Genomic DNA, 72,089 nt, shown 5'->3' with positions numbered 1-72,089 from the left:
GTCTGGTGTGGTGAGTTGATCATCTATCTAGGCCCTGGCTCCACCTGTGGTAGACAGAGAGAACAAAAGTGTTTGAGGTTTGATAAATTGGCAGATTGAGAGATATTGATGACTAATGTGAAAATATAAACGTGTCTACACCAGTAGTAGCATATTATCGAACCATCTTCCGTTAAAACAGCAGCAGCTATGGATAATCAGAGTGCACGATGACCATAAACATGTGGTCGTTAATGTAAAACATACATTCGGAATATTAATGCCCTTTATAACGTCATGATCAGATTGGTTATGCTGAAAGGAGGTTGGGATGTTCATGAATGGGATGCTCATCAACAAATGAGTAATCTAAAAGTACGTTTGTCATTTATTGTACAGATCCAAAGACATCACTGTAAGATTTTAGCTTGTTGATCAACTTGTGTGCATCATTATGAAAACCTTGATGTCTCTATGGAGAGAGGCAGGCTGAACAAAGATAGTTATCTGTGTGGTGGTGACACATGGAGGAGTTTTACAGGGAGATGAATGGCCTCTATTAGGAACATTTAATCAGTGCCTGTCCTTGTGGTTTCAGTCACCCTCAACGCCCGAGGAAAGATTCATGGCCACAGGATATTTCATCACCCCTCCATTCCCCAACCCAATTCCCCAACTAAATGAGAACAAGTTCTCATTTACAACTGCGACCTGGCCAAGATAAAGCAAAGCAGTGCGACAAAAATAACGACAGAGTTACACATAAACAAATGTACAGTCAATAACACAATAGAAAAATCTATGTACAGTGTGTGCAAATGTAGAAGAGTAGGGAGGTAAGGCAATAAATAGGCCATAGAGGCGAAATAATTACAATTCAGCATTAACACCGGAGTGATAGATGTACAGATGATGATGTGCAAGTAGAGATACTGGGGTGCAAAATAGCAAGAAGATAAAAAAAATAAAAAGAATATGGGGATAAGGTGTGCTATTTACAGTGCCTTGCGAAAGTATTCGGCCCCCTTGAACTTTGCGACCTTTTGCCACATTTCAGGCTTCAAACATAAAGATATAAAACTGTATTTTTTTGTGAAGAATCAACAACAAGTGGGACACAATCATGAAGTGGAACGACATTTATTGGATATTTCAATCTTTTTTAACAAATCAAAAACTGAAAGATTGGGCGTGCAAAATTATTCAGCCCCCTTAATTTAATACTTTGTAGCGCCACCTTTTGCTGCGATTACAGCTGTAAGTCGCTTGGGGTATGTCTCTATCATTTTTGCACATCGAGAGACTGACATTTTTTCCCATTCCTCCTTGCAAAACAGCTCGAGCTCAGTGAGGTTGGATGGAGAGCATTTGTGAACAGCAGTTTTCAGTTCTTTCCACAGATTCTCGATTGGATTCAGGTCTAGACTTTGACTTGGCCATTCTAACACCTGGATATGTTTATTTTTGAACCATTCCATTGTAGATTTTGCTTTATGTTTTGGATCATTGTCTTGTTGGAAGACAAATCTCCGTCCCAGTCTCAGGTCTTTTGCAGACTCCATCAGGTTTTCTTCCAGAATGGTCCTGTATTTGGCTCCATCCATCTTCCCATCAATTTTAACCATCTTCCCTGTCCCTGCTGAAGAAAAGCAGGCCCAAACCATGATGCTGCCACCACCATGTTTGACAGTGGGGATGGTGTGTTCAGCTGTGTTGCTTTTACGCCAAACATAACATTTTGCATTGTTGCCAAAAAGTTCAATTTTGGTTTCATCTGACCAGAGCACCTTCTTCCACATGTTTGGTGTGTCTCCCAGGTGGCTTGTGGCAAACTTTAAACAACAATTTTTATTTATCTTTTTATTTATCTTTAAGAAATGGCTTTCTTCTTGCCACTCTTCCATAAAGGCCAGATTTGTGCAATATACGACTGATTGTTGTCCTATGGACAGAGTCTCCCACCTCAGCAGTAGATCTCTGCAGTTCATCCAGAGTGATCATGGGCCTCTTGGCTGCATCTCTGATCAGTCTTCTCCTTGTATGAGCTGAAAGTTTAGAGGGACGGCCAGGTCTTGGTAGATTTGCAGTGGTCTGATACTCCTTCCATTTCAATATTATCGCTTGCACAGTGCTCCTTGGGATGTTTAAAGCTTGGGAAATCTTTTTGTATCCAAATCCGGCTTTAAACTTCTTCACAACAGTATCTCGGACCTGCCTGGTGTGTTCCTTGTTCTTCATGATGCTCTCTGCGCTTTTGACGGACCTCTGAGACTATCACAGTGCAGGTGCATTTATACGGAGACTTGATTACACACAGGTGGATTGTATTTATCATCATTAGTCATTTAGGTCAACATTGGATCATTCAGAGATCCTCACTGAACTTCTGGAGAGAGTTTGCTGCACTGAAAGTAAAGGGGCTGAATAATTTTGCACGCCCAATTTTTCAGTTTTTGATTTGTTAAAAAAAATTGAAATATCCAATAAATGTCGTTCCACTTCATGATTGTGTCCCACTTGTTGTTGATTCTTCACAAAAAAATACAGTTTTATATCTTTATGTTTGAAGCCTGAAATGTGGCAAAAGGTCGCAAAGTTCAAGGGGGCCGAATACTTTCGCAAGGCACTGTACATATTGGCTGTGTGCAGGTAAGCTGCTCTGACAATCTGAGCACGGTGATGATCGTCACCATGTCTGTCATGGATGGCCTCTGGTCCAGTGACCCTGCTATACCACATAACCTCTACTGTCACCTCTCATCATCACCTCTCCATCTGACTTGTCAGATTTGTTGTGACAGGTCCTGATTCCTTTGGAGACCTCTTCCCTCCTATGGGCTGCTGGTCGAATCTCTTGACCCCCTCCTCTTTATATAGTTATACGACACACACCAGAAACAGCTCATCAATAGTCAATCTCTCAGTAATTATTTATCAGGGTTCAATGATTGAAAAGCCTACTTCTTGAACCCAGTGGATTCTGTGTCATGCACTGTATGTATTGTCTCAATGATCTGACTAGATGCAAGGTCGTTTGGACTGACTAAGAATAAAGATAAACGCTGTTATAACCATTTCTAAAAGCACCAAATGGTGTCCTTGGTTATCAGTTAACTGTTGACAGTTTTCCCCCTTTTTTAAAAAGGATGTTTGCCTTGCTGCTATTCCAACTCATGAAAAATGGATGACCTCCCAATGCTAGCTGCTGCTGCCTTCTCTCCTCACATTTGCACAGTACCCTGGGATTGCATTTAGGTTAGCATCCCTCCCCCATCTCTCGATTTGGGAGGTGGAGGGCGTTGAATAACTTAACACACATTTCAACTTGACACACTTCTGCTTGGGGTCTCCCTTGGGTCTCCCGTCCACAAGCAGGGCCCACACACACACTGCATTATTCAGAGAGGTGTGAGTGTGTGTGTGTGTGTGTTACCTTCTGGAGTTGTTGGGCCTCCCAGCATGACCTCACCAGGTGTGACAACTCTGATACCCAGTTGGTGGATGGGCCGGAGGGACAGGACCAGCTGGTGTTTTGGATGCTTTAGTTTACACCTCAGCAATCATGACTAGGCTTGTCTGCTCTGTTGAATGTTTTTGAAAATAACAAAAACCTTTCATATATTAAAATATCTTAATCCATTTTACAGTGCAAATAAAAAAAGCATTGTGTAGAAATTCATGATATGAGCACAAATAAAGTGGAAATATTCAAGGAACAAAAACCTGTCTGGAAATAATGATGCTCAAAAAGATATCAGGACACGCAGTCTGGGAATGAAATCCATTTTCTGACCACACACATCCAATAACTCACACTAATCTGAAAACTGATAATAATCGTGGAAACCTGGGCTCTGCAAAGCAACAAAATGACACATAAATCATGTGCATCGCAGACGAGACTAAAAAGCCCAACCAAACGGGATGGATACAAATGTCTGCCTGATGTTTGTAAACCGTTCTTATAAAGACTTGTTTGTGTGCGACTGGAGGCATGCTCTGGAAAATACAGGACGATTAATACTTACTAAGGGAACATTTCTCCATGTGAGTCCTCTTTCGGACCAGTATTATGTACTTTTCATTGCTAATTCATCTCTGTCCTCATCATCTTCAAAACGAGCGTCCTTAACCTTCTTCCAGTTTAGATTAATATACAATGCTCAAAAAAATAAAGGGAACACTAAAATAACACATCCTAGATCTGAATGAATGAAATATTCTTATTAAATACTTTTTTCTTTACATACAGTGCCTTGCGAAAGTATTCGGCCCCCTTGAACTTTGCAACCTTTTCCCACATTTCAGGCTTCAAACATACAGATATAAAACTGTATTTTTTTGTGAAGAATCAACAACAAGTGGGACACAATCATGAAGTGGAATGACATTTATTGGATATTTCAAACTTTTTTAACAAATCAAAAACTGAAAAATTGGGCGTGCAAAATTATTCAGCCCCCTTAAGTTAATACTTTGTAGCGCCACCTTTTGCTGCGATTACAGCTGTAAGTCGCTTGGGGTATGTCTCTATCAGTTTTGCACATCGAGAGACTGACATTTTTTCCCATTCCTCCTTGCAAAACAGCTCGAGCTCAGTGAGGTTGGATGGAGAGCATTTGTGAACAGCAGTTTTCAGTTCTTTCCACAGATTCTCGATTGGATTCAGGTCTGGACTTTGACTTGGCCATTCTAACACCTGGATATGTTTATTTTTGAACCATTCCATTGTAGATTTTGCTTTATGTTTTGGATCATTGTCTTGTTGGAAGACAAATCTCCGTCCCAGTCTCAGGTCTTTTGCAGACTCCATCAGGTTTTCTTCCAGAATGGTCCTGTATTTAGGTCCATCCATCTTCCCATCAATTTTAACCATCTTCCCTGTCCCTGCTGAAGAAAAGCAGGCCCAAACCATGATGCTGCCACCACCATGTTTGACAGTGGGGATGGTGTGTTCAGCTGTGTTGCTTTTACGCCAAACATAACGTTTTGCATTGTTGCCAAAAAGTTCAATTTTGGTTTCATCTGACCAGAGCACCTTCTTCCACATGTTTGGTGTGTCTCCCAGGTGGCTTGTGGCAAACTTTAAACGACACTTTTTATGGATATCTTAAAGAAATGGCTTTCTTCTTGCCACTCTTCCATAAAGGCCAGATTTGTGCAATATACGACTGATTGTTGTCCTATGGACAGAGTCTCCCACCTCAGCAGTAGATCTCTGCAGTTCATCCAGAGTGATCATGGGCCTCCTGGCTGCATCTCTGATCAGTCTTCTCCTTGTATGAGCTGAAAGTTTAGAGGGACGGCCAGGTCTTGGTAGATTTTCAGTGGTCTGATACTCCTTCCATTTCAATATTACCGCTTGCACAGTGCTCCTTGGGATGTTTAACGCTTGGGAAATCTTTTTGTATCCAAATCCAAATAAAAAAGTTTGAAATATCCAATAAATGTCGTTCCACTTCATGATTGTGTCCCACTTGTTGTTGATTCTTCACAAAAAAATACAGTTTTATATCTTTATGTTTGAAGCCTGAAATGTGGCAAAAGGTCGCAAAGTTCAAGGGGGCCAAATACTTTCGCAAGGCACTGTAGTTGAATGTGCTGACAACAAAATCACACAGAAATTATCAATGGAAATCAAATGTATCAACCCATGGAGGTCTGGATTTGGAGTCACACTCAAAATTAAAGTGGAAAACCACACTACAGGCTGATCCAACTTTGATGTCCCAGATGTGCTCAATTGGATTCAGGTCTGGGGAACGGGCGGGCCAGTCCATAGCATCAATGCCTTCCTCTTGCAAGAACTGCTGACACACTCCAGCCACATGAAGTCTAGCATTGTCTTGCATTAGGAGGAACCCAGGGCCAACCGCACCAGCATATGGTCTCACAAGGGGTCTGAGGATCTCATCTCGGTACCTAATGGCAGTCAGGCTACCTCTGGCGAGCACATGGAGGGCTGTGCGGCCCCCCAAAGAAATGCCACCCCACACCATGACTGACCCACCGCCAAACTAGTCATGCTGGAGGATGTTGTAGGCAGCAGAACGTTCTCCACGGCGTCTCCAGACTCTGTCACGTCTGTCACATGTGCTCAGTGTGAACCTGCTTTCATCTGTGAAGAGCACAGGGCGCCAGTGGCGAATTTGCCAATCTTGGTGTTCTCTGGCAAATGCCAAACGTCCTGCACGGTGTTGGGATGTAAGCACAACCCCCACCTGTGGACGTCGGACCCTCATACCACCCTCATGGAGTCTGTTTCTGACCGTTTGAGCAGACACATGCACATTTGTGGCTGCTGGATGTCATTTTGCAGGGCTCTGGCAGTGCTCCTCCTGCTCCTCCTTGTACAAAGGCGGAGGTAGTGGTCCTGCTGCTGGGTTGTTGCCCTCCTATGGCCTCCTCCACGTCTCCTGATGTACTGGCCTGTCTCCTGGTAGCGCATCCATGCTCTGGACACTACGCTACATAGCAAACCTTCTTGCCACAGCTCGCATTGATGTGCCATCCTGGATGAGCCACCTGAGCCACTTGTGTGGGTTGTAGACTCCGTCTCACCGCCAGCATTCAAAAGTGATGTGCATTCAAAAGTGACCAAATCATCAGCCAGGAAGCATAGGAACTGAGAAGTGGTCTTTGGTCACCACCTGCAGAACCACTCCTTTATTGGGGGTGTCTTGATAATTGCCTATAATTTCCACCTGTTGTCTATTCCATTTGCACAACAGCATGTGAAATTTATTGTCAATCAGTGTTTCTTCCTAAGTGGACAGTTTGATTTCACAGAAGTGTGATTGACTTGGAGTTACATTGTGTTGTTTAAGTGTTCCCTTTATTTTTTTGAGCAGTGTACATTAGGTGGCTGCTAAAGAATATTCCACTGATTTAGCACAATAATGTAAAATGACCTCATATACAGATAACGGCTGCTACTTTCCATAATATGGAAATATACACTGTTGCACCCCCTAATATTGTCATCTGTAATTAAGGGCTTGAAATCATCCTCAACAGTAGCCTAGCTCGAGGGGAGACTGAACAATGTCATTTCATGGGCATCCTACCTGATGTTGAATGGAGTGGGGGGAAAGGCAAGACGGTGGTTAAGACCAGAGAGCAGGCAGATCATCAGATACCATGCCCACTGGAGGGCAGTGTCCCGGGCAGGGACATGGAGCTGGGTGGCTGAGAAGGAGGGATGGAGTGAATGGAAGGGAGAAGTACCTGGGTTTACTGTACACCAGATGGCTTCACTGTAGCATGGCCAATGAGTCTGACAGTTACCTACGTCTCCTTGAAGGCTGTCACCACGTATCAGGAAACCATCACTCGTGTGTGTGTGTCCATGCATGTATGTGTGGGTACACATGAGTGTGAATGTACATGTGCAGCGTGCACTGTTCCCTTGACTGCAAAGCTACTTTGACCAAACCAAACCACATGACAAATGGCACTTTCTTAGGTTGAATATGTTATTAGAGGTCCAGTCATCTAGGAAACCATGCATACCAAATGAATGCAAATTGACTTGTACAGGGCCTTATATGGCATTTTTGTAGGCGAGGCCTACTTTCAATGGTAAACAGTATTATTATTATTAAAGCGATAATTATCAAGTGAATTAACATTGATGATGAGTAAATGGAAAGTAATTCATTTTGTATGCACTTGTCTCTCTATGCGTATTCTGACCTTTAATTTAAGCATGAGAATAACATGCTATTCACCCGCTATTTGTTTGGGGTGGAGATCTATTAAATGAAGGTGTTTCTACAGACACTCTGTATTCTGACCTTGACTTATTTCCCTCATAATTCCACCACCTTTACACAAGGTTATTTACAAATTGATAAAAGCTATTGATTTGGATAAGGGGATTGTAAATATAAATTACAATTGTTTTAGATCAATTTTACCTTATGATCGCTGGAGACAAACATGAAACCACTCATATAGCAGCAAACTGAAGCATATCAACATGTCACCTTTTCCACAGTGACGATTATGAAATGCTGACCTTAGCTGACCAAGCAAAAGGCATCTGTAGCAATGCGCAAATGATAGTATAGCACCTAACCTAACGAGTTCATTTATGATTTCTAGAATATTTTGAATTAATTAATTAATTAACTAAATGTTATTTTCGTGTCAAATCGCCAATTGGCAATCCCTTATGGGATTAATTGACACTGTGGCGTACAGCAGGTCAGCCACCAGGGGGAGGCTCGTCGAGGCCTGGTGACAGACGGAGTATACATCTCGAGGCGATGGCTCCATCTGCTGGACGTGTCAGGTCTCGATGGGCTCTCCGGCCAGGACTAACTGGGGCTGATTGGTGATTGGTGAGTATTCAAGGGCTGATTGCTCACCAGCTGTGCAAGTCCCATAAAGCTGCCAGAAGGGCAGCACACAGGGGAGAGACTGGGGGAGGAAAGGACTCCTGTATAGTTGGAGACAGTACCAGAGGTAACAGGAGGGAGTTCAGTTTTGATCCTCACAGGATACAGCAAGACCCGGAGCCCAGAAGACGGTATCCCGGAGAGGGTCTCTTGTGGGAGACCTATTCTTTTCTTTTGGACTATTATTTTAATAAACACCTTTGAAACTGAGCTAATCCTACTCTGTCCGTGTCTGATCTGTGTAAACGTTTAGATCCAACAAGCGATGGAGAATGTGGGAACTCTGACAATGTGGTCAGATTAGGGTTGACGTTTATGCAACATTAGCATGGACGAGTTGATAGCTCAGTCCAGCCGGGCCCAACACGCAGTTCAGGAACGAACGCTGGAGGAACAGCGGCTACAAAACGTCCACCTCATTGAGGAAATCAGGAAGCTACAAGGAGGAGCGTCTACTGAATCACATCCAAACCAGTTTTTAATCAAGCTAACAGAAGATGACAACATCGAAACCTACCTCTGTACGTTTGAACGGACAGCACTACGTTCCTCTCTGGGAATGCCCAAAAGGTGTATTGGGACCTGAACGATGAACAGGCGACTAACTACGATGGACTCAAATGGGAGATACTCAGCCACTACGGGTACAGCTTGGCCCATCGGGCTCAACTATTCCACAACTGGAGGTTCGTAGCCAACGCATCCCCCCGAGCCCAGATGAGCGACCTACTGCGCGTCACCAGGGGAAGGCTCCTAACCGACGTACCCACCCGCTCCATCCTAGACAAAGTGGTCCTGGATCGCTTCCTACGGGCACTACCCCACGACATGAAGAGGGCAGCGAGTCTATGCGCACCCCAGACCTTGGAGGGCCTCCTGTGAGCAGTGGAGATGCATCAGAACACTCAGGCCCTGCTGAGTGGGAGCCGGGCCGAGTCGGCAACCCATTCAAGGTGTCGGAAGGACAGCCCCACTGCGGGGTACCCCAAACCGACAGTCGGCAGGGCCAAAGGACCGCAAACCCATGGAGAGAAGGCTGGGGTAGGGCTGACCCGCCACCCATGACCCCAGGTAGATGGAGACCAAAGGAGGTCTTTTGAGTGTGGCACCAGGGGGCACATGGCCTGGAAATGCCCGGCTCGAGAGGAGTCGATGCCATCAGCAAGCCCCGGAAGCGAGGTGGGTCACGCAGTGAACTGTTGGGCACACCACAAATCAACTGCACCCATGGTCCCGGTGAAGGTTGACGGACATGACATGGAAGCTCTATTAGACTCTGGAAGTATGGTTACCCTCGTAACCACGAGCCTGCTGAACCAGAAGACCAAACGTGGTAGGACGATGTCCATTTCCTGTGTTCACGGGGACACAAAGCAGTATCCAACCGTATGGGCCAATATCGTGAAGCCACAAGGGAACTGCCAGATGATGGTGGGTGCAGTACCAGAGTTGCCGGTACCTTTCCTAGTGGTACGAGATTGTCCACTGTTCGCGGCCCTGTGGGGGCACAAGCTGAAGAAGAAGGTACGAGCCGTCCGAAGACGAGAGAGAGGACGACCCATCGCCTGAGTGGCCCAGAAGCAAACGGTTGACCAATCTGTATCTAAGGGTCCAGAGTCAGTGCCACCCATGCTCCCCTGGTCTGGATGGCCAGGGAAAGGGACACAAACGATCAGGTAACCAGGTGGTTCTTGTCCCTTCAACGCTTCTCTTTTTCTGTTGTGCACAGGTCAGGGGCAAAGCATGGAAACACGAATGCCCTATCGAGAAGGGAGACATACGTCGCACTGATGACAGTCCCCTCTACTACAGAGCTAAGGGGGGGGGGGGGGGGGCGTACAGCAGGTCAGCCACCAGGGGGAGGCTCGTCGAGGCCTGGTGACAGACGGAGTATACATCACGAGGCGATGGCTCCATCTGCTGGACGTGTCAGGTCTCGATGGGCTCTCCGGCCAGGACTAACTGGGGCTGATTGGTGAGGAATCAAGGGCTGATTGCTCACCAGCTGTACAAGTCCCATAAAGCTGCTAGAAGGGCAGCACGCAGGGAAGAGACTGGGGGAGGAAAGGACTCCTGTATAGTTGGGGATGGTACCAGACGTAACAGGAGGGAGTTCAGTTTTGATCCCCACAGGATACAGCAAGACCCGGAGCCCAGAAGACGGTATCCCAGAGAGGGTCTCTCTTTTGGACTATTATTTTAATAAACACCTTTTGAAACTGAGCTAATCCTACTCTGTCCGTGTCTGATCTGTGTAAACGTTTTGACCCAACCCCCTGGTCAGCCACAACACATAAACAAACATTACAATAATTCACTATGGCAATTAAATGATCATTCTTCTTCCGGTGTTCTCTGTAGTGCGCATCGCATAAAGAGTAAAAAAAATATCAATACATAATAGTAAATAAGGTTATCCAAACAATAATTATATCCCTAGAGCAGTACAATAATATATATACATACATACATACAGTTGAAGTCAGCCGTTTACATACACCTTTGCCAAATACATTTAAACTCAGTTGTTCACAATTCCTGACATTTAATCTGAGTAAAAATCCCCTCTTAGGTCAGTTAGGAACACCACCTTATTTTAAGAATGTGAAATGTCAGAATAATAGTAGATAATGGTTGTATTTCTTTCATCACATTCCCATTGGGTCAGAAGTTTACATGCACTCAATTAGTATTTGGTAGCATTGCCTTTAAACTGTTTAACTTGGGTACTAACGTTTCGGGTAGCCTTCCACAAGCTTCCCAAAATAAGTTGGGTGAATTTTGGCCCATTCCTCCTTACAGAGCTGGTGTAACTGAGTCAGGTTTGTAGGGCTCCTTGCTCACACATGCTTTTTCAGTTCTGCTCACAAATGTTCTATAGGATTGAGGTCAGGGCTTTGTGATGGCCACTCCAATACCTTGACTTTGTTGTCCTTAAGCCATTTTGCCACAACTTTGGAAGTATGCTTGGGGTCATTGTCCATTTGGAAGACTCATTTGCGACCAAGTTTTAACTTCCTGACTGATGTTGCTTCAATATATTCACATAATTTCCCCTCCTCATGATGCCATCTATTTTGTGAAGTGCACCAGTCCCTCCTGCAGCAAAGCACCCCCACCACATGATGCTGCCAACCCCATGCTTCACGGTTGTGAGGGTGTTCTTCGGCTTGCAAAGCCTCCCCCTTTTCCCTCCAAACATAATGGTCATTATGGCCAAACAGATCTATTTTTGTTTCATCACACCAGAGGACATTTCTCCAAAAAGTACGATCTTTGTCCCCATGTGCAGTTGCAAACCATAGTCTGGCTTTTTATAGCAGTTTTGGAGCAGTGGCTTCTTCCTTGCTGAGCGGCCTTTCAGGTTATGTCGATATAGGACTCGTTTTACTATGGATATAGATACTTTTGTACCTGTTTCCTCCAGCATCTTCACAGGGTCCTTTGCTGTTGTTCTGGGATTGATTTGCACTTTTCGCACCAAAGTAAGTTCATCTCTAGGAGACAGAAGGCGTCTCCTTCCTGAGCAGTATGAAGGCTGTGTGGTCCCATGGTGTTTATACTTGCGTATTATTGTTTGTTCAGATGAACGTGGTACCTTCAGGCATTTGGAAATTGCTCCCAAGGATGAACCAGACTTGTGGAGGTCTACAATTTGTTTTCTTTTTTTTCTTATTTAGATTTTCCTATGATGTCAAGCAAAGTGGCACTGAGTTTGAAGGTAGGCCATGAAATACATCCACAGGTACACCTCCAATTGACTCAAACGATGTCAAATAGCCTATCAGAAGCTTCTAAAGCCATGACATCATTTTCTGGAATTTTCAAAGCTGTTTAAAGGCACAGTCAACTTAGTGTATGTAAACTTCTGACTCACTGGAATTGTGATACAGTGAATTATAAGTGAAATAATCTGTCTGTAAACAATTGTTGGAAAAATGACTTGTGCCATGCACAAAGTAGATGCCCTAACCGACTTGCCAACATGATAGTTTCTTAACAAGTAATTTGTGGAGTGGTTGAAAAATTAGTTTTAATGACTCCAACCTAAGTGTATGTAAACTTCCAACTTCCGACCATCCATATACAGACAAATAAATACAGAAAAAAAAGAAACAGAAGTCAGAACCCAGTCTGGCACAAAGAGAATATTCATATGGGAGACAAGCCTATACAGAATCTATATACACAAGTGCCTTTTACCACATAGACGCTAAATAGTTTTACTATTTAATTATTGTTAGCCCTTTTTTTCAGGCTTTATCTAAATATTCTGCTAACGGAAATACACAATGGACAAAAAAACATTTCAGTTTCTCCTCATCCCTTAGCCACACAATGCCAGGGTATATCTGGTGTGCTTTCTTGAATAAGAGGAAGTGTATATCTTGGTACGAGGTCACAATAGTTACTTAGTCTTTCCTCTTCCATTTCACCACAATACCAACCTGTTTAAATACGCAGAGGCAATATCCTGATCTTACCTGTGCACATAGAGATCTCATGCTTTCAGGTAGGTTATACATAATATATCTCTCACACACGAATTCACCCTTAATCAAACAAAAGGTTCTCAATTTGGGTTTATGATTACTATTGCATCAACAGTTGTTTTAATTATTTGCCCAGACTTTTCGCTGTATTTTTTTTAAACAATTTGTATTGTGTTAAATATTAGCCACTATTGGTAGCCACTGTCAGTTATACCCACATACATTTATAACTGTCACTTTAGTGTTAGTTTCCTTACATTTTGCACCATTCTATTTACCTTTCTTTCCAATGTCATGTTAGTGTGGTTGTGGTTGTTCCTGAGGATTGCTATTTAGGGGAAAAATAATAAAGAAGGAAAATATATGAAAAATAATACTAATATATAGTATATATTTACAAAAAGATAAATATGAGGGATTGTAAATGATGCCGATAGAAGCCACAACCTATCTACAATATTAAAGTTGATCTCCCCCCTACACACCTACTGAAGTTATTTTTTATTTGTGCTATTTTCTACATTGTAGAATAAGTGAAGACATCAAAACTATGAAATAACAAATATGGAATCATTGGTTAACCAAAAAAGTGTAAGGAAAATCTAAATATATTTATATTTGAGATTCTTCATAGTAGCTACACTTTGCCTTGATGACAGCTTTGCACACTCTTGGCATTCTCTCAACCAGCTTCCTGGAATGCATTTAAATTAACAGGTGTGCCTTGAGGATGAAAATGGTGCCGACAGAGATGGTCACTTCGTTTCAGGTCCTTAGAAAACTATGCAGTTGTTTGTTTATTTATGTATTATGTCTTACATTGTTAGTACAGAAAATCTCAAGTGTTATTAAATACAGCCGGGAAAAAGTATTGGATATAAAAGCGATGTGAACTTACCAACATTACAACCAGGAATACGTCTTTCCCGAAGTGGATCCTTTGTTCGGACCTCCACGCTGGACATGTGATATTATCCCAGAGGCCGACCCAAAACAACGCGGTCGCCGCAAGAGAGGGAGACGGAGCGGCTTACTGGTCAGACTCAGAAGGCGAGCACACCATCCACTGCTTCCGAGCAAATTACTCGCCAATGTCCAATCTCTAGATAACAAGGTGTAACATTCTCTGTTTCACAGAAACATGGCTCACTCGGATATGTTGTCAGAGTCGGTACAGCCACCCGGTTTCTTCACGCATCGCGCCGACAGAAACAAACATCTCTCTGGTAAGAAGAAGGGCGGGGATGTCTGCCTGATGATTAACGACTCATGGTGAAATCCCAACAACATACAGGAACTCAAGTCCTTTTGTTCACCTGATCTAGAATTCCTTACAATCAAATGCCGACCGCATAATCTTCCAAGAGAATTCTCTTCAGTTATAGTCACAGCCGTGTATATCCCCACAAGCAGATCCCTCGTCGGCCCTGAAAGAACATCACTGGACTCTATGTAAACTGGAAACCATACATCCTGAGGCTGCATTTATTGTAGCTGGAGATTTTAACAAAGCTAACCTAAGATCAATACTTCCTAAATCCTATCAGCATGTCGAATGTGCGACACAAGCTGGTAGTATTCTGGATCATTGCTACTAGAACTTCCATGATGTATACAAAGCCCTCCCCCGTCCTGCCTTTGGCAAGTCTGACCATGACTCCATTTTGTTGCTTCCAGCCTATAGACAGACACTAAAACAGGAAATGTCTGTGCTCAGGTCAATATAACACTGGTCTGACCAATCGGATTCCACGCTTCAAGATTGCTTCAATCACGTGGACTGGGATATGTTCCAGATAGCCTCAGATAACAACATTGATGTATACGCTGACTCGGTGAGAGAGTTCATTAGCAAGTGCATCGGAGATGTCTTACCCTCTGTAACTGCTACCTTCCCTAACCAGAAACCGTTGGATTGATGGCAGCATTCGTGCAAAACTGAAAGCGCGAACCCCCGTTTTAATAATGGCAAGATGACCGTAAACATGACCGAATACAAACAGTGCAGCTATTCCCTCCGCAAGACAATCAAACAAGCAAGGCGTCAGTATAGAGACAAAGTAGAGTCGCAATTCAAGGGCTCAAACACGAGACGTATGTGGCAGGGTCTACAGTCAATCACACATTACAAAGAGAAAACCAGCTCCGTCGCGGACATCAACGTCTTGCTCCCAGACAAATTAAACAACTTCTTTGCTCGCTTTGAAAACAATACAGAACCTGTTATGGTGAGTGAATGAGGACCCAAAAGCGAACTAACTTAAACAGAGCTTCTTTAATAACCAAACATAGGTAGGCTCAGATAGACCGGCAGATTCCGACAGGACAGGACAAGGTTACAGCAAACATGACGATAGTCTGGCTCAGGCATGAAACACAACAAACAAGAATCCGACAAGGACAGGAACAGAAACAGAGAGAGATATAGGGACCTAATCAGAGGGAAAAAGGGAACAGGTGGGAAACGGGGTGAATGGGTAGTTAGAGGAGACAAGGAACAGCTGGGGGAAAGCGGGGGAGAAAAGGTAACCTAACAACGACCAGCAGAGGGAGACAGGGTGAAGGGAAAGGACAGAGACAAGACACAACATGACAGTACATGACAGTACCCCCCCACTCACCGAGCGCCTCCTGGCGCACTCGAGGAGGAAACCTGGCGGCAACGGAGGAAATCCTCGATCAGCGCACGGTCCAGCACGTCCCGAGAGGGAACCCAACTCCTCTCCTCAGGACCGTACCCCTCCCAATCTACGAGGTACTGGTGACCACGGCCCCGAGGACGCATGTCCAAAATTCTACGGACCCTGTAGATGGGTGCGCCCTCGACAAGGATGGGGGGGGGGGGGGGGGGGAAGACGAGCGGGGGCGCGAAGGACGGGCTTGATGCAGGAGACATGGAAGACCGGGTGGACGCGACGAAGGTATCGCGGAAGAAGAAGTCGAACTGCGACAGGATTAATGACCCGAGAAATACGGAACGGACCAATGAACCGCGGGGTCAACTTGCGAGAAGCCGTCTTAAGGGGAAGGTTCTGAGTGGAGAGCCAAACTCTCTGACCGCGACAATATCTAGGACTCTTAGTTCTACGCTTATTAGCAGCCCTCACAGTCTGCGTCCTATAACGGCAAAGTGCAGACCTGACCCTCTTCCAGGTGCGCTCGCAACGTTGGACAAAAGCCTGAGCGGAGGGGACGCTGGACTCGGCGAACTGAGATGAGAACAGCGGAGGCTGGTACCCGAGGCTACTCTGAAAAGGAGATAGCCCGGTCGCAGACGAAGGAAGCGAGTTGTGGGCGTATTCTGCCCAGGGGAGCTGTTCTGACCAAGACGCAGGGTTACGAAAAGAAAGACTGCGTAAGATGCGACCAATAGTCTGATTGGCCCGTTCTGCTTGACCGTTAGACTGGGGGTGAAAGCCGGAAGAGAGACTGACGGAAGCCCCAATCAAACGGCAAAACTCCCTCCAAAATTGAGACGTGAATTGCGGACCTCTGTCCGAAACGATGTCTGACGGAAGGCCATGAATTCTGAAAACATTCTCGATGATGATTTGTGCCGTCTCTTTAGCAGAAGGAAGCTTAGCAAGGGGAATGAAATGAGCCGCCTTAGAGAACCTATCGACAACCGTAAGAATAACAGTCTTCCCCGCTGACGAAGGCAGTCCGGTGACAAAATCTAAGGCGATGTGAGACCACGGTCGAGAGGGAATAGGAAGCGGCCTGAGACGGCCGGCAGGAGGAGAGTTACCGGACTTAGTCTGCGCGCAGACCGAACAAGCAGCCACGAAACGACGCGTGTCATGCTCCCGGGTGGGCCACCAGAAACGCTGGCGAATGGAAGCAAGCGTACCCCGAACGCCAGGGTGGCCGGCTAACTTGGCAGAGTGAGCCCACTGAAGAACGGCCAGACGAGTAGGAACGGGAACGAAAAGAAGGTTCCTAGGACAAGCGCGCGGCGACGGAGTGTGAGTGAGCGCTTGTTTTACCTGCCTCTCAATTCCAGTGGAGGCTACTGAAGAACTGAAGAGACGAGACAAAGCATCAGGCTTGGTGTTCTTCGAGCCCGGACGATAAGAAATCACGAATTCGAAACGAGCGAAAAACAGCGCCCAACGCGCCTGACGCGCATTAAGTCGTTTGGCAGAACGGATGTACTCAAGGTTCCTATGGTCAGTCCAAACGACAAAAGGAACGGTCGCCCCCTCCAACCACTGTCGCCATTCGCCTAGGGCTAACCGGATGGCGAGCAGTTTGCGGTTACCCACATCATAGTTACGTTCCGACGGCGACAGGCGATGAGAAAAATACGCGCATGGGTGGACCTTGTCGTCAGAGAGGGAGCGCTGAGAAAGGATGGCTCCCACGCCCACCTCTGACGCGTCAACCTCGACAACGAACTGTCTAGAGACGTCAGGTGTAACAAGGATAGGAGCGGATGTAAAACGATTCTTGAGGAGATCAAAAGCTCCCTGGGCGGAAACGGACCACTTAAAGCACGTCTTGACAGAAGTAAGGGCTGTGAGAGGAGCTGCCACCTGACCGAAATTACGGATGAAACGACGATAGAAGTTCGCGAAGCCGAGAAAGCGCTGCAGCTCGACGCGTGACTTAGGGACGGGCCAATCAATGACAGCTTGGACCTTAGCGGGATCCATCTTAATGCCTTCAGCGGAAATAACAGAACCGAGAAATGTGACGGAGGAGGCATGAAAAGTGCACTTCTCAGCCTTCACAAAAAGACAATTCTCTAAAAGGCGCTGGAGGACACGTCGAACGTGCTGAACATGAATCTGGAGTGACGGTGAAAAAATCAGGATATCGTCAAGGTAAACGAAAACAAAGATGTTCAGCATGTCTCTCAGGACATCATTGACTAATGCCTGAAAGACAGCTGGAGCGTTAGCGAGGCCGAAAGGAAGAACCCGGTATTCAAAGTGCCCTAACGGAGTGTTAAACGCCGTCTTCCACTCGTCCCCCTCCCTGATGCGCACGAGATGGTAAGCGTTACGAAGGTCCAACTTAGTGAAAAACCTGGCTCCCTGCAGGATCTCGAAGGCTGAAGACATAAGAGGAAGCGGATAACGATTCTTCACTGTTATGTCATTCAGCCCTCGATAATCTATGCAGGGGCGCAGAGACCCGTCCTTCTTCTTGACAAAAAAAAAACCCCGCTCCGGCGGGAGAGGAGGAGGGGACTATGGTACCGGCATCAAGAGCTACAGACAAATAATCTTCGAGAGCCTTACGTTCGGGAGCCGACAGAGAGTATAGTCTACCCCGGGGGGGGGGGGGTGGTTCCCGGAAGGAGATCAATACTACAATCATACGACCGGTGTGGAGGAAGAGAGGTGGCCCTGGACCGACTGAACACCGTGCGCAGATCGTGATATTCCTCCGGCACCCCTGTCAAATCACCAGGCTCCTCCTGTGAAGAAGAGACAGAGGAAACAGGAGGGATAGCAGACATTAAACATTTCACATGACAAGAGACGTTCCAGGAGAGGATAGAATTACTAGACCAATTAATGGAAGGATTATGACAAACTAGCCAGGGATGGCCCAAAACAACAGGTGTAAAAGGTGAACGAAAAATTAAAAAAGAAATGGTTTCACTATGATTACCAGAAACAGTGAGGGTTAAAGGTAGCGTCTCACGCTGAATCCTGGGGAGAGGACTACCATCCAGGGCGAACAAGGCCGTGGGCTCCTTTAACTGTCTGAGAGGAATGTCATGTTCCCGAGCCCAGGTCTCGTCCATAAAACAGCCCTCCGCCCCAGAGTCTATTAAGGCACTGCAGGAAGCTGACGAACCGGTCCAGCGTAGATGGACCGACAAGGTAGTGCAGGATCTTGAAGGAGAGACAGGAGTAGTAGCGCTCACCAGTAGCCCTCCGCTTACTGACGAGCTCTGGCCTTTTACTGGACATGAAGTGACAAAATGACCAGCGGAACCGCAATAGAGACAGAGGCGGTTGGTGATTCTCCGTTCCCTCTCCTTAGTCGAGATGCGGATACCTCCCAGCTGCATGGGCTCAGCACCCGAGCCGGCAGAGGAAGATGGTAGTGATGCGGAGAGGGAGGCGACGGAGAGCGCGAGCTCCTTTCCACGAGCTCGGTGACGAAGATCAACCCGTCGCTCAATGCGAATAGCGAGTTCAATCAAGGAATCCACGCTGGAAGGAACCTCCCGGGAGAGAATCTCATCCTTTACCTCTGCGCGGAAACCCTCCAGAAGACGAGCGAGCAAGGCCGGCTCGTTCCAGCCACTGGAGACAGCAAGAGTGCGAAACTCAATAGAGTAGTCTGTTATGGATCGATTGCCTTGACATAGGGAAGACAGGGCCCTGGAAGCCTCCTCCCCAAAAACAGATCGATCAAAAACCCGTATCATCTCCTCCTTAAAGTCCTGATACTGGTTAGTACACTCAGCCCTTGCCTCCCAGATTGCCGTGCCCCACTCACGAGCCCGTCCAATAAGGAGAGATATGACGTAGGCGACACGAGCAGTGCTCCTGGAGTAAGTGTTGGGCTGGAGAGAAAACACAATATCACACTGGGTGAGGAACGAGCGGCATTCAGTGGGCTCCCCAGAGTAACACGGCGGGTTATTGATTCTGGGCTCCGGAGATTCGAAAGCCCTGGAAGTGGCCGGTGGATCGAGGCGGAGATGGTGAACCTGTTCTGTGAGGTTGGAGACTTGGGTGGCCAGGGTCTCAACGGCATGTCGAGCAGCAGACACTTCCTGCTCGTGTCTGCCTAGCATCGCTCCCTGGATCCCGACGGCTGAGTGGAGAGGATCCGAAGTCGCTGGGTCCATTCTTGGTCGGATTCTTCTGTTATGGTGAGTGAATGAGGACCCAAAAGCGAACTAACTTAAACAGAGCTTCTTTAATAACCAAACATAGGTAGGCTCAGATAGACCGGCAGATTCCGACAGGACAGGACAAGGTTACAGCAAACATGACGATAGTCTGGCTCAGGCATGAAACACAACAAACAAGAATCCGACAAGGACAGGAACAGAAACAGAGAGAGATATAGGGACCTAATCAGAGGGAAAAAGGGAACAGGTGGGAAACGGGGTGAATGGGTAGTTAGAGGAGACAAGGAACAGCTGGGGGAAAGCGGGGGAGAAAAGGTAACCTAACAACGACCAGCAGAGGGAGACAGGGTGAAGGGAAAGGACAGAGACAAGACACAACATGACAGTACATGACAGAACCACTGACACGGCCCTCTACCAAAGCCTGTGTGCTCTCCTTCTCTGTGGCCAACGTGAGTAAAACATTTATGTGTGTTAACCCTCGTAAGGCTGCCGGCCCAGACGGCATCCCCAGCCGCGTCCTCAGAGCATGCACAGACCAGCTGGCTGGTGTGTTTACAGACTTTTTCAAGCAATTCCTATCCCAGTCTGTTGTTCCCACATGCTTCAAGATGGCCACCATTATTCCTGTTCCCAAGAAAGCTAAGGTATCTGAACTAAATTACTATCCCCCATTGCACTCATTTCTGTCATCATGAAGTGCTTTGAGAGACTAGTCAAGGATCATATCAAATCCACCCTACCTGACACCCTAGACCCACTCCAATTTGCTTACCGCCCAAATAGGTCCACTGACGACGCAATCGCCATCATACTGCACACATCTGGACAAGAGGAATACCTTTGTAGCTCAGCATTTAACACCATAGTACCCTCCAAACTCATAATTAAGCTCAAGACCCTGGGTCTCGACTCCGCCCTGTGCAACTGGGTCCAGGACTTTCTGGCGGGCCGCCCCCCAGGTGGTGAAGGTAGGAAACAACATCTCCACTTCGCTAATCCTCAACACTGGAGCCCCACAAGGGTGCGTTCTCAACCCTCTCCTGTACTCTACCCTCCCTGTTCACCCATGACTGCGTGGCCATGCACGCTTCCAACTCAATCATCAAGTTTGCAGACGACACTACAGTGGTAGGCCTGATTACCAACAACGATGAGATGGCCTAGAGGGAGGAGGTAAGGGCCCTCGGAGTGTGGTGTCAGGAAAATAACCTCTCACTCAACGTAAAAAAAAAGGAGATGATCGTGGACTTCAGGAAACACCCATCCACATCGACGGGACAGTAGTGGAGAAGGTGGACATTTTTAAGTTCCTCTGCGTACACATCACGGACAAACTGAAATGGTCCACCCACACAGACAGCGTGGCGAAGAAGGCGCAACAGCGCCTCTTCAACCTCAGGAGGCTGAAGAAATGTGGCTTTTCGTCTAAAACACTCACAAACTTTTACAGGTGCACAATTGAGAGCATCCTGTTGGGCTGTATCACCGCCTGGTACGGCAATTGCAGGCTCTCCAGAAGATAGTGCCGTCTGCAGGACACCCACACCACCCGATGTCACAGGAAGGCCAAAAAGATCATCAAGGACAACAACCACCCGAGCCACTGCCTGTTCACCCCGCTATCATCCAGAAGGCGAGGTCAATACAGGTGCATCAAAGCTGGGACCGAGAGACTGAAAAACAGCTTCTATCTCAAGGCCATCAGACTGTTAAACAGCCATAACTAACATAGAGAGGCTGCTGCCAACATACGGACTCAAATCTCTGGCATCTTAAATAAATGGACTTAATAAAGGTATCACTAGTCACTTTAAATAACGTCACTTTAATAATGTTTACATATCCTACATTACGCATCTCATATGTATATACTGTATTGTACACCATCTACTGCATCTTGCCTATGCCGCACGCCATCGCTCACCCATGTACATGTATTTATTAATCCCTTTACACTTGTGTGTATAAGGTAGTTGTTGTGAATTTGTTAGATTACTTGTTGGATATTACTGCATAGTCGGAACTAGAAGCACAAGCATTTTGCTACACTCACATTAACATCTGCTAACCATGTGTATGTGGCCAATAAAATGTTATTTGATTTGATTTAAAAGTTCATTTGTGGCATTTCTTTCCATCTTAATGTGTTTGAGACAATCAGTTGTGTTGTCATAAGGTAGGGTGGTATACAGAAGATAGTCCTATTTGATAAAATATTATGATAATAATAATATAATATCCATATTTTGGCAAGAACAGCTCAAATAAGCAAAGAGAAATGACAGTAAATCATTACTTTAAGACAAAAGTCAGTCAAATCAAGGGTAGTCACAAAAATCATTAAGCGCTATGATAAAACTGGCTCTCATGACGACTGCCACAGGAAAGTAAGACCCAGAGTTACCTCTGCTGCAGAGGATAAGTTAATTAACGTTACCAGCCTCAGAAATTAGCAATAAACTGCACCTCAGATTGCAGCCCACATAAATGCTTCACAGAGTTAAAGTAAGAGACACATCTCAACATATACTGTTCAGAGGAGACTGCATTAATCAGGCCTTCATAGTCAAATTGCTGCAAAGAAACCACTACTAAAGGACATCAATACGCCATCCCATCTGGTTTGCGCGTAGTGGGACCATCACTTGTTTTTCAACAGGACAATGACCCAACACACCTCCAGGCTGTGTAAGGGCTATTTGGCCAAGAAGGAGAGTGATGGAGTGCTGCACAAGATGACCTGGCCTCCACAATCACCCGACCTCAACCCAATTGAGATGGTTTGGGATGAGTTGGACCGCAGAGTAAAAGAAAAGCAGCCAACAAGTGCTCAGCATATGTGGGAGCTCCTTCAAGACTGCTGGAAAAGCATTCCAGGTGACTACCTCATGAAGCTGGTTGAGAAAATGCAAAGAGTGTGCAAAGCTCTCATCAAAGCAAAGGGTGGCTACTTTGAAGAATCTCAAATCTAAAATATTTGTCGATTTTTTTTTTAACACTTTGTTGTTTACTACATGTTTCCATATGTGTTATTTCATAGTTTTGATGTCTTCACTATTCTACAATGTAGAAAGTAGTAAAACAATTTTTTTAACTTGAATGAGTTGGTGTGTCCAAACTTTGACTGGTACTGTACTTTGTGTATATATAGTGTAGCTCTCTAAGGTATGCAATGAGGAACTGATGATGCACTACCCAATTTCAAAATTGCTCCTTGTGCATTCTACTGTTACAACTTTCAGGAGTAAGTTTAAAGCAGGAGTAAGTTTATAGCCGGACTCCTCGCACCCCCTCTTGGGGGCATGGCTCACAGTTTGGGAACCACTTATTTAAGACATATGTGTCCAACCGGCTCGATTCGATCTTATGTAAAAAATTGAAATTGTGTTTTATAAATTGGATAAAAGTAGAGACTCAGAGGTAGAAAATGGTATATCATACACTACATTCAAGGAACAATGGGAAAGATTTCAATACTAGAAGCTGGTTTATACTAGGGGGGTGTTTGTAGCTTGCTAGCTACTTCCAGACACAAATGAGAGAACAGCTCACGCCGACCATTTTACTCACCCTAGCAGATCTGAGGTTGTTTTTTATGTTATCCAGACTGTAACTGTGCTGCTGGCAACAATTTAATTACAGTTTTTTTCCCCAACGTTTACAGACACCGGCCATATTCAACGGATGTTGAGTGTTCGTAAATACATCAGCTATTCTGCGCTCTGGCACACTTAGACGAGAGTGCTCTGAAATCGAAGTAGATAGCCAGAGAGAATTTACTAGCTACGTCTATCGACAGTTGTCGCAGTTGACATCAAGAACATTCTATTGAAATGGTTACTTCCATAGACAGTGGAGTCTTTTGTTTAGACGTAGCTAGCTAGCTAAACAATGAACCATAATCCCAACTCATAACGTTACTACCATGCATGAATCTGCAGGTAGCTAACCAACCAGGTTCAATGTTAGCTAGCTAACATTAGGCTATAACTAGCAATGCAAATGGCTCTGAGATATGAATAATATTACTACATAGATCATACATGTAATGATAGCTAGTGAGCCAGCCAGCTAACGTTACCTAGATAGCTAACAGTATGCTTTAACTTTAATAAAAATGACTTTCTGACAAAATTAGAAATGTGTAATATCTGAAAATGTAGCTAGCTAGACTATCTTACCCGTGGATGGACGCTTCTCCCTCTCTGTCACGAATGCCATGGTTGCCCTTAATTTGAAGATGTAATCCTGAGACAGGTGTTTTATAGAATCACCTTCTGTGTGTTCTCTTTTCGATTCCCTCTGCACATTTGCAATCAAACACCTGCATTTTCTCAATCTCCTTAGCAACTCATACTCTAATTCCACTGTTTTAAAAACTCGGTCCTCCAGAAAGTGGAGACCAACACCTTTGCAGTTCTACTACGTGAAATCTTTCAAAAATGCAGCGTTAGAAAGGATTACCTACACATACTGACTAGCTCATATTATAGACAAAAGCGTGCTACATGGCAGACCAATCCGAACTCATCTCTCGGCATGTCCAGCCCATCCATTATCACAGCCACTCATGGCTAGCGGGAAGGTTCCTTCCTTTGACCATGGCTAAACCAATTAGGCTTGTAATTTAACAATTTTATTCGCATTTACAGATGGCATACAAGTTTATTATTAAGGCACATCAAATTTCACATGTTCCAGAAGGCATTTCTGCCAAACAACGCATTTTGCGTTAAAGTTTACCTTCAAATGGCTCTCCTGTGGAGAGTAGTGAAGCACGACATACGCCTAGTTTCCCGATACGAATCACATATAACCTATTTGAATCATTATGGAACGCAGACCATATAGTAGCATTTTAAACCTGGAGCCTGGCGCACGGTTCACTCCAGCTGGACCACTACAAGGAGCCACCTCTTTTAAGATGAGAAACGATATTGCAACACTGCGCTACGCTCCGTCGGCCCAGTCTACATATTCTCTGTAGATGCCTTTAGAGATTTTTATGCATGCCTCGGAGCATCAAATGTAGCATCACTAGAGCCTCTCGTCAGAGATCGCATTTATTTTAGGAGATTGCAAAATATTACCTTTCATTCAAGACAGGAGAAACATATTGTTTCAGGTGATAATAAATCATTTTTTGTTTTCATTTTTTGTTTTGTTAAGTTACTTTTTCCTCAACTTGTTTCTCTAACTTTGTAGCAAGTCAAGCTTGCTTGCAGAGCAGCCAGCTAGCTAAAAGCTAGGCTAGCTTGAAGATACCGCATTGTAGCTAGTGACTTCCACCTAACAGTTACCATCAAAAACAAATGTCATTACCATCACAATTAACATATACTGGAGGCAACAGTAATTTAATATAATTAGCTTAACAGCCCATGTGTATTAACGTTATTTAACATTACTTGAACTCACTTATAGGAATGGATAATTGCTTAGAACTTGCTAGCTATCCCATAAAGCCATCTTCTTCTGTGATTTTGGTAACCTGTTTTTGCCAGACTCTGGCTGCATCCATTTACCTTTGCCTTGTGCCCTTGGGAGAATCCCCGCGGGCATCTTTGTCGTTGGTCCAAATTATTAGCCAAGCAAGGGAAGTTGACAATGTAAGCCCATCAGCCCTCGTTTTTGCGAGTGTACAATTATGTTCACTCTGGGGCCTGAAACACCCCATAATTTAATTTGCGATGATTGTACATGTGCTAAGAAAAGTCAGCCAAAACTTAAAACCGACATTAATATGGAGAAGTCAACATACACGTGTAAGTAAAAACGAATGTAAATAAGTTAGAAATTGTGCTAGTAATGCACAGGATGGCTCAAACACGTATCAAAAGTAAGGTTTTTGTTTTGTTATCTTTTGGAAACATTAGCTTGTGCACATTACTTTCCCCGACATCACACTTATACATTGTAATTTTCAATATAACTTTAGTAGGATGGCTAACATACGATGTCTGTGGATGCGTTGTCTTTTAGCCAAAATATGAAATGCAATCATAATTAACTGTAGTGAATATAAGGCACACACAACAGTTCCATGATGACTGAAAATACAAGTGGGATGAACGAGTAGTGATACATTTCTGGGCAAGAGTGGTTTATTTAAAATTTATTAATTCTTCCCTTGCCCTGCAAGTATCAACTCGTTAGACGTCATGATAGGTCATCAGAAGTGTCCACTTATATTGAGGGCTGAGGAGAGAGGGTGTGTCTTTTAAGTGTTTGGAATGCAGCCTCTGGCTGGACTGAAGACCACACAAAGTTTGGAAAAATATCAAGTATGCGTCTCGCAACAGAGCCTTCAACCGCAAGGGGGCGTTGCGATTCCACTCCATTGTCGGCGTCCACATTGAAATTAATGACAACCGGTGCAATGTAGAGGAGTGCTTATGGTTAATGTGAACGAGGCTTTGTCTGAATCGGTCCCATTGAGCCTGCTGCTCCAGCACGAATGATGCTGATGCTGCGCCCACGCTCAAATGTCTCTACTGCGCAGTCGCCGATGCAACGAACGCAGTAAGAGAAAGGAGACGCAATAATGGCCCTTGATAATTTAATCTTCGCCCAATGCATCCTCTATTTTTTGGCGTTTGTGTTTGGTTTTATTGCCGTAGTGCCTCTCTCTGAAAACACGGAGGATTTTCATGGAAAATGCTTGCTTTTCACGCGTGGTATGTGGCAGAATGAGAACATCACAGTCTCAAAGCAGCGCTTTATCGTTGAGGAGTGGGGACCGGAGTCTTCCTGCAGTTTCATCACTTTTGTCGGGATAGCATCTCTCATCCTGTCCGCAGTGCAGTCATGGAGACTGCTGTTGTTTCTTTTCAAAGGCCACGACGAGTGAGTGTCAAAATCACTTGTGGTTCTTGTGTTTTGATTTGCAGGTTTTCTTTGTGTTTATTCTATCTGAATTATTTAAATAGAGAAAATAGATGGGATGTGTTTCAAGTAGCCCATGCCCATCCACTCCCACACCCGAATGATCAGTGATCCTTCTTGATTAATTACAGCCTTACGTTCAATTTCTTTTTCTGAGGTCTACAGATCTAGCCCTCAAAAAATGTTAACGTATGTTTTTGCTATGGCAAAATCTGCCCATCTTGCTGCTTTGCTCCGTAATCAATATGTTCAATCAGCCAGAAGGAAGACATGCCATTTTCTGCCTTTCAACAGAGGTGCAATTACAAAAACTGCATTGATTAATAGGCCTTATATAATGATTAGACGCTTGCAATCTTTATAATAACCGTTTTGCTACTGTGCAATGCAGAGGTTTTCATTAGTCTGTCGTTGTTTCATTCTGACATAAGGTGGATAGGGTAATCTATCCATCCACTTAAAAAACATGTATCTAAAACTAATAATTAATTCATTATTGGCATACAGATACACCACCAATCTCCTTCTATTGGTCATATCGTCCATTAGAACGCAACATAGTCACAGTTAAATGAATTATCATCTAATCAAGTCCAATACACACAACATTAGGCAAATGAGCCAGGGATGGTAATGATAGAACAATTACATTATTGAACCTGTCTTACGTTCTCTCTCTCACTTTCTCTCTTGCTCTTTCACTCTGTCTCTGTGAGTGCAGTTCCCTGTTCAATGCCTTCCTGAATCTGTTGATCAGCTCCTTGATGGTGTTCACAGTGTTCCTCTCCAGCACCATCATTAGTGTGGGCTTCAACTTGTGGTGTGACGCCATCACAGAGGGCGGGGGCATGCCCAGCAGGTGAGGCTCATGACCCCATCTTATGGCTCTTGGACAGTCCGGAGAGTTATTTTCCTAAGCTAACTTTGTCTTGTATCTCAGCTGTGAGGACATGCAGGACACCGATCTGGAGTTAGGATTGGACAACTCCTCGTTCTATGACCAGTTTGCCATTGCCCAGGTAAGGGTCAGACGGATGTATATTGTCATACACTTTGTTGATATCTTAGACTTATTAAAACATGTTCAATGAACTTGGAAACCCCTAGCCCTTGTTTAAATCTGTGAGGCTATGTAATGTCTGTTAAACGTCCCCCCCTGCCTCCCCGTCTCTGCTGTGCAGTTTGGTCTGTGGGCAGCGTGGCTGACGTGGCTGGGCATCACGGTCATGGCTTTCCTCAAGGTCTACCACAACTACCGCCAGGAGGACCTTCTGGACAGTCTGATCCACGAGAAGGAGCTGCTGCTGGGACACTCGTCCCACCGGGGCTCCGATGCCAACCAGTTGAAGAGTGGCATGATCTAACACCCAGAGGGCACGTGCACATTACTGACACATATCCTCCTATCCTACCCCAACTGCCAGCCCCTGTCAATCTACACTGAGTGTACAAAAGATTAGGAACACCTTCCTAATATTGAGTTTCACCCCTTTTTGCCCTCAGACAGCCTCAATTCGTCGGGGCATGGACTCTACAAGGTGTCGAAAGTGTTCCACATGGATGCTGGCCCATGTTGACTCCAATGCTTCCCACGGTTGTGTTAAGTTGGTTGGATGTCCATTTGATGGTGGACCATTCTTGATACACACAATAAACTGTTGAGTGTGAAAAACCCGGCGGCGTTGCAGTTCTTGATACAAACCGGTGCGCCTGAGACCTACTACCATACTGTACTGAAATCTTTTGTCAAGGCCATTCACCCTCCCTCTGAATGGCACACAAACACAATCTATGTCTCAGCTGTCTCAAAGCTTAAACATCCTTTTTTTAACCTATATCCCCCCCTTCATCTACACTGATTGAAATGGATTTAACAGGTGACATAAATAAATAAGGGATCATAGCTTTCACCTGGATTCACCTGGTAAGAGCAGGTGTTCTTAATGTTTTGTACACTCAGTGCAATTTTCAATCAAGTGAAATCCATTAACTGTTCCATTTAGAGATCCATTTAGAGATCCATTTAGAGTGCATAATAATGTCTTGCTTGGACATACTCCTCCTCATATGTTTCCTGATTTTCCCCTTGAAAACGCTGCTGTTGACTGTAAAGCGCTGTAGGGTAAAGAGATTCCGGCTGTATTGTGGAGCTGATTCAATCCATTTGTCCACTTGCTATATTTGTATTTGATAATGAGTTACTGCTGACATGTCTTCCCCTTCAAGGCACACACTGGAGCGTAAATGAGCTCAGAAAATCAGGGTCATTTAATGAGGATAGAAATGGTGCATTGAGACTCGTTTTTACCTTGATTTCCATTTAGCTGCACATAGATGGTGACTCACACAAGGTGGTTAAAGAATGGTTCAAATGGATCATATTTTCTTTGTTTTCATTTTTTGCATGTACTGTGTGAATATAGACAGTGTGAGCAGGCTGACATGTTTTTGTGTTGGGCAATATATTATTTTGTAACAGTCGAATACATTCATGATAGGCTTTCAGTAATGTGTGAATTCTTTGCATGCATGCAGCAACAGAGTATGATGTATGATTTTCAGTCTATTATGCAGTATCTACAATTACCAAACAGTATTTTTTTATTTTTTCTTTATTTATTTAATCACTTTTTTTAAATGCAAAGTGTACTTTGTAAGAACTTTGTCAATGAACTTAAACTGACTGGAACAGATCTCAGGATGAAATGCCTGAAAATCACATAAGTAGCTAAATCAGTCAATCTGTTCATCCTGATAATCATAAAAGCTCAGGCTGGCCCCTCCTTTGTTATTTGACACAATCTCGACGGAAAAAAAATGTTTTGACAGTGAGTGAGAAGCCTGTAACATAGACGGGATGACACATTATCCAAGGCTAGTTCTGTGTTGTTGTGCGTGAGGAAATGTAGCCTGCGGCGTGGAAAGATGGATCATCATTTTATTGCACACATGCATGCTCTCGCTCTCACGCCAACACACACACACACACACACGCACACACACACACACACACACACACACACACACACACACACACACACACACACACACACACACACACACACACACACACACACACACACACACACACACACACACACACACACACACACATTCAAAAGCATGTTAGACTTTAAAAAGCTAGTCACCACCTTCACTGACTTTGGTATGCAATGACAGTTTTATTTAAAATTATTCAATTAAATAAAAAAAGATAGAAACTAAGAAATCCTTCTAAAAGGCACTTCTTTCAAAGTGACCACATACAGATTGTCAGCAGTGAAATGCAGCTACTAACCAAAATGTGCAGATACAGGCCATGTTTACTTGCTAGTTATTTGTGCTGCTAATGACAGTAGTTCCGCTTGAGAGTGTAGAGAAAACCTTCAGTCTCAGTATCTCTTCCATTCAGACATTGGTTGCATCGTATTGCTCAGATTTTTTTCCAACACTGACTCTTTCCTATAGTTGTGTTCCCTGAAAGCTGTATAAAGAATATGTATTATTGGAAACAATGTCTTGTGTTTTATTGCTCAGATTGACATGTATTTGATAAGTATCACATTGCCCTTTAAAGCTCAACACCTGTAAAGAAGAGACTCAATTTCTAAATGCTCCATATTTGAATGGTGCCAGTTAATGAAGGTCCCACAGTGATGCTTCAATTAGTGTCACAATGTTGCTGCATCTTACCCTATATCACTGGACCGTACAGTTAATGTACGTACCTTTTATTTACTTTGCATCATAAACATTTGCTCTAATTTAAAGTATGTTTCAATCCCCAAATAATCCACAGCTTTTAAAGCATTTGACATGACGATTAAAACCTGAATATCGGATCAATCAAAAAATAGAAATGCAACAAAAGCCCTTTCAAAATGTGTAAAGATAACAAAAGTATTGGATATTTGAGTAGATGCAGATATGCAGTATATAAGAAATAAATAACATTTAGAGGATAGAGGATGTTACTTGTGGCATTTTAGCATTTACCAAGAGGTACACTGTCATAATCACTCTTTTAATTTGAATACATTCCCAGGAAAGAGAGCATTCATATTATTGTGCTGAAGTTGTCATCTTTGTCCAACTGGGATCACAACATTTATCTGACCTAAAAAATGGTCAGACTACAGTTCTTATGCTGTAAAAGAAAGATGGCTTTGTCAAACAATTTGCTAGATCAACCTGGCACTGTGAATTGAAGCAGTCCTGTGTCTGTTTCAGAAATCCTTTTTAAAAGGTGTTCACATTGTGCTTGACTCAATCTATAATCCTTGTTTTAGACAGTAAGGGTGTTTGTTTTTGCCAATTTAAAGCAGTTTTCACATTTTCTACATTCAATTATGTGCAATAACAAGGCGTAATATTGTGATAATCCTTACTATACGGTATATAGACATTCATATCTGTAGTAATCTTTTAAGTACACAAAATTACGTACTGTAGTACTGTAATAAAATAAATACAATTGATTTTGCAATCCATTAAACATTTACTCACATACAATAGATTTTGTCAAGAATGGAAAATGTAAATGATTGTAGCAATTAAGTGAGCATAATCAGTGAGCGTCAACATTGCTGATGTGCAAAACGTCTTATCGATAAAACAAACATGGCTGCATACCCACCACCAGTGTACAGGTGTGGAGGATACGTACTGTATCTCTGAGATTACACATTTCTCCATATATGGGTGTGAGCGTAGCAGTAGGGGTGCACATCTCAACACCATAGATAGATAGTCAGTGTGTATGACTGAGGTGTGCTCGTGGACCAAGCTGGGTAAGGACACCTTAAGGGACATGTAGTGAGGAAGAGAGTGAATTCACTACTCCACATCTCCCCCTTCGGTGGCTCCCAGTCACTGCATGGTTAGCCAGATCCAGCAGCCCCACAGCAGCTGTTTCATGTGTATCAGATAGACAGCCAATGAGGCCTCCAGCTCCTCACACACACGCTGTGGGCGCCGGCGGTCCGTGCTGTACATGACCACGCCCAGCAGTGACATCAGCAGGAACAAGCAGGTGAACAGGGCCAGGTGGGGGCGTGGCGGTGACGTGTCATAGGCTGTGAACCAAAAGAGACCAACAACAAACTGTTGAATGATTTATGAATTGCAATGGCTCATCCAGTCTGCCCGCTCAGGTGTGAGGGGCATGGCATCTTCCTGATTCCAAAATTAATTTTCTCCACCCATTGTAGCTAGAGGCCTGCTTTTTTTTGTGTTTTTGGTAATGGCTCTTTGTTAACTGTATAAAATGTTCCATACACCAGATACGGGACTGGAATATGCAATATCAACAGTGGAAAAAAATGGGCCAGTTCATTTTGCATGGCCCGGTGCCCCGGTGGGTGAAGATTTCACTTAATGTGCAAATTCCTCCCACCTGGGGCAACGGACCATGCAAAACTAACTCACTGGAGGGAGGAAAACCCATGCATCACAGTACAATATTAAAATGTCTATGATGGCATATTTTGACATGAATCACCACACAACAGTATTCCATAAACGGGTTTACTATAACAAGTCAGTAATGGCCAGTCAGTAAGGGTGACACTTGCTTCATGCTCTTAGTAAGTTAATAATTGGGACCCCTCTCAGACAGACTTACCAACTAAACAGTCATAGTATGGAACGTCTGCGAAACCGATAGATAATAAACAAGTAAATAACAGCTTCACATTGCACCTAGACATCTAGCTGCAGCCACAGTACACACATGCCTGGTGGCGTACAGCTACAATGGATGGCTGCACGTCATTATCTATCTCTGTGTCACAGATTGTATGCTGACTCATTTGCATGCATAATTCATCATGAAGTGTAAATCACTTGAACATGTTTGTTCTTTTTCTAAATTCAGCATTGCATTAAATACTACAGTATCCTCAAGGGACAGTGTTTTACCATCTAATCACAGGATTTTACTGTATCTTGTTCATTTTCTTTTACAGCTACGCCATAACAATGCAGACCCCTTTGTGAGGTACATTGCCCCATAGAGAATGAGGAGAACAGTAGATTTAGCAGTATATCTCACCAATGTATTACTAAGAATTGCTTTATACATTTTGATATAGTGAGTGTTTAACTCCCCAAACCCAGTGGAATAGAGCTGAGTCAGTCCAATGATAAATGTGTTTCTTGTTTCTGCAGACCAGGGCCTCCGAGTGCAGTAAAGAAGTCAGAGTGATTGGGTAGAGGTGAGAATGCACCAGAAGGTAACCCTCTCCATCAGCTATAGTCTGACACACACGCTTTATCTCTCCTCGGCTCGTTACATGCACTGAATGGGCCCAGACTTTTAAAGCTAGGACAGGTCTTGTCCTCATGGCCTCCCTATGTTTGGTATTTGATCTCTTATCCTGCTGTGTCTCTCTCACCATGCACAGTGGTCTCAGGCTCCCGGAACCGGACCCGTCGCTCGCCTTTCCATCTGTGGCTGGGCTCCGAGTCTGATCCTGAGCCAGACCTCTTCAGTATGGACGTAGGGATTTTACCGTTGGTGACCTGAGGAGAGGGTGAGATATCATTAGAAGTGAGGACACAATGGATACCAGTTTTAAGTACATTGACTGGAAAAAAAAGGTATTCTTAACAAAAGAGTGTCACCTTCGGTTTTGGTGTGTCATCCTGTGGACTGGGGTCTTTCCTGTGCCAGACCTCAGTGTGTTTCTCCCGATGGGAATGGGAGTGGGAATGGGGAAGACCGTTGTTGAGTTTGTCTCTGAAGGACTCGGCAGCAGCAAACCTCTTGGACAGCACTGACACACACTGGTCCAGGGAGTCTAAGGAGTTAACCATGAGTAACCATTAGTCTCTAACTGTCAATGGAACCTGGAGTCAAGGTACAAGTAAACATGCAGACAAATACTGGGTAGATAAAGCTGAAGATGAAAGTTCAAAATACAAAACAAACATTTCTGTGTTGACTCCATCATGGCCATGTACACAGTTATAAAGCAATACACTAGCAATGTGTTATGATAGCTGTGCAATAGAATGAATGAGCAACATGTAGACGGCCCAACTATCAATAAAGGAATTTATAGGAGGCGTGCAGCACACACCCATAATGACAACTCCATGACAGCGATTATAAGTCACAGAGAAATCACACTTTGTGTATGAAACTAAGTTAAGGTTACACAGAGAGAAAACAGAGTCATTTGAATGAAACGTGTACCCCGATAGTGACCTGGATTACATTGCAAAGACAAACTGTGTTCTTGCTTCAGCTGTTCTCTGTATTTATTTACAAATCTATTTTACCTTGGATATGGCCAAGAAGGTCAACCGGAATTAATGACAACGTACAATGTGAACTGTTGTCTTAGCAACCCAGGTTCTACATAACCTGCTTTACTGAGCACCCTAGTCTGTGAAAGCTGACTCAACAGTTGATCTTAACATCTAGGGCACATTTCACCCAATGCAGACCTCTCTTCCCTAAAAATGTCAACTTTGGGAAATAATAGAAAATGCATCTACCTCTTCATGCAAGCGAAGCATGAGCACAACATTACAGTGGCCTCAAACTGTCAAAGTATTTTATGTTCAGCTCTATATAAAACCACTTTGATGTCCAACAGCACAGTGAGTGTGTTATTTAATTTAACATTTCCTTGAGCTGACATCGTACAGTACAAAGGTTCATTGGAATTCTGTATGCCACTTACAGTGCGGTGTGTGAGCTGAGGCAAGGTGGCTGTTCTTGGGTTTGTCATGCCACTGGAGAGTGCTTTGTGTTAACGTGGTGACAAGGTCTACACTACATCACCTCTCAGTGTACAGTGTGCATTTTTAACCACAAACTATCAAATATAAAACTCTTCGTCTGCCTGTGTGCTGTAAGGAAGGCTTGTCTGTCATACTGACAGTACAGTACATGCTGTCACACTCAGCCACACTCATGACCATTTCAATAAGCCTATGGCTTTTATGTCTTTACTCAGCATGTCTATGGCTTTTACCTGAGTATTCTGTCTTGCCGATCTCTGCGTAGACGGTGGCCAGCAGCTCCAGACTCCTGTCTGTGATGGGGTGGTCGTTGCCAAAGGCCCTCTGATGGATCTTAGTGGCTTTCCCACTGTACTCTAAAGCAAGATGAGGTCTGAAAGACAAAGGACAGGAACACATAGATAAGTAACATTTTATGGATTATTTTTGTATCAGTAGTAGTTTGTATCAGTAGATTATTTTTGTATCAGTATACTCGTAACACTTGAACTAGAAAAAGCAGTTCATGTCATTCCAAAGAATCAACCTGGGCTTGGATTCGTGCTGAAATATATATTGTCTGGCACCCTTGGTTAATTTAATCCCATAAATAAGTCCTTTCAGGGAGCACAACAATGGCTGACCTTAATCAAGCTTAGTGGGACGTGCTGCATTGTCAGGTGTGAGGATCGATGTCGGTGTTTGAAGCAGAGCAGCATGACAAATACAAACACACGTGGGCTGAGCTGTGATTAGATTTGGAGCAACGAGGCTGGGCCGATAGGGCTGTGGGCTCAGGGCCAGAAGACCCAACCTTATGAAGCCAGTGGAAACGTCCAGGGCCTGCCAACTGCCAAGCTGCTGCCCTCATCCTGGTTCCAGTGTGAATTACAAATGCCATGGCCCCCACAGGTTGGTTTACTCTGCACCCTTCCATGGCTATCCCCCTCTGGAACAGAGTTAGGTGGGCATAGCATGGCATTACAGATTCCAACTCTGCTGCGCTCTCTGTATCTGTATCTGCCCGTGGGTAACACCACGCAAGGTCCTTTATCACCCTCATGTGTGGCCATAGATGAGAGCAAGCCCCGTTTAGTGTGGCAGATTTCAGGATCGCTGTTCCACAACCATTATTCCCTTCAATTAGTAATGGCCAGGTGTCCTTTTGCACTGTTTAGAATGTCCTTTGAGGACATCCTATCGCCAAAGTACAGAGAAGCCCTTCAACGGCCGAAGGACTTCATGCCACAGCGTTGAAAGATTCAGGAAGCACCACAAGAGAAGATGGGGGCTGGCGACTACAACAGCCTTTTATATTAGTCCAAAAGAAGTTCCTGTCCATCTCTTCCAGTTATCTCATATTAGATCACAAATTCTAGCTAGGTGGCTGAAGTTAGCTAGTCTAGGGGTTAGGGTTGGGGGTTAGGGTTGAAGTTAGGGTTAAGTTTAGGAGTTAGGTTAAAGGGTTAAGTTTAGGTTTACGGGTAGGGTTAGCTTATAGGGTTAAGTGTTAATGTAACAGTATAACTTTAGTCTGTCCCCTCGCCCATACCCGGGCTCGAACCAGGGACCCTGGCGCACCACCGCTAACTAGCTAGCCATTTCACATCGGCTACATTAAGTAACAAGTACTTGCAACGTAGCTAAAAAGTAGTAAGTACTAAAACCGTTACTAATTAGCTAAAATGCTAAAATTGTCCCTGATGAGATTTGAACTCGGAACCTTTGGGTTATACGCCGACCAATCCACCCACTTTAGTTTTTGCCTTCAGTAACCATCTGTCTTATGTAACCATACCAATCAAAACATATATTTACATTTACATTTACTATGTTACCTCTAGTCTATGAGACCATTGTGCTGGAGACCCAAAACCAAAAGTATTGTACAAGAATGAGGTCAAACAGCAGAAACCAACTAGTGCTTGTCATTGTTTGCCCAGAAACCCAAGACCCTGGGTACAGCCATAAACAATCTCTACAATCTCATTCAAGATGAACCAGCTTCCTCACCTTATCCAACCATCACACCCCTCTCCCTATGCACCTGTTCCCCCCTTCCACCCTCTCAAGACAATCAGGCTTAATGCTTTAATCTTCCAACCAATGACAACATGGACAAATAAATGTTGATGTTACTGTCTTTGTGGCAGAGTACCCCTGCATCAAGGACCAGATCCTTGTGTTCTGGTAACATTAGAGATGGTGGCCCTTTTCTCCAACTCCTCAAGTGAAATCAACCAATTAATTTTTGCATGGGGACCACTGATGCAAACACTTATTCCTGCACTTGTTTATTGGATGAGGAAATATCCATCCTGATGACATATGTTCAAAGCACTATGAAAATATAATCCGTCTTTCACTAACAATCAGGGGAAGGGGCAATGTGTTACTGAGTTCAATCAACTGAAGATGTGAGACAATCTACGGTTTAAATACGGTACATTTCTGTTAGAAATAAGAAAAGAAAAGCTAACCATTTTGGAGACAGTTCCACCACATAGACAGTTCAGAAATGTTCTATTTAAACAATGCAAACAATGTCTCTGTGAGATAGCCTCTGGCACAGTAATATCACTGTTAATCACCTTTTAAAGATATTGTACTCTCATATACAGCCTTTGTAAAGTACAAAGAGCTAGACTGAGTATCAAAATACACAGCATAAATATCACTACAGCCTTTTTTTGCCTCTATACCCCTCAAACTCAACTTTGGACCCTGAAGCCAGTTCCACTGCATGTATTTATTGTTCCAACTGCATGTTTTCATTGTTCCCCTCTAATCAGGGACTGATTTAGACCTGGGACACCAGGTGGGTGCAATTATCAGGTATAACAGGAAACCAGCAGGTTCCTGACCTAGTAATAGTTGAATACCCCTGGTCAATACTGTATATTATACCATCTATACTGAGTGGACAAAACATTAGAAGCACCTTCCTAATATTGAGTTGCACCCTCTTTTGCCCTCAGAACAGCCTCAATTCGTCGGGGCATTGACACTGCAAGGTGTCCAAAGCGTTCCACAGGGATGCTGGCCCATATTGACTCCAATGCTTCCCACAGTTGTGTCAAGTTGGCTTATTTTCCTTTGGATGGTGGACACACGGGAAACGGTTGAGCGTGAACATCCCAGCAGCAACCATTCTTGACAGACTCAAACCGGTGCGCCTGGCACCTATTACCATACCCTGTTGAAAAGCATTTAAATCACCCTCTGAATGGAACACACATACAATCCATGTCTCAGTTGATTCAGGGCTTAAAAACCCTTCTTGAACTTGTCTCATCCCCTTCATCGACTTTGATTAAGTGGATTTAATAGATGACATCAATAAGGGATTATAGCTTTCACCTGGATTCACCTGGTCAGTGTATGTGATGGAAAGAGCAGGTGTTGTTAATTGTTTTGTACACTCAGTTTATACCAGTGGTGTAAAGTACTTCAGCATAAATACTTGAAAGTACTACTTAAGGAGTTTTTTGGGGTATCTGTACTTCACTTTACTATTTGTATTTTTGACAACTTTTACTTTGAGTTCACTACATTCCTAAAGAAGATGATGTTCTTTTTACTCCATATGTTTTCCCTGAAAGCCAAATGTACTCGTTACGTTTTGAATGCATAGCAGGACAGAAAGGGTCCAATTCACACACTTATCAAGAGAACATCCCTGGTCATCCGTATTGCCTATGGTCTGGCGGACTCACTAAACACAAATGCTTAGTTTTTAAATGATATCTGAGTGTTGGCGTGTGTCCCTGGCTATCCGTAAATTTAAAAAACAAGAAAATTGTGCCGTCTAGTTCGCTTAATATAAGATTTATTTTATTATTCATACTTTTACTCTTACTTTTGATACTTAAGTATACTTAAAACCAAATACCTTTAGACTTTTACTCAAGTATTATTTTACTGGGTGACTTTTACTTAAGTCATTTTCTATTAAGGTATCTTTACTTTAACTCAAGTATGTCAATTGGGTACTTTTCCACCACTGTTGTATACTGATATATGCAGAATTGGACAATTATTAATATACACAATTACATTATTGATATTAAAAAATGTAATTAGCGATATAAAAAATGAAAACAATTGTATTAAAGATTGAATATAAAAAATGCAGTTCCTAATGTTTTGTACACTCAGTGTATAACAGGCATTTTAACAAGATAATTCTCTACTTGTTCATCCCGCCCTTACTTGAAACCCAGTATAGACCAACAAAAGTACAGAAAGGTCAGCAGAACAGAAACAGCTACACATCTTTTTTAATGAGAGGAAAACCAACAGTACTAAGCAACACTGTCCTTATTGCAAGTGAGGACATTTTGTGTTCTACTTGTTCACTGGGCCCAGAGAGCCTTTAGACACACAGAACACATAATACATTAGCCTATTTTTAATTACATACAGTATTGTAACACACAGCGGAAACAGCCTTTCACTTTATTCATCTCTACGCACCTTTTACTCACGATGCAGAGCTGGGCTAGCTGCTCCAGGTGCTGTGCCTGAGAGGCCTGATCTGATAGCTCCTCTGAGGACGCCCATCCTGTCCCCGCCGAGCCCAGCAAAGCCTCCTCCTGGGGGCCTGTTACACACACACAGGTCATGTAATCAGATGCAGTCAGCTGCCCGCTAATGTCTGTCTCTATCCTTCTCTTTCTCACGCTCTATCCTTCTCTCTCTTTCTATCCCCCTAACTCCCTCTCGCTCTGTCTCTGTCTCTCTCCACAGCAAGTAAACAGAATCCAAAAGGCTGGCGACGTGGTCTCTGGCAGGGCTGGCAGTGTGGAGATGAGAATGGAGTTTGAACAGCAGGGTACAGTGGAGCCAACAGGATAGTGAGCAGAGGAGCAGAGGTAAGAGGGCAGGGAGAAGATACTGTGAGTCAAAACAAAACACTCACCACGCCCACAAGAGCAGTGACACAGCTACCAGCTTACACAGGCAAATACACAACTGACCTGACCCTGTTGGAAGTGGAGATTAGCCTACATAGAAACGTTTACAGCCTAATGTTACAGAGAGGTAAAAGGAAAAGTAAAGTGGTTCAGAAATAGCAATAAGCAGACGGAAACTTTGAACAGGATGAGGTAAAAGAAAGAATAGGAAATAGGTTAGGTCCAATATCTTTGACGGAGAATTAGAGAATGTGGAAATGGGCAAAGGTTTGAACAGGAGATTGAAGAGAGAGAGAGACAGAAGGTTGGTGGAGTGATTGTGATACCAGAAGCAGAGAGCAGGCACAGTGCTGAATCAGGGGCCTCAGTATTCCATGGCGCCACACAACTCTTTATGAGATAATGCCTAGCATGGCCATTAGTCTTCCCTGTCTGTCTCATAACTCCTGCTACCTCCGGCCCACGCAACACTGAGCTGCTGCAGCATCAGCAGCCTCCCGGCAGACAGACAGCAGCCTCCCGGCAGATGGACAGAGAGCAGCCTCCTGGCAGACAGACAGAGAGCAGCCTCACGGCAGACAGACAACAGCCTCCCGGGCACACAGACAGATAGCAGCCTCCCGTCAGACAGACAGAGAACAGCCTCTAGGCAGACAAACTAAGAGCAGCCTCCTGTCAGACAGACAGAGAAAGAGAGACAGACAGAAAGACAGAGATGAATGCAGATGTCTGCAGAGGAGAGGCAGCAGGTGACCGATGACTGGACACTTGAGGTGAACACTGTCTCAGAGCTATGCTATGTTTACAGCAAATAAAGATGGACCGAGGTGAAATGAATCACATGGTGCTTGTTGGGCTGTAAGGAATACGCCAGGCTCTCTGGTGGAGGTTTGTTTCTCTATTGTACAGAATCACACATTGCTCACTGGTATCAATTCAAATTTGTATATAACAAAAAGCAGGTAAACCCCCCCCCCCCACACACACACACACTGTATGTCATACTATATTCCGCAAAGTTGGCTTCTAGCAATTGCATTTCCTTGGGTACCATTACGACACTCCCTAATCACCAAGTTAGAGTGATAATACCCCCTTAATGCCCCCATGGTATAGATCTAAATGTACTTGCCTGTGCTCCCCTGAACAGCAGTGAGCTCGATCAGAGCAACCTCATAGAACATCTTCTCAGCCTGAATGAACTGCAGGGCCTTGCCGTCTGTTTATATAGGTGAAGGATCAGTTGTCTCAGGGATTAAGTCAGTTGTTGAAGTCAGAAACAGTGCTGTCGCCAGGCTCAACTGCAATGTGTTGTTGTTTTTATTGGCTCCTGAACGTGACCTCAGCAAGTAACAAGCTCATCACCAATATTCTAAACAGACAAGCAACTGTAATCATAGATTCCAACATTCTAAACAGACAAGCAACTGTAATCATAGATTCCAACATTCTAAACAGACAAGCAACTGTAATCATAGATTCCAACATTCTAAACAGACAAGCAACTGTAATCATAGATTCCAACATTCTAAACAGACAAGCAAATGTAATCATAGATTCCAACATTCTAAACAGACAAGCAACTGTAATCATAGATTCCAACATTCTAAACAGACAAGCAACTGTAATCCTAGATTCCAACATTCTAAACAGACAAGCAACTGTAATCATAGATTCCAACATTCTAAACAGACAAGCAACTGTAATCATAGATTCCAACATTCTAAACAGACAAGCAACTGTAATCATAGATTCCAAGATTCTCTGTGAAGGCCTGAACTATAATAATCTGGACAGTCTCTTGTTTGTCCATGTTGATGTGCCAGAGTCTCTTGTATCTGATTCCATAATAACACACTAAATATGTTTTCCCTAAACATAGACTCAGGAGCCCGAGTTTGTTCACTTTGTCAAAGGCATTCTGCATACTGAAATAAATGCATCCCTTTGTAAGTCAACACCATTTACAATTGGCAAGGAAAATGTGCCTAAAATAAACCCAGACATAAACGGCCTACTTAAAAGTAGGAGCTCTCTGTTGCACATGAGACCAGCCTTTGCTTGGTTCTATTTCTGAATTGTTGTGGGTGACCTATTGACTTCTGTTAAAGTAGCACAGATACAAATTAAAGCTTTTTTTTTTTTTTAAGTATGTGTCGTATACAGTGAATACAGGCCACCAGAATGTTGGTAACAGCTTTCTACCTCTGTCAGAGCTAAAAAACAAACCAATGATTTGACTTGGATCTGAAAAACACAGCAGCTGGTCTCACTCATGGTGTCACTAAGAAAGAGTCCTCTGCCTGCACCACTCCCTTGAGCCCAGTTTTAAGGGCACATGTAAGCCTGCATAACAAAATGGTAGCCTAAGAAGACAGTAGCCTATAAATCCCGAACATAACTGTCCATGTGAAAGGAAAGAGGCTAACTTTTATGACTACACAGTAAAATCGCAAGAGTTAGTTAAACTCGTATGGAGTCAAATGTAATGGAGTTTATATGGTCTCACCCCCATTTTGTGTTAAAACTACTCTGGTCATGGTGTTGATATTTTTGGGGTTAAAACTTCACTAAATGGAGTAAAATCCAACTCAGAGAGTTGCTTAAATGTAACTCCAATTGCCATTTTAGACTTTTCGTGTTGTTTTGAATAAACAGTCAACTCCAGAAGAGTACATTTCTCTTTCCGTTTACTTCCTTTGAGTTATAAATGTCTAAAGCCTTATTTGAATATTTCTAAAATGTGTCACAGTATGGTGCTTTGCAACGTGATCTCCTCCCCTTCGTCTCTAGACTGATTGAAGTGGACTTAACAAGTGACATCAATAAGGGATCATAGGTTTCACCTGGATTCAGCTGGTCAGTCTGTCATGGAAAGTTCCTAATGTTTGGTACACTCAGTGTATGTGTATTTGAACCCATAATGTTTAATTTGAAGTTGTTTAAAAACTCCACGCAAAAAAAATATATATTATGGTATTTGTTTCATTATGTCAGTAATCAAGTTTAAGATATATAACTTTCACAATATAGAAATACAGTTGGTATGATGCATTTTGCAACTCGTTTCATGGCTTAATACTGCATTCCGTTGTTTCAAGTTCTGTCTTTGCATTGTCATCAACTCCAATTCAGCTGGGGGCACAGAATATACTCATCCTAGTCCATTGTGGATTGATACTACAGTTTATGAAATGTCATAGGCTACAGTCATGACTAATTCAACAGTAAAAAACATCAAAGCTGTGTTCGAATACTCATACTAACTGCACTAACGGTACTATTTATGACATAAATTGAGTATGTAGGATGTTTATTGGTCATAGTATAGATATTGTTAGTATGCCAAAAGTTCCCGGATATCATAATACACTACCGTTCAAAAGTTTGGGGTCACTTAGAAATGACCTTGTTTTCAATGAAAAAGTAATAGGAAATATAGTCAAGACGTTGACAAGGTTATAAATAATGATTTTTAATTGAAATAATAATTGTGTCCTTCAAGCTTTGCTTTCGTCAAAGAATCCTCCATTTGCAGTAATTACAGCCTTGCAGACCTTTGGTATTCTAGTTGTCAATTTGTTGAGGTAATCTGAAGAGATTTCACCCCATGCTTCCTGAAGTACCACCCACAAATTGGATTGGCTTGATGGGCACTTCTTATGTACCATACGGTGAAGCTGCTCCCACAACAGCTCAATAGGGTTGAGATCCTGTGACTGTGATGGCCATTCCATTATAGACAGAATACCAGCTGACTGCTTCTTCTCTAAATAGTTATTGCATAGTTTGGAGCTGTGCTTTGGGTCATTGTCCTGTTGTAGAAGGAAATTGGCTCCAAATAAGTGCCGTCCACAGGGTATAACATGGCGTTACAAAATGGAGTGATAGCCTTCCTTCTTCAGGATCCCTTTTATCCTGTACAAATCTCCCACAGTTTTCAGCTGGATTAGCTAACTAATCCAACAGTTTGCCTTGGATTAGCTAACGTACCATTGGAACACAGGAGAGATGGCTGCTGATAATGGGCCTCTTGTATGCCTAAATAATCTGCAGTTTCCAGGTACAATAGTCATTTACAACATTAACAATATCCACACTGTATTTTTGATCAATTTGATGTTATTTTAATGGACAAAAAATATGCTTTTCTTTCAAATACAAGGACATTTCTATGTGACCCCAAACTTTTGAACGGTAGTGTATGACGTATACAAGCATTGGACACTATTTCCGTGCTTTTAGGGCCCATAATGCAATCCTTCTGAAAATGAGCGTGACTTCCCAACATTTTCAGATTTGAAGTAAATGGCGGAAATATGCAGCCGAAGTCCGACGAGAGCGGATACAAATTCATTATTTTAACTTATTATGACAGATGTTAAGAAAATATTGAGCAATGTAATAAAGTAATGATTTTTCAAATAAGTTACGTTGCCCGACAATTTGTTAGCTACGCTATCCTTATCATCAAATCAAATGTATTTATATAGCCCTTCGTACATCAGCTGACATCTCAAAGTGCTGTCCTGAAACCCAGCCTAAAACCCCAAACAGCAAGCAATGCAGGTGTAGAAGCACGGTGGCTAGGAAAAACGGCATAGCATTCATTGCATTATGCTACCAGTATGCAGTATGTACGGGTATGTTAGCTAGCTACCTAAAGTAACGTTAGTTGGTTACTAATACATCGAACGTGCCAGTATATTATCTATATGCTATCTAACTAACTACCCAATGTTTATTGACTTGATTATTCACGTCATTCTTAACTTAGCTAAGTGGTATAGTCGTTGTGCCTTCTCAATGGACATTGTTAATTCGCTCTGGCTATCTACTCCGATTTCAGAACACTCTCGTCTGAGTGTGCCAGAGCGCAGAAAAACTGTTGAATTTATGAACGCTCAACACCATTGAATATAACCCGCTCACCAATGCTCTGGATAACATGAAAACAGCCTAACGAGCTCTGTTAGGGCGAGTAAAATGGTCAAAGTGAGGTGTTCTCTCAATTGTGTTTGGAAGTAGCTTGCAAGCTAGCCAACGTTAGCCAGTTGGCTTGGGTGCTTGACTGCCGTTGTGAGGTCAGAATGCTTGGATCAACCCTACACCTCCGCCAAAGCATCCAGTGTGCACTCTGAACGCCCCGAGAGCGACGAATGCCCAGAGCGCGCTCTGGCCCTCCAGATTGAATTTATGAACACACCCGAAGTCGTATGATGTTTAGATAGTACTTTGTTACACTAAATAGCTAGCAAGAGGTTGCATAGCGACAGCATCAACTGCCGGTAGACAGGCGAAGTACTAGTATGCTCAACTGAAAGGATACTGTTCATTCAAAGTATATTAAAATGAACTAATAGTATAAAGTATGTAGTATATACTCATTAAGTATGTAGTATACCGTATGTTAGTATGGGTATTCGAACACAGCTCCAGTGTTTTGACAGTCAACATAGATGAAATTGGTTTCAAGGAGTATAGGCCGAAATATCTTTACGCATCACACTTCTCCTCAAACAAAAAATACTAGGCTCCCACAAATTGTTTTGTATGTGTGAGGCACGTTCTCAATAAGCAAGATAAAGCATAGGCCTACCATTGACATGGCATTATAGGACTGACATTTTTTAATAGCCTATGTTTGGAGGTCCATATATTTGGTAACTGGACAAGAGACATGGGTACCATCCGAATGGAGTATGCACTGCAGGTAGACCTACAGTACCAGTCAAAGGTTTGGACACACCTACTCACAAATGCTAAGAGTGTGCAAAGCTGTCATCAAGGCAAAGGGTGGCTACTTTGAAGAATCTAAAATCTATTTTGATTTGTTTAACCCTTTTTTGGTTATAATGTGTTATTTCAGAGCTTTGATGTCTTTGCTATTATTCTACAATGTATAAAATAGTAAAAATAAAGAAAAACCTTTGAATGAGCAGGTGTGTCCAAACTTTTGACTGGTGCTGTATGTGAATTGTGAATAATGCAAAAGCATGTAGGCAAAGTTTGTTAATGAAATGAAATGGAAAACAAGCAGTTGTTACAGGAAAATAACAACAACAAAATCTAAAATAGGAGTGTCACCAGGTTATCTAATCTCTCATTCCATGATGGACATTTAACTGCCAAGCTTGATCTTTTAATACAACTTTGGTGATTAAGATTTATTTCTAAATGTCTCATGAGCCAAACACTTTATTGATAGTCTTAACTACTTGGCCAATGCATTGGACATGACAAAAAAACAGCCTTCATTGCTGTGATTGGTTTTTAATCAAATTAAACTAAATGGGCAAAAACATTTGTTTTTTTAATGTACCTCAATACAAGGTTTACGGGCATGAAAAGCACATCCCTCTTGTTCCATGTGCGTCCTGGTTGGATAGGCTGCCCTTCCGTTGTCAAAATCAATGCCATAACCAACCAAGTTACCACTACAACCAGCTTTCGGTTGCTCTTAAATATCCTCACCAGCGCATACTGAAATTGGCACTTTGGTGCACATTTCTAAGGACACACCTCTGATATTGCCACCCTTCCCAACTCAGTGCAAGCAAGGTCATATTAGACAGGTAAATTACCAATCCTGGCTCTAGGATTTGAAAAAAATTGTGCTTAATGGCAGCCGAAAATTAAGCCCTATAGCTCGTATATAAAAGCCCGGCTGAGGTAGACATATTGGGCTGATGACAGACAGTTGTGGGTTAACTCCAGGGTTTACTGGGCCACTGATGTAATGACTGTTGATGGTCATTACAGACACAGCACTTTTCACAGGCCAATAAATCAGATGTCTGGAGATGCGTTCACAACTAATACATTCAGTATGGATTACCAAACAGATAGAACTGCATTGTATTTCCTGGCATATTAACTGTACCCACTCAATCCATCTCTTTACTTTTTCATGAACAAGCATTCAATACAACGTGATGCCGCAAGCAAGTTACAGAAATCAGCCCAAAGTGAAATGTGCAATCTGAAATTAATGTGCTTTCAAATTTCTTTCAATCCTTTCATTCATGGCCACTTGCTCATCTGGGCCAGGGGCTCTTTAATTAGGTCAGGTGGAAATGTCCGACAGATCTCCATTCATTAAAAGGAAGAAAATCGGCATTGCCCGATCTCGTTGCTTTCTCTTCCTTAACTCCATCTAATCCAGGCATTCTGTGCCTCCATGAATCCACACTTCCCAGTAAATGTACCACTTTATGGTTAAAGGAATTCCTGCCTCAGTCTCATTCATTCTTCTGTCATCTGACCGGTGCCCTATTCACCTTAACTGTCAGTCATCCTACCTATCCAGCTACCCACACAGATTCCACAAATCTTTCAAAATCATTGGAGAGTGAAACTGAATTGACAGATGAGTATACTTTCCATGGAAGAAATGTCAATAAACAAAATGGAGCCAAGATGGATTTTGGCCAGAGGGACAGAGGTCACTTCTGAATTCTGGCAGCTCTGAGAAGAATTTCAGCAACAGGGAGTTATTATTCTGGCATTTGATGCTGAGTTGATGCTATGGAGTCTGTGCTTGTGAATCTATGAGTTTCCATCAGTCAGCTAGATTAGTCTGACTCTTCACCTCCCGCACTCCCCTGAGAACCTCCCCAAATACAGTTGAAGTCAGAAGTTTACATACACCTTAGCCAAATACATTTAAACTCAGTTTTTCACAAATCCTGACATTGAATCCGAGTAAAAATTCCCTGTCTTAGGTCAGTTAGGATCACCACTTTATTTTAAGAATGTGAAATGTCAGAATAATAGTAGAGAGAAGGATTTATCACATTCCCAGTGGGACAGAAGTTTAAATACGCTCAAATAGTATTTGGTAGCATTGCCTTTAAACTGTTTAACTTGGGTCAAACATTTCAGGTAGCCTTCCACAAGCTTCCCACAATAAATTGGGTGAATTTTGGCCCATTCCTCCTTGCTGAGCTGGTGTAACTGAGTCAGGTTTGTAGGCCTCCTTGCTCACACACTCTTTTTCAGTTCTGCCCACAAATTTACTATAGGATTGAGGTCAGGGCTTTGTGATGGCCACTCCAATACCTGGACTTTGTTGTCCTTAAGCCATTTTGCCTCAACTTTTGAAGTATGCTTGGGTCATTGTCCATTTGGAGGACCCATTTGCGACCAAGCTTTAACTTCCTGACTGATGTCTTGAGATGTTGCTTCAATATATCCACATAATTTCCCCTCCTCATGATGCCATCTATTTTGTGAAGTGCACCAGTCTCTCCTCCAGCAAAGCACCCCCACAACATGATGCTGCTACCCCATACTTCATGGTTGGGATGGTGTTCTTCAGCTTGCAAGCTTCCCCCTTTTTCCTCCAAACATAACGATGGTCATTATGGCCAAATAGTTATATTTTTGTTTCATAAGACCAGAGGACATTTCTCCAAAAAGTACGATCTTTGTCCCCATGTGCAGTTGCAAACCGTATTCTATATTTTTTATGCCGGTTTTGGAGCAGTGGCTTCTTCCTTGCTGAGCGGCCTTTCAGGTTATGTCGATATAGGACTCCTTTTACTGTGGATATAGATACTTTTGTACCTTTTTCCTCCAGCAAGGTCCTTTGCTGTTGTTCTGGGATTGATTTTCACTTTTCGCACCAAAGTACGTTCATCTCTAGGAGACAGAACGCGTCTCCTCCCTGAGCGGTATGATGGCTGCATGGTTCCATGGTGTTTATACTTGCATACTATTATTTGTACAGATGAACGTGGTACCTTCAGGCATTTTGAAATTGCTCACAAGGATGAACCAGACTTGTGGAGGTCTTGGCTGATTTCTTTTGATTTTCCCATGATGTCAAGCAAAGAAGCACTGAGTTTGAAGGTAGGCCTTGAAATACATCCACAGGTACACCTCCAATTGACTCAAATGATGTCAATTAGCCTATCAGAAGCTTCTAAAGCCATGACATTATTTTCTGGAATTTTCCAAGCTGTTTAAAGGCACAGTCAACTTAGTGTATGTAAACTTCTGACCCACTGGAATTGTGATACACATTGAATTATAAGTGAAATAATCTGTCTGTAAACAATTGTTGGAAAAGTTTCTTGTGTCATGCACAAAGTAGATGACTTAACTGACTTGCCAAAACTATAATTTGTTAACAAGAAATTTGTGGAGTGGTTGAAAAATTAGTTTTAATGACTCCAACCTAGTGTATGTAAACTTCCGACTTCAACTGTGCAACCCAGAGAGCATTGTTCAATTCTGGCTCTGCCCAGCCACATGACTATCCTGTTTTAATGTCTTCAGGGACCAGGGACTCTAACTGACTCTGTCATGTATCCAACTATTCTCTGTGTCGACAAAAATACATGTCATACTGAGTTTCACATAAAGTTCCATAATAACAACTCAAATTACTTTGTGAATGAATAAAAATATCTACTTTAAATCATTACAGTGTTAATGATATACTTGCTGTAGTCAGAGTAGCTCACATGGAGACGCAACCCATGACCTCTGCCTATAAAGTTTATATAATGTTACTGTTAACAATTCTTCCATAATTATTCATGATCCTATGTGTCTGGTTCATGTCCAAAGACAATCCTGCCATGACCGATGAGCCTCTTAACTAGATGAATTCTGAGGACATGAGCAGACTATGAATAGCCCTACTGATGAAGTCAGCCCAGTAAATCAACCTATTTTGGGAGATGGGTTGTGAAGAGCTGGGTCTTGCTGAGGCAGATAAGTTGACCTGGCGTGTAAACTGTTTCAGTGTCTCAGTAACAGATAGGAGTGCCATGGGAAGAGGTTATAGATCCTGCAACACTACACCCATCTTATCTGAGCACTATACTGCACTGGCCTATAGTGGATAATGGCGGTGGTGGTGACACACAGCCACTGCAGAATACAGGTTAATTCGTTTTCTCATACTCTGTGTTGTGGGGAGATAAGCACTTACAAATCCTCTTAGGAGAAAGACACAGGGTTTGGGCCCTATTCAAAATCTTGAGCATTCTGGGACAAAGCCGTGATTATATTCTGGCCCAAGGACACTCTTTCTACAGTGCATTCTCTGTACAGTCAAATCACATTTTGTGCTGGAATTCACCATGCCCGCTGCCACCAAAAATGGAAACAATCTTCTGTTCCCCATTATACTCACAGGTGTAGGCTTTTCATGCAAAGATAGTACTAATAGTTCTCTGGAAGTGGGGGTCAGATAAGGGCTAGGGGTTTGGTTTCACAAGGCCTCTGTTGGTGTGTAAAGGATACAATTATTTTCGGAGATGAAGAGTTCAGCAATCTGTAATCACAGAGGAAAACACATATCAGGATTGTATGATATGAATACGCTACACAATGAATTTACTATCTGCATTCTACTCAGATCACCATGTATGAGCCTTCTCAGTCCACTATTCTCATATCAGCTACTATATTGTGGTGAGGAATGGACAACTCCTCTCTGTCAGAACTGTAGGTAATTCCGTACTGACATACTGTATTATACACTATACATGGACCAGTTCAAACACTCTTATTCTTGCAGAGCAGTTGACATATTTACAAGTTTGGCATTATGGCATATTACTTACATTCAAAAGAGCCATTTGACATTTTTCTGTCTGTTCTTGTGCTAGACAGACAGACAGACTCCTTCTCTTCACCGTGTACCGTGCACTGTCAACAGGAAACATGCTGATCCTGTGCTGTGAGTGGCAACATGATGTTTCACATTGGTGAAGGTTGTATTGGTATGTATAGTGTGACTTGTGTCTGTATAGTATATGGTAATGTACAGTATGAGTAACACACTGCGAATCAGTAAAAGTGTCAGTACTGTATGTTACAGTATGTATGGTATCAGTATTGTGGTGAGTGTGTTTTGTGTCTGTGTGCTCATATGTATGTACACCACAAGTGTGTGCATTTGTCTGTTGACCCTGGACGTTTGTGTGCGCAAACATGCATCTACAGTATGCGTGTCTGTATTTTTGTGCGTGTATGTGTATGTATACATATGTGTGGGAGAGTGAGTGATCATCCAGACATCAAGGTCGTTGGCTCACCTGATGCAGGCAGTTGGGCAGCGAGGTAAAGCTCTGCACATGCCTCAACCCCAGCAGAGAGCTGAGGAAGCAGTGTAGGGCGGCCTGGTACTCCCCCTGCTGCTGGAGCTGCTGTCCCAGCTGAAACAGGCCCTCCCTCCCCCCGTTCAGCATCCCCAGTCCCAGCCAGAGGCAGAGCTGCCTCCCATCGGAGCTCTGCCAGCCAGGGACAAATGCTCCACTCCACCCAACTCCACTACAGCCCCAGAGCAGAGAGGATAAAAAAGAATGAAAACAGCCCTGAGATAAAAAATACAGCAGAGATAGGGTTTAGAAGAGTCAGACTACAGAACGGCTTCCATTCAGTCTCATCTATCCACAGGAACTCAAGGGCAGGTGACGAGCTGAGCTAAAGAGCAAGCGGAGGCAGGCTGAGAGAGGCTCAGTGGCTGAGAGAAGACAGATCCACGCCCCTCCCTCTCCTCCCACGCTGCATCAGGAAAGGAGGAGAGGAAGTCAGAGGGGATTTGTTCACTGACTGGCAGAGCCCACGACCAATCACTGTTTTACTCACGTACAGTAGCCCAGCCAGCGTGTGTGAGCAGTCTCAGCAAGTAGGAAACGGAGCTGTCGACTGAGCACTGTGGCTGGCTTTCCCTCACTCCTTATGAAACCAAACAGCAGGGCTTTAAGCTTCTGCAAGGATTCACTACTGTGCACGCTTAATGTATTAGATTTGTTCATTTCATATAATTTCAGGATACACTGACCTAATTTGTCTAGTGCACTCGTACAGCAATTTTGTGCAAGTGTGAAAACATGTCTTAGGGGAAAGGAATTAAATCAATAAATCTTAATGCTTTACTTATGGTTTATAAATGAGAAGCCTGTGAAAATGTGCAATGTCCATACACAGACTTGAGAATGTGCTTGAGAAAGAAATTCAAAATGTCTACATGTTTCCCTGAGTAGAATAAAGCACATGGACCTTTTAACATATATTCATAACATTTTTTTATTGATATATATTTTTTTTATAGCAATAATGACATATTTGATATCAATAATTAAACCATTTTTATATCAACAATTTTTGTGGATGTTAATGCACTTCATGAAGGCAGGATTGCATGTGCATGCTTCTACATACAGTCGCTAGTCTACACACCCCTTGTACAATCTTCACATTTTGCTGCCTTAAAATGTAATCTAAAAGAGATGTGCAAGGCTAGATTTATTTCCTATAGATCTACACAATTTGCTCCTCTTTTTCAAAGTAAAATAAAAATTATAGAACATTTCACAAATGAATACAAAAATAAGAAATGAAAATGTGTTAATGACGTGTCTTCACACACCAGAGTTAATATGTGGTGTCACGAGTTGGTTCCTCTCCTAGTTTGTGCGGTGTTCGGCGGTCGACGTCACCGGTCTTCTAGCCATCGCCGATCCATTTTTCATTTTCTATTTGTTTTGTCTTGTTTTCCCACACACCTGGTTTTCATTTCCCTCATTACTTGTTGTGTATTTAACCCTCTGTTCCCCCCATGTCTTTGTGTGGTATTGTTTGTTTGTAAGTGCTTGTGCACATGTTGACTGGTGCGTGTCGGGTTTTGTACCCATGTTGTTATTTTATTGATGCCGTTGGTTTTGGTATTAAACTGCTCTGGCTATTACCTAGTTATGCTCTCCTGCGTCTGACTTCCCTGCACCAGTTACACACCCCTTACATGTGGTGGAAGCACCTTTGGCAGCCATTACAGTTGTGAATCATTTTGAAAAATATTCTTCTTGCCTTGCATGACTTTAATGGCAACATATCCATTGCTTTTATCAAAAATACTCAAGCTCAGTAAATTTGATTGGGATTCATTGATGGACAACAATATTCAATTCTTGTCACTGATTTACAAGCAGATTTAGGTCAGGACTGGGACTACAAGATCCTTTCATGAACACTCAACACCTCTTGGAAAGCCATTCTGGTGTGTCTTTGGCATTAGAATTTGTGTAATTGTTACACTGAAAAATATAACTATCCAGGGTTAGCTTTTAAGTAGACTATGGCTTGTTTTCCTCTAACTTCTTACCTATCCTTTGGTCCTTTCATTTTTCTTTGGATCGTAACTCCCCAGCCGGTACCAAGTATACCCATAACATGATGCTGCCACCACAAAACTCATCTTATTCAAAATGATTCACTCTTTTAACGGTATTCCCTTATCCTCTATTACCCTTTCCTCTTCACGCTGTATACAAACGACTACGTGGTTAAGTTCTCGGAAGACACTGATGTCCTAGGGCTCTTAAACAAAGGCTTTGACACCAATGGGTACAAGGCAGAGTTTGAAGGATTCACCAGACGGTATAATGAACATCACCTACAACTGAATGTGAAAAATTCTGAGGAGATGATCATTGACCCTAAGTCCGTTGGGGACCACAGCCCCATTGTGGTACACAGAGAGAACATTGAGCAGGTGAACTCTTACAAGTACCTGGGGGTCCACATTGACAGTGGGCTGTGCTGGTTCACCGATGTGGAGAGCGAGTGCTCACGCATCCAACACACTTGCACTTCCTGTGTTGCCTCAGGGTCTATGCAGTTAACCAGATCATGCTCCTCTTTTATAGATCCATCAATGCATCAATCCTACGCTACGGTATTGCTACATTGTTTGGTAACATGGCAGTGCAGCTCAAAGCCAAAATCTTGAGACTGACCAAGACAGCAGGGAAGATTATTGGCATGAAATTTCCATCCTCTCTCCAGGACATTTTTGAGGAGACCATCAGCAGCCAATAGCCTCAAGGTCATATCGGACCCCACACATGCACTGAACACAGGGTTCTAGCTGGGTGCCTACAGTGCATTCGGAAAGTATTCAGACCCCTTGACTTTTTCCACATTTTGTTACGTCACAGCCTTATTCTAAAATGGATTGAAATATTATTTTTCCTCATTCCTACATTAACCTACACACAATACCCCAGGATGCATGTTTATTAAAAACAGAAATAACTCATTTACATAAGTATTCAGACCTTTTGCTATGAGACTCGAAATTGAACTCAGGTGCATCCTGTTTCAATTGATCATCCTTGAGATGTTTCTAAAACTTTATTGGAGTCCACCTGTGGTAAATTCAATTGATTGGACATGATTTGGAAAGGCACACACCTGTCTATATATGGTCCCACAGATGACAGTGCATGGCAGAGCAAAAATCAAGCCATGAGGTGGAAGGAAATGTCCATAAAGCTCCAAGACTTGATTGTGTCAAGGCACAGATCTGGGGAAGGGTACCAAAACATTTCTGCAGCATTGAAGGTCCCCAAGAACACGGTGGCCTCCATCATTCTAAAATGGCAGAAGTTTGGAACCACCAAGACACTTCCTAGAGCTGTCCGTCTGGTCAAACTGAGCAATTGGGGGAGAATGGCCTTGGTCAGGGAGATGGCCAAGAACCCGATGGTCACTGACAGAGCTCGAGAGTTCCTCTGTGGAGATGGGAGAACCTTCCAGAAGGATAACCACCTTTGCTGCACTTCACCAATCAGGCCTTTATGGTCAAGTGGCCATACGAAGCCATTGTTCATTAAAAGGCACATGACAGCCCGCTTGGAGTTTGCCAAAAGGCATCTAAACACTCTCAGACCATGAGAAACAAGATTCTCTGGTCTGATGGAACCAAAATTGAACTCTTTGGCCTGAATGCCAAGCGTTACGTCTGGAGGAAACCTTGCACCATCCCTACAATGAAGCTTAGTGATGGCAGCATCATGCTGTGGAAATCTTTTTCAGCTGCAAGGACTGGGAGACTAGTCAGGATCGAAGGAAAGATGAAAGGAGCAAAGTATGGAGAGATCCTTGATGAAAACCTGCTCCAGAGCTCTCAGGACCACAGACTGGGGCGAAGGTTCACCTTCCAACAGGACAATGACCCTAAGACAATGCAGGAGTGGCTTCGGGACAAGTCTCTGAATGTCCTTGAGTGGCCAAGCCAGAGCCTGGACTTGAACCCCATCGAACAGCACAAAAGTAATACTGCAAAGAAATTGGCAAACCAATTCACTTCTTATGCTGAACAACAGGTGTTGACTTAAATCTACTTGAAAATCTATGGCAAGACCTGAAAATGGATGTCTAGCGATGATCAACAACCAATTTGACAGAGCTTGAAGACATTTTTAAAGAATAATGGGCAAATGTTGCACAATGCAGGTGTGGACTCACAGCTGTAATTGCTGCCAAAAGGGTTTCTACAAAGTATTGACTCAGGGGTGTGAATCAGATAAATGAGATATTTCTGTAGTTGATTTTCATTTTTAATCTAAAAATATGTTTTCACTTTGTCATTATGGGCTGTTCTGTGTACTGTAGATGGGTGAGAAAAAACATCAAGTTTGAATTCCGACTGTAACAGAACAAAATGTGGAATACTGTAAGTCAAGTGGTATTAGTTCTTTCTGAAGGCACTGTATGGACATTTTGTGTGGGTGGGGAGGGCGGTGTACGATGGTGTGTTCATTGTAGTATTGATATAAAATATAACAAATTTAATTAAAATATGTAAAAACGTCTTTCCATACATACACTCATGTGTTTAGTAATGCGTGACAGACAGTGAGTGTAAACACTGAGCCATTAGTAACACCCGCTGTATGTGTAGATAGAGAGCACTCCACTGTCCAAAGAAGGATGACTAATATTTTTCCACCGGCCGGGCTGCCTCAGATGTTTGCACTTCCTTCACACTCTGCTAATCAACATTAAACCAGGGACAATCTGTCCAGGGAGAGGGTGTGATCTGCCCACAACACTTGACATGATCTAGGTGAATATGAATGGGTCCTGACGTCCAGACCTGACCTCTTCTATGACGACAGAGCCCTGCAGAGCCATGGTGGCTCTCAAACCAAATGAAAGGGGAAGCACAAACCAAATGGCCAGAGTCGGTCTCCATTTACGTCTGATCCACCTTGCTTCACAGGATAGGATTTTAATGGCTGTGAATGCCAAGTCGCAGGAAGATCAGAGAGCATTAAAGTTGCATGGGCAGGTCAGGCTGAGGGAGGGAGCGCCACGCCATGGAGCACTACGTCTCAGCTAATAGCATCAAGAGGACTGATGGGAGTTGATTATGCTAATGATGTCCGCACTATTCATTCTCCTTCACTTCTCTTCAGTTTCACTACATGGTATGATTCAGTCTGCTGGCAGAGCAGGAGCCCCTGATGTGACGGAGCAGCTCTCCGACTCTCATTGTTCAGGCCATTTTGTCCAAATTGAAACAGAACAGGATCCATCTGCACATTAGAGTCCAACCAAGCTGAAACTACACCTGCCTGATCTGATAAGGCCTTGGATGTTCCTCTGTCCATGTTATCAGACTTCAAGCCATGCCATGGTAAACCCAACCAACATTACATGCTTTCACCTACCACAACATACCGAACAACACCCTTCTGTAATTATCCTGCAGAAAAGGTTCAAAGTTATACTAGGTGACTACATGCCATTGTCTTCTGAGAAGGTTACAGTGGGATGCAACCATAGCGAATGTATCGTATTATTGCAACCTCATTTATACTGTAATTCTAGTCACGTTTTGAGAGGTTGAGTTGGCATATCACTCGATTGAAATAGCTACAGCTCCATTTTACAGTAAAGAACAAAGTAGTTGTTCTGAACACATTCCTTCACTTATGTAATAAAAAATGTAATTAACCCAGGATGCCTTTTCTAATATCCCTAGGGTGACCACTCCTTGCTGACTGCATGGGCCTATTCTGAAAAAAAGAAAGTCTACATTCACACATATGCGTTGACTCAAATCTGCTTTTGTTAATGTTTCTTATGCAGTATAATGGCTATTCTAAATACCATGCTTTAGATTTGTAAGTCTTGCAGTGTTCCAGATCCTACCTTGTACCTGTGGTGCAACTTGTTTTGACAAGCATATTGATTGATGTTCAACGGTTCAACGGCCCTAGAATCTACCTGCAATTGGAATATTGATTGCCTGACCTGCAAGCTTCCTGGACAAATACTTTACATCAGTGTGATCAGTAGACACTGTCTAAGGCCCCTGTCTTCAGACAGGCCCATACACCATACATTTATATATATATATATATAGTTTATAATATATATAGTTTATATATACATTTATAATATATAGTTCAGATGTAACCTTACAAAGTGTTTGCACAGTAAGGTGTTGAGCCTTTATGAACTCAGTCCTCAGTGAATAGTGTGTCTAGTGTTAGCTACATGGTATAATAAGTACTGACTTAAACACTAGTAATCCAAGTGAACATTTTCCATCTTTGGATGTGCCATTTTATCCCCAAAGGACCCCGTGTCTGAACCAACCTGACCAGAGCTGATTCATACAGTATAGCATTTGTTGGAGAAGTCAATTTTGCATAGTCCAGTAAGTTCAGAAAAGGAATTTGCTTCTCTTGTGTCCTTGTGTTGTTGGACATCACTGCGCATGGCCCTACATCAGCATGTACTATTTATATTTACTGCACCATACAGATATACACTACACAACAGTATGCAGTCCTCTCTCAACCAATGGTCTTGTGCTGTGGAAAATGTTACATTCAGCGAAATGTCAGTGAATATGTCCCTAGTTACAATAATGTCAAGTTAACTGACTTGAGGACATATAAGATACACCTCAATCTTCCATGGATATTCTATAGACGTTGTTTTCCCCATAGCAGTTTACTTTCTCCAGTGACCAATGACCCGAGAAGGTACAGGGAAGGAGGACCCTATGAAATCATTAAGAATAACATTTCTTCTTAATCAATCTAGATATGCAGTGGTAGACTGTCTCCTCTGTACAGCAGCCTGGTGAGTCCCGGGCTGCAGAAGAATTCCCTTCAGGATTCAAGCTCTGGGTGTTTTTATGTACTTGGCCTGGTCATCCCCTCTCCTAGTGAAGATACTTTTATGACCTCCATGTAATCAGCAGTAAACGCTGCCACCATCTGTCTCTTTTTACTCAATTATCTGATCCAGTGACTTTTACTGACAAACACTGGCCCAGTAAGTACTGTAAGGCAAACTCCAGCTATGTCTATGTCTATGTCACGTTCATAAATCATCCAGCATTCACTTTTTGTTCAATTCTCAGAGCCAGTCAACTTTTCTAGTAAACACTGTCCTTGAGCATAGTGCAGGAGGCCATTTACTGTTGTTCATCATATATCAAGTACAGTTTTGGCTTCAGGCTAATTGTTCCTTTCACACTCATTACACTTGTCACGTTATAACGACTTGTCACGTTATAACGACACCAGGGGTCCTCCCCAATGTCTCTGTAAATGTTCACATTGAGTACAACAAAATGATTGTGTTTACAATGATGGTCATTATTATTACACTGTAAATACCATTCCCATTAATTTGCTCGGAATTGATTAACTGTGGCCTGTACTTGCGCTGAAGTGAGAATTGCATATTTTGCTCCATTCTAGTGCCCCCCAGTGGATAATGGAGAAACATCTACCAGCTTCAATGGGATTTGCCTGTCTACCGCAGATAACCGACCCTCTAGTAACTACACACAGAGGCAGTGCTTTAAAGCAAATGAAATGTGTTTTACTTTTGGAGATTTCATAATGGATATTTCCGTGCTGTACAATAATAATATCTGCTACTCTCAGCTCTTTATTTCTAACGACGAGCCACGTACAGAGCCAGGAGAAGAGTGCAGATTGACATTAGAAGAGCGTACTGCGTGGGATTACTGTTGCTGTGTGGAGAGCTAATTGGGAGACACTATGAAGTGTTCTGGGATGCCATTTACCTCCCACTGTGGAAGTAATCAGTCTCACACAATGACATAATACAACTGGTGAAAGCCTATCTGATCCGCAATTAACGGTACTTCTCCTCTCTCCAACTCTAGATCTCAGATGCCTCCCCTCTGTAGTCCTGCATCTATTCGCCTCTCCTCTCTCTGCCAATCATACCCTGCTCTCTCTTGTCTTCTACCCTCAGCTGTGTTGTCACAGCAGCTCGTCTTGCCCTGCTATGAGTCTGGTAGGGAACTGTGGACAAAGTACGCCACAGGTGTTCTTCAGCCTGTTGGGACCGAGGGTGGAGCATGCCAGCATAATTGTCATCCTCACAGGGTTAGAGATCTCATTGATTGTATTGCAAGCAGCATCATTAACAGCAAGCCCCTTTGCCTTTTGTTTGCCATTTGTGCTGCAGTGCTTCACACACACTAATTCATGGCCATGATTATGTGAGCTCCTTGACTCAAGTGGAGAAAATGATGTGAGAACCGGGGGGAAAGGTAATTCTATTAACGTAGAATCACGACATTCCAGTGCCAGCTAACCTGCATTTATAACACTACTCAGTATAGTCCCATGACAACCAACCAGTTCTACCTTCAGAATAAGGAAATACAGAAGGGGAAACCATAATCCACGTAAGACGAAACAAACATGGCCATTTTATCTGTCAGACAAATTATTCTCATATTTGACTGTTGACATGTCTGTGCTGTACCTCAGCTCATGTATCAGCCTTTAACTGAGAGTGTGTCAATTGCTCTCTCTTAAAAGTGTCCACCACTGGGCTACCCATATCTGTGGGGCCATGTTCACTTTAGATATGCTGGCTGATGGTCCTCTTTGTATCTAAAGAAGGGGAGCAGGAGCCGTTGCCTGATGGCATGTGTGGTGTGACAGGTTACTGCTTTGCCCTCTGGGAGATGACCACACATCACCAGACAATCACAGCCAAACACTAACAAGACACACCTGCAGGTTATGGATGTCTTAATCCTTTCATGGTCCTCCTCCCTCCTTCGTTCCCCTTCTTCCTGCGTCATGGTACAGGTGTGGGCCACACGGCCACCCCATCCAAGCTGCTGGATTTGGTCGATTTCCCCCAGTTAGTGTGACCGAGTGGAAAAATAGTGATGGGATCTGGGAGTCTTTTATTAGGAAAGCGAAGGCCCCTGGTTTGTGCAATATGAGCTGATCAGGGCTGAATATAATGGATTCAGTCAGCAGTCTGCCAGGACTGAAAGGAGAATCTCAATCACAACTCAAATCAAACAGCAATGGAATCACAACACTGTATCCTCATCAACTCCAATTCATCTCCCCTCAATTAGTTTAAACTGTGGCACACAAGCCTATGTGATACCTTGAACAGCAAGCAGTTGGTCCAATGCTAACATCCTGTGCCAGGGGTATGATGTTTGATGTAACCCGCAGTTTCTGTTTTTGCTCATCAGAACAGACTGTAGTCACATTACTGTTGAATTTATTCACGCTCTCTTGACGACAACCATCCTCCTAACCAGAAGTGTTGTATTTTAATGAGTCAAACGGATTATATCAAACCCTCTTTTTCACCGAAGTGCATACCGTTTGTTAAATGACTTTTAGATAGGAGTTGTCAAATTAAAAAATGTGGTTATGATGAATCTGCTTCTACACCTTTCATGCATGTTAGTGGATTTCGATTGCAGTGGGAATTAGGCCTCGTAGCAATCGCTGTCAAATAAATGGGTCTGTTTAACGAGAAAGTCCCTGCGCTCCAGCACAGGAATGTGCTAATTCAATCTCTTTCATTTTAGACATACAGTACGCTGTCAAATTCTCATTTGTTAAATCAACCAAAATATGTTTTTCATTATTATTATTTTCCACAGTGTAATGAATCCGTTCATTTTATGAATACACAGAGCACATTATCCATTTCACTTTACGGCTTCTAATTTACTTAAATACGTTTTCATATATTTAAAATCTCTTTTGTGTTTGTTGTGAGATATTGATAGCGGACTTTAATTGAACCAAAGGGTGATAATGTTTATTTCCCCTTGTCCTCTTCTCTCCATTTCAGCTGTGAGTTAAAATCACCATGGTAACAATAACACTCATACAGTAGGTCAGCCAGTCACTGAGACTCTATTTGACACAGACATCAGAAAATGCTTGGTGCCCTGCTGATAGGGCAGTACTGTTGCAGATATTACATGACTCACATCACTATATTCATAAGAGGCCTAATATCCTGGCTACGACATTGAGGAAAGTATACCTCCTCTCCGTTGGGTCTAACATCAACTTTTCATAAGAGCTACTGTAGCCTGAGCCCAAACAGGTACAGCCACCCCGCCAGATACAGAGAAGAAGACACGTGGTAAAAAGGTAATGCCTCACCACCAGTTCAGATGACATGGACCATGACCATGTATTGATGTTGCCTCAGGAACTATGTGTCCTTCAGAAAGTATTCACTTGACTTTTTCCACACTTTGCTGTGTTACAGCTTGAATTTAAAATGTATTAAATGGTGTGTCATGTTGTGTCACTGGCCTACACACAATACCCAGTAATGTCAAAGTGGAATTATGTTTATGAAATGCTCTCCCGAGTGGCGCAGCGGTCTAAGGCACAGCATTGCAGTGCTTGAGGCATCACTACAGACCCGGGTTCGATCCCAGGCTGTGTTGCACGGAGACCCATGAGGCGGTGCACAATTGGCCCAGTGTCGTCCGGGTTAGGGGAGGGTTTGGCCGTCACATTGCGCTCTAGCGACTCCTTATGGCAGGCCGGGCGCATGCACGCTGACTTTGGTCGCCAGTGCGGTTTTTCCTCCAACACGTTGGTGTGGCTGGCTTCCGGGTTACGCAAGCAGTGTGTCAAGAAGCAGTGCGGCTTGGCAGGGTCGTGTTTCGGAGGACGCACGGCTCTCGATCTTCGCCTCTTCCGAGTCCATACCGGAGTTGCAGCGATGGGACAAGACTGAAACTACCAATTGGATATCACAAAAAGGGGTAAAAATTACATCAACAAAAAAGTATGAAAATCTGAAATGTCTTGAGTCAATAAGTATTCAACCACTTTGTTATGGCAAGCCTAAATACGATCAGGAGTAAAAATGTCCTTAACAAGTCACATAATAACTTGCATGTAATCACTCTGTGATTACATGATTTTTGAATGACTACCTCATCTCTGTACCCCACACATACAATTATCAATATTTAATCAGTATTTAAGATACTCTTTGATGGTTTCAGGGTTCTTTCAGAAGATGGGCAAGGACTCTGATGTCCTAGCTTCAGGGGGGAAGCTGGCTCCACCATTGTGATGCCAGGACAGAGAAGAGCTTGGACTGGGCTGAGTGGGAGCTGCCCTCCCATAAGGGTGGGAAGGCGAAAGAGACTAGAGGTGGCAGAGCAGAGTGCTTGGGTTGGGGAGTATGGTGTGCGAGCTTCAAATGGAAGCCAGTGGAGTGTTTCGGGGGAGCAGGGTGACAGGAGAACTTGGAAAGGTTGAAAACCAGGCGAGCTGCAGCATTATGGATAAGTTGCAGGGGTTTGAAAGCACAAGCTGGGAGCCCAGCCAACCGCGAGTTGTAGTAATCCAGGCAGGAGATGACAAGTGCCTGGATTAGAATCTGCGCCGCTTCCAGTGTGAGGTAGTGTTGTACTTTATGGATGTTGTAGAGAATGAACCTGCAGGAGCAAGCCACTGCTTTTGATGTTTTCAGAGAACGACAGGGTGTTGTCCAGGGTCACGCCATGGTTCTTTGGACTCTGGGAGGGCGACACTCTTGAGTTGTCAACTGTGATGAAGAGGTCTTTGAACGGGCAGGCTTTTCACTGAAAGAAGAGCAGCTCTCTCTTGTTAATGTTGATCTTGAGGTGGTGGGCCAACATCCAAGTTGAAATATCTGCCAGTCGAGCAGAGATGCGTGTCACCACCTGGGTGTCAGAAGAGAGGAAGGAGAAAAGTAGTTGAGTATCATCCGCATAGCAATGATAGGAGGGACCATGTGATGATATAACGGATCCAAGTGACTTGGTGTACAACGATATCATAACCTCCATCGATAAGAAACAATACTGTGCAGCTCAACAGCCTTAGTTTCTCAAATGACTGTCTCGCCTGGTTCACCAACTACTTCTCAGACAGAGTCCAGTGTGTCAAATCGGAGGGCCTGTTGTTTGGACCTCTGGCAGTCTCTATGGGGGTGCCACAGGGTTCAATTCTCGGGCCGACTCTTTTCTCTGTATATATCAATGATGTCGCTCTTGCTGCTGGTGATTCTCTGATCCACCTCTACGCAGACGACTCCATTCTGTATACTTCTGGCCCTTCTTTGGACACTGTGTTAACTAACCTCCAGACGAGCTTCAATGACATACAACACTCATCCTGTGGCCTCCAACTGCTCTTAAATGCAAGTAAAACTAAATGCATGCTCTTCAACCGATCGCTGCCCGCACCTGCCCGCCTGTCCAGCATCACTACTCTGGACGGTTCTGACCTAGAATATGTGGACAACTACAAAATCTAGGTGTCTGGTTAGACTGTAAACTCTCCTTCCAGACTCACATTAAGCATCTCCAATCTTAAATGAAATCTAGAATTGGCTTCCTATTTCACAACAAAGAATCCTTCACTCATGCTGCCAAACATACCCTCGTAAAACTGACCATCCTACCGATCCTTGACTTCGGCAATGTAATTGACAAAATAACCTCCAAAACTCTACTCAGCAAATTGGATGCAGTATATCACAGTGCCATCCGTTTTGTCACCAAAGGTACATATACTACCCTCCACTATGACCTGTATGCTCTCTGGTGCAGTCTGCTTTCCACCAGACACTGAGAGATTAGTCACAATTTCAGCAGGACAATAACCTAAAGCACAAGGCCAAAAGTGGAGTTGCTTACCAAAAACACAATGAATGTTCCTGAGTGTCCGAGTTACAGTTTTGACTTAAATCTGCTTGAAAATCTAAGGCAAGACCTGAAAATGCGATGATCAACATTTCATTTGAAAAGAATAATAGCCAAATGTGGCACAGTCCAGGTGTGGAAAGCTCTTAGAGACATATCAAGAAAGACGACCAGCTGTAATCTCTGCCAAAGGTGCTTCTACAAAGTATTGACTCAGGGGTGTGATAGTTCTGTATTTTATTTTCAATAAATGTGCAAAAATGTTTAAAAACATGTTTTCTCTTTGTCATTATGGGGTACTGTGTGTAGATGGGTGAGAGAATAAAAACAATTTAATCAAGTTAGAATTCAGGCTGTAACACAACAAAATGTGGAATAAGGGTATGAATCTATTCTGAAGGCACTGTATGGTCAGCGTCACGGTCAATCAACCACTGATACAGGACTTAGAGAGAAACCCGCCTGGCTTTATGGTAACTCAATAACGAGGAGATTATCAAAGGCTATACAGATGGCTAGTGGCTAGACGAGACACCACGCAGTAAATGTTTATGTGTTACTCATCCTCAAAGCTCTCCTCTTTCCCCAAACCCCTGTTTCTCTAAGTCCATCATAACAGTTTTTTTTCCCTCTTCCTCAATCCTGGGATGAAGGGCAGTAAAATTTAATCGTCTAGAAAATTTGGTCAGGTTTTTTTTAATGGCTGCAACTGTAACCTACTTAACACTCCTTGAAACTTTCTGCTATTCTACATGTGAGTGGTTTAGAGAGTAAGCGAGATTGGCTCATCGTTCGATGTAGCTGTGAGGATTCTGCTGATGACATTTCCATTAACAACCGCACATAATATGTTTATTGATCCCGTTAACTTGGGCCTTTAAGTTCTCCCTTCCTCACACGGGTTCATACAGGCATGGAGGCGTTGGGGGGAGGTGTTTATAGATTGCCTATACTGTGGATGCATTGGGTCAGTAAGTTGCGCTGACAACGCATGGGATGGAGGCAGATCTGAACAGCAACATGACAACATTTCACAGTGAATTACAAAGACAATACTTTGGATCATTACTTTGTGATAATACAGTATGTTGTACAGCATCATCATAAAGAAGAGGGCTACACAGTCAATCATTGAGGTTTTATAACATAGGCTAATAATCCTATGGCTCTGCTGTACATTCTCTGACTGTTGTAGATGGATGCATGGATATAAACATGCTCACTGTTGTAGCCGTCCGGTCATAGAGCTTGCATGCGATGAGTCCATTGCATCAACTAAATGTCACACACAGCCTATCATCATGAACCCAGACATGAATTAATCGAAGAACAATGCAAGAGCACCTTCCATATTTCCTGTGATTTTGCACATTCAGCTGGTCTGGTATTAACAGATAGACAACTCAAATGAAATCAAATTTTATTAGTCACATGAGCTGAATTCAACATTACAGTGAAATGCTTACTTACGAGCCCCTAACCAACAATGCAATTAAAAAAATAGGAAAATAATAAGAAATAAAAGTTACAAGTAATTAAAGAGAAGCAGTAAAATAACAATAGCGAGACTATATACAGGGGGGTACCGGTACAGAGTCAATGTGCTGTGATGTACTGGGCCATACGCACTACCATCTGTAGTGCCTTGTGGTCGGAGGCCGAGCAGTTGCCATACCAGGCAGTGATGCAACCAGTCATGCTCTCGATGGTGCAGCTGTAGAGCCCTTTGAGGATCTGAGGATCCATGCCAAATCTTTTCAGTCTCCTGATGGGGAATAGGTTTTGTCGTGCCCTCTTCATGACTGTCTTGGTGTGCTTGGACCATGTTAGTTTTTTGGAGATGTGGACACCAAGGAACTTGAAGCTCTCAACCTGCTCCACTGCAGCCCCGTCAATGAGAATGAGGGCATGCTTGGTCCTCTTTTTAGGCTGTCTCGTCGTTGTTGGTGATCAAATCGACCACTGTTGTGTCATCGGCAAACTTAACCTCGCTAGAGGGTGTGGGAAATACACATTATAAAAATTCATGATACATACTAGTGTAATACATGGGTTTTCATCCAAAATCCAAAATTCCGAATGCTGCCCGCTACCCTAGTGAAGTTAATGATGGTGTTGGAGTCGTGCCTGGCATGCAGGAGTACAGGAGGGGACTGAGCACACACCCCTGAGGGGCCCCTGTGTTGAGGACCAGTGTGGCGGATGTGTTGTTACCTACCCTTATCACCTGGGGGAAGCCTGTCAGGAAGTCCAGGATCCAGCTGCAGAGGGAGGTGTTTAGTCCCAGGGTCCTTAGCTTATTGATGAGCTTTTAGGGCACTATAGTGTTGAATGCTGAGCTGTAGTCAATGAGTAGCATTCTCACATAGGTGTTCCTTTTGTCCAGGTGGGAAAGGGTAGTGTGGAGTGCAACAGAGGTTGCATCATCTGTGGATCTGTTGGGGCGGTATGCAAATTGGAGAGGGTCTAGAGTTTCTGGGATAATGGTGTTGATGTGAGCCATGACCAGCCTTTCAAAGCACTTCATGGCTACAGAGTGCTATGGGTCGGTAGTCGTTTAGGCAGGTTACCTTAGTGTTTTTGGGCACAGGCACAATGGTGGTCTGCTTAAAACATGTTGGTATTACAGACTCGGACAGTGAGAGGTTTAAAATGTCAGTGAAGACACTTGCCAGTTGGTCAGTGCATGCTCGCAGTACACGTCCTGGTAATCCATCTGGCCCTGCGGCCTTGTAAATGTTGACCTGTCTAAAGGTCTTACTCACATCGGCTGCGTAGAGTGTGATCACACAGTCTTCCAGAACAGCTGGTGCTCTCATGCATGTTTCAGTGTTATTTGCCTTGAAGTGAGCATAGAAGTAGTTTAGCTCGTCTGGTAGGCTCGTGTCCCTGGGCAGCTCTCGGCTGTGCTTCCCTTTGTAGTCTGTAATGGTTTGCAAGCCCTGCCACATCTGACGAGCGTCAGAGCTGGTGTAGTACAATTCAATCTTAGTCCTGTACTGATGCTTTGCCTGTTTGATGGTTCGTCGGAGGGCATAGCGGGATTTTTTATAAGCTTCCTGTTTAGACTCCCTCTCCTTGAAAGCGGCAGCTCTAGCCTTTAGCTCAGTGTGGATGTTGCCGGTAATCCATAGCTTCTGTTTGGGGTGTGTATGTACGGTCACTGTGGGGACGACGTTATCGATGCAGTTATTGATGAAGCCAACGGCTGATGTGTTGTACTCCTCAATGCCATCGGAGGAACATATTCCAGTGTGTGCTAGAAAAACAGTCCTGTAGCTTAGCATCTGCTTTATCTGACCACTTTTTTTTATGGTTATGGTTAATTATGGTCAGATTTGCCAAATGGAGGGTGAAGAAGAGCTTTGTATGCGTCTCTGTGTGTGAAGTAAAGGTGGTCCAGAGTTTTTCCCCTCTGTTTTCACATTTAACATGCTGATAGAAATTTGGTAAAATGGATTTAAGTCTCCCTTCATTAAAGTCCCCAGCTACTAGGAGCACTGCCTCTGGGTGAGCGTTTTCTTGTTTCTTATGGCGGAATACAGCTCATTCAATGCTGTCTTAGTGCCAGCCTCTAACTGTGGTGGTATGTAAACAGCTATGAAAAACACAGATGAAAACTCTCTAGGTAGGTAGTTTGATCTACAGTTTATCATGAGATACTCTACCTCAGGCGAGCGATAGCTTGAGACTTCCTTCGATATCGTGCACCAGCTGTTATTTACAAAAATACATAGTCCGCCTAATGTCACATGTCTGTTAATTGGTGGTGAATTAGATCAAATTGTGAAATTGTATATGACCAGGTCTGCTGATTAACTCTAATCAGGTTAGCCATGGTGAGAAAGGCATCACAGACCTAGGATATGGTTAGTGAAAGGGTTCCTATCTGTGGGACAGGAGTGCAGCAAGTGGAATAGCTACAGAAAAGGAGTTGTTTGCATTAGCACAGGCGGAACAGAGATGTCCAGGAAACACAAGCAGCCAAGGATCTGGTCCATAAATATCAGTCTATCTCTAGACCAGAGAGAACATGGACAAGGTCATCCAGCACCAGAGGAACAGGATAACTCTTAACTCTTTCCAAAGGGTCTGTAGATATTCCAACCAAATCAGGACATACTAGGCTATGTCAAAGATGGAGTCCATTAGGAAAACATCTGAGTGTTAATGCATTTTCACTTGGCAAATAGACAATGCAGCAAGTCCTATCCCATTGCTATGGCATTTGACTGCAAATGTGGCAGCTAATGGCCTTTCCTACAGTACCTGCTGACTGCAGGGCAGACCTTTCACAAAGGGTGGGTGGGTTCTACTGCTGCTGGTGGCTCCATGGACGGGTTATTTACGAAGTCATCAAACTCTGGACAATTTCATCATGGGAAATAAACAACCTGGGTCACATCCGTCACTGGTGAAATATGTCATGTTGTCTGTGAGCCACCCCGTTAGTAAAACACTCAGACAGAAATACTTACAAATCAAGCAGAAGATGCAGAGTAAACAACTTAATTTAACTTCGTGCTTGGATGCTAAACTTCTAACCAATAATTGTGAAGCTTTTCCTTCCAAATTTGTATCTATCTTCCTAGATAAAATCCCAAATTATATGAAATGCCAAATTATTTAAGTCATTTAGCAGACACTCTTATTCAGAGCGACTTAGGGGAGCAATTAGGGTTAAGTGTCTTGCTCAAGGGCACAGACAGATCTTTCACCTAGTTAACTCAGGGATTCAAACCAGCGACCTTTCGGTTACTGGCCCAATGCTGTTAACAGCTAGGTTACCTGCCGCCCAATATTAATGTCATGCTCTTGGGAGGTACAAAATGCACAGTGGTGAGGCCTTGTTCGGATTTAAAATAGCAACTATTGAAATTAGCTCAAATATTTAATTCAGTTCATAGATTCAAAAGAAAAGTACATTGGATACAAATGCTGTATTTAAATAACGACAAGATGGTATATTTTTATCCATAGGCACTAGAGTTTAATCATATCCACACTCACCTTCAGCAGCTACTTTCTGGATAGGACTCCACTCTGTCACATCAGATTCACACACATCATTATTCCATAATTGTCACGTTCTGACCATAGTTCTTGTGTGTTTTCCTTGTTTTAGTGTTGGTCAGGACGCGAGCTGGGTGGGCATTCTATGTTGTGTGTCTAGTTTGTCTATTTCTATGTTTGGCCTGATATGGTTCTCAATCAGAGGCAGGTGTTAGTCATTGTCTCTGATTGGGAACCATATTTAGGTAGCCTGTTTTTGTGTTGGGATTTTGTGGGTGGTTGTTTCCTGTCTTTGTGTTCTCTGCACTAGATAGGACTGTTTCGGTTTTGCCACATTTGTTATTTTGTATGTCTTCCTGTTTAGTTTTCTTATTAAAAAAACATGAACTCTAACCACGCTGCATTTTGGTCCTCCTCTCCTTCCCAGGAAGCAAGCCGTTACAATAATCAATCACAGGCTCACAGAAATTAGATGCTGCTTTGAAAAACAGATTCCTCTCCCCTATACTTGCTGATGCAGGGTTTGATGAATGAATCAGGAGACGGATTAATGTAACATTTGACCGTAATAGTTTTCCTGTGAAATGAATCACACCAGGTAATTCAACAGAATGAAGTACATGATCGACATGGGGATGTCCTCTCATTCTGCGCTAATAATTTAGCTGTGTCTGAGACCCAACACCCTCCCCCCTCGCGCACACACAGATTTAAAAACAATTGTGATTTAATTGTTTTTATCTAGCACAGCCGCCCATAAAGCATGTCCACTAAGGACACGGCATGAGGGCCAGGAGGTCTCCTGGGAAATCTAACAGTTTGTTTGGCGGGAAACAGGAGACGTAAACAAATGGAAGCCCAGGCTGGATTTACTGCTTCCTGATCCATACATCTCTCTGGTCAGACAATCCCCCAATCTCAGCCATTGCTCATCCTGACAGGACACACCACAATGAGAATCAGAGAGACTAACCTGGAGGATCACCATCACCTCTGCTGGGACTGCTCTATTCTCTGTCATGGAGAATGGAGATGTGATGTGGTTACACTAACTCTATTTATTTAGTGATAGCCTACACAATATCGTAATTATGTCCACCACAGTGCTTCATGACGGCTGACGATATCTGATGTTTAATCAGAAACAGATGAGACACTGTTCACTTTTGTGACCTATTGTGTTTAAACTGTCGTACAATACCAGGCCTAAAGACAAGCAAGGATTGTACAGTCAGTCCCTCTGTGGTTCAATCAAACCCCCCCACCCCTCGTCCTCTTCAGGGAGGACCCCTACACCACCTAAGCGGTTTAAAAACACAGAGATTTATTGATCTACGCAATTATTTCTTACATCACCCATCTGGATCTACTGAGATGTGGACTCTCTACCACACAGGACTCTGGGTATCATGTCAAAATGTGAGATATAGTTCATCTTTGGGAGCCAGTCCCCTCCCCAAAGACCCAACAAGGGAGTCCTTTATATAGATTTTTTTAGGGGGTAGATCAGCTTTAATATTGCAGATAGATTGAAGCTTCCATAAATTTAATTGTCTGCATCATTTCCAATCCCCCATATATATCTTTGGAAATATATGCAGTTGAAATCAGAAGTTTACATGCACTTAGGTTGGAGTCATTAAAACTTGTTTTTCAACCACTCCACAAATTTCTTGTTAACAAACTATAGTTTTGGCAAGTCGGTTAGGACATCTACTTTGTGCAGGACAAGTCATTTTTGCAACAATTGTTTACAGACAAAGTATTTATCTTATAATTCACTGTATCACAATTCCAGTGGGTCAGAAGTTTACATACACTAAGTTGACTGTGCCTTTAAACAGCTTGGAAAATTCCAGAAAATTATGTCATGGCTTTAGAAGCTTCTGATAGGCTAATTGACATCATTTGAGTCAATTGGAGGTGTACCTGTGGATGCATTTCAAGGCCTACCTTCACCCTCAGTGCCTCTTTGCTTGACATCATGGGAAAATCAAAATAAATCAGCCTAGACCTCAGAAAAAAAATTCTTCAAAGTAGCCACTGTTTGCATTCTATGACAGCTTTGCACACTCTTGGCATTCTCTCAACCAGCTTCATGAGGTAGTCACCTGGAATGCATTTCAATTAACAGGTGTGGCTTGTTAAAAGTTCATTTGTGGAATTTATTTCCTTATTAACACCACCCATATTAGATTTATATTTTTCATATTCTTCAACTGTGCTGTGAGGTTTCACAAATGTTCTGAAACTTTCTATTCTCATAGTTTTAACAGATTGTAAATTACAGATAAATATTTCTGCTAAAAGTTTTATGTTATTGATCTATTGACTATTACAAGGGAGTCCTATCCAATGGGGTGGCTGTGGTCTTCACTGTTCCAATACTGAATAATGAAACACATTTCTGTTATTATAAAACAAATGGACAATATCTACATAAAATATTCACAAAAAGTTTGCCTCATGGCTTTTTCAGTCTGATATGAATCTAAAAAGAAAATGTACAAAGAGCCTAAAATAATGGCTTCAAAGCAGTACATTACAACGCGTGGCATCAAATTAAAACAAAAGATATCCAATACCTCCATTTCCCACCATATTTTGCATTAGTATGCCACCACTCAAGCGTTCAGCTTTTATATTACAGATTCCTTTGACTGTAAAGCTGGGCTATTGCTTTAATTCCCCAGATCTAAGCATTTCTTTTACTGTGCGCTAATAAAACCCCAAATTCATCTGCAAATGGTTGACAGTTTCCCCTCCAGGAGAAATGTGCTCAGCATATGGTAAAAATCCATGAACATTATCCAGCAATATTCATTTTATCACTGATGAATCCCAACCTCATGCTGCTTTCTGTTCCAATATCATGGCTCCAGTACTGTACCAAAAGGGAGGAAATACAACCAAGAAGCAAACACACAAAATAAACACTAAACTTTCAGCTCACACCACCTCAAGCATATCTGACTCCTGTCAGTGTCTTGTCTTGTATTTACCATTCAAAGTCAATTCAGTGGAATCTTCAATAGTGTCAATGGTCTTATTTTGCTTGATGGTACCCAACTCTACAGTGACCAGATATGGGTCCACAGCCAGGTCCTCACAACCATGTCTACTACAGTATGAATTTACAGCACGTCTGTAGAAACATCATTTTCCTGTTTGTTAAGAGGCAGCTGGTTTGGACAACCATTCATCTTCCCAAACACAGTGATTCCCTTCAAGGTAAATTGGATTGGAGTGACAGTTTCTCTGGAGAATGCTGCTTGATTGATTATTTCCCAAGGACTCTTTCAATGGCATTTTTAACTAAATCCAAGAATTCATCCTCCCATTTACTACTACAGTACCACTACCATACAGCTCTACACATGGGTTGGATAGATCTCACTTGATTCATTCTTTGTCAAGAGGGTATAGACCATGACAGGTGCTTTATAGCACCATGGACCTCACTAAACCCACACATTGATCTGCTCCAGTGTCTTTTCACAGTGGATTGGATGGGATGAGAGGACTCAGTGCACAATGTTCAGGCTAGCCAGCTTGATTGATCCTTTGTCAGAAAAGCCTGCACAATCACAGGAAAACCCCTCTCCACTCCAATGCAACATGGAGTTGACTAAACCCAAGCATCCATCTTCCCAATCCACTTCACACCCGCTGCCCCAAACCGACCATGTGGGGTTTGGATGGATCTGTCTTTATTAACTCCTTGTCAGAAGGGACTGATGCATCCGATGGGATAAACCCTCCATTCTGTTACTGGTGAATGATAGAAGAGTCCAGCTCTAATTCTCCTGGTCCATTCTACTGTATGGAGGTCATCTATATAGCTACATAGATTACTGCATAAAGTCATAACTCATAGAACCAGACACTGTCACTCTGGGCCCTTGTCTGAATAATAAGTACTCAATATTGGGGCCCTGGCTATGTGTAATCATGAATCAGATTGATGTAGCTCTGATATTAACCCTCTCATATTCTCACTGAACCCCAGAGTCAATCTGATTCAGAAGGCAGTCAAAGGGGAATAGGGATTCATTTGTGTTTGGT

At 43.1% G+C, this 72,089-nt stretch overlaps 2 protein-coding genes across 5 annotated transcripts; one reads left to right on the top strand and one right to left on the bottom strand.

Annotated features, from left to right (window-relative positions):
• The first annotated feature begins 26,122 nt into the window (after window positions 1–26,122).
• LOC110505590 (transmembrane protein 179-like) lies at window positions 26,123–30,097 on the top strand. Its single transcript, XM_021584907.3, has 4 exons — window positions 26,123–26,546; window positions 27,307–27,444; window positions 27,526–27,604; window positions 27,767–30,097. Exons 1-4 carry the CDS (start codon window positions 26,245–26,247, stop codon window positions 27,947–27,949), a joined length of 702 nt encoding a protein of 233 aa, XP_021440582.1. The 5' UTR covers window positions 26,123–26,244; the 3' UTR covers window positions 27,950–30,097.
• On the bottom strand, window positions 29,746–50,901 carry LOC110505588 (uncharacterized). 4 transcript variants are annotated; one of them, XM_036962797.2, is made up of 10 exons: window positions 50,287–50,698; window positions 49,813–49,926; window positions 49,490–49,520; window positions 40,365–40,451; window positions 38,793–38,919; window positions 34,571–34,710; window positions 33,210–33,385; window positions 32,981–33,107; window positions 32,209–32,235; window positions 29,746–31,660 (listed from the first exon to the last, which is right to left on the bottom strand). In XM_036962797.2, the coding sequence occupies exons 1-10, from the start codon at window positions 50,437–50,439 to the stop codon at window positions 31,455–31,457; spliced, it is 1,188 nt and encodes a 395-aa protein (XP_036818692.1). In that variant the 5' UTR covers window positions 50,440–50,698; the 3' UTR covers window positions 29,746–31,454. The 4 variants fall into 4 exon arrangements, with proteins under 4 accessions (XP_036818692.1, XP_036818694.1, XP_036818693.1 ...); XM_036962799.2 differs by lacking the exon at window positions 49,813–49,926 and having other exon boundaries at window positions 50,287–50,901; XM_036962798.2 differs by lacking the exon at window positions 32,209–32,235 and having other exon boundaries at window positions 50,287–50,726.
• Between the last annotated feature and the right edge of the window lie 21,188 nt (window positions 50,902–72,089).

The sequence above is a fragment of the Oncorhynchus mykiss genome, chromosome 25 (assembly GCF_057628025.1).
Source record: "Oncorhynchus mykiss isolate SJ-2025 chromosome 25, ASM5762802v1, whole genome shotgun sequence".
NCBI classification, from domain to species: domain Eukaryota; kingdom Metazoa; phylum Chordata; class Actinopteri; order Salmoniformes; family Salmonidae; genus Oncorhynchus; species Oncorhynchus mykiss.
This window is presented reverse-complemented; position numbering and strand designations above follow the sequence as displayed.

What these genes read in the sequence shown, in the direction of transcription:
- LOC110505590 (XM_021584907.3), top strand. Translation starts at nt 26,245, where the DNA reads ATGGCCCTTGATAATTTAATCTTCGCCCAATGCATCCTCTATTTTTTG. An exon ending in CTTTTCAAAGGCCACGACGA is followed by an intron (nt 26,547 to 27,306) that starts GTGAGTGTCAAA and finishes CTGTGAGTGCAG; the next exon opens with TTCCCTGTTCAATGCCTTCC. An exon ending in ACCAGTTTGCCATTGCCCAG is followed by an intron (nt 27,605 to 27,766) that starts GTAAGGGTCAGA and finishes TCTGCTGTGCAG; the next exon opens with TTTGGTCTGTGGGCAGCGTG.
- LOC110505588 (XM_036962797.2), bottom strand. Translation starts at nt 50,439, where the DNA reads ATGCTGAACGGGGGGAGGGAGGGCCTGTTTCAGCTGGGACAGCAGCTC. An exon ending in TGCTGTTCAGGGGAGCACAG is followed by an intron (nt 38,920 to 40,364) that starts GCAAGTACATTT and finishes TGTGTGTAACAG; the next exon opens with GCCCCCAGGAGGAGGCTTTG. An exon ending in CTCTGCATCGTGAGTAAAAG is followed by an intron (nt 34,711 to 38,792) that starts GTGCGTAGAGAT and finishes TTTGTCTTTCAG; the next exon opens with ACCTCATCTTGCTTTAGAGT.